The sequence below is a fragment of the Anolis carolinensis genome, chromosome 2, assembly GCF_035594765.1.
Source record: "Anolis carolinensis isolate JA03-04 chromosome 2, rAnoCar3.1.pri, whole genome shotgun sequence".
Taxonomy (NCBI): Eukaryota; Metazoa; Chordata; class Lepidosauria; order Squamata; family Dactyloidae; genus Anolis; species Anolis carolinensis.
The window spans coordinates 131,709,922-131,770,869 of NC_085842.1; the positions used below are offsets into that span (position 1 = coordinate 131,709,922).

Below are 60,948 nucleotides of genomic sequence, written 5' to 3' on the forward strand. Positions count from 1 at the left end.
AGTGACATTTTGAACTGGAAAAATAATACTCCACCTTATAGTGAAGAACCCCAAGCTATGGCTAGGCTATTGGAAGGGATTATGGCAACCCATAATCCCACCTGGCAAGATTGCAGACAATTGTTGAATATGTTGTTCACATCAGAAGAGAGAAGAGCAGTGTTGAATAATGGGGTAGCCATAGCCCAGGTTGGGGCCCCACAAGATGGTGATGCAGCCGAGTGGGGAGCACAGAGGTTTCCTGTGGAAATAGATCCCCAATGGGACACCGCAGAAGAAGGACATTTGCAGAGACTGAGAGGATTCCAGCGTATATTGGTAGAAGCGGTAAAGAGGGGCCCGCCGCGACCCGTCAACATTATAAAAATTCAGGGAGTGGTACAGGAAAAATCTGAGTCACCAACAGCCTTTTTGGAAAGGCTGGAGGCAGCATATAGAAAGTATAGCCCGTATAATTTGGAGGATGAAAACGGTAGGAGGGCGATTCAACAGTCTTTTATCAGTCAAGCGGCTCCTGACATCCGGAGAAAGATTCAAAAGCAACCAGGATTTCTAGGAAAGACTATGAATGAATTGTTGGCACTCGCAGATCAAGTTTATATGGCAAGAGACCAGGTGGAAGAAGAGAAGAAGGACAGGAAGAAGAAGCAGGAATACCAAGCATTAGTTACCATGATGGAACAAAGTGCAAGTGGACAGAGAGGAAGAGGAGGATATGCCAGAGGGGGACAAGGAGGAAGAAGAGGGCCCCCTCGGAGGTTAGGTCGAGACCAATGTGCTAAATGTAAGAAGTTTGGACACTGGAAAGGTGAATGCCCAGAAGGAAGAGAAGGAAGTCAGGAAGGACTGAGAGAAAGAGGAAGGCCTGAGAGAGGAAGAAACCCAGGAAGGGGAAGAGGACGTGGAAACTACGTACCTTTTCCTGCAAGAGAGGTGATAGCTGCAGCAGCTGTGATGGAAGAAGAATGGGAAGATATGGATGGAGGAGAGGAATGAGGAAGCCAGGCTCTTGTTTTGTTGGACCCCGGGGAGCCGATGGTCACACTTGAAATCGGGGACCAACAATTGGACTTTTTAGTGGACACAGGTGCCGAAAAATCAGTAGTAAATACAAAAATTAGTCCACCAACTCGGGAAACTACGAAAGTAATAGGGGTGTCTGGGAAGACCCAGAAGTGCCCCTTCCTCAAGGAACGCACCTGCAATCTGGCCGGACATCAGGTCAAGCATAAGATGTTATATCTTCCAGACTGCCCAGTCCCTTTATTGGGAAGGGACATTTTATCAAAATTACAAGCACAACTCCAGTTCATGAAGAATGGACAAATGGAACTATCATTTCCCATGGAAGAAGAATGGAGACTGTTTCAAGTTAGGATTTTTACTGAAGAAATACAATGGCCATGGCATGAGACTCCTTTAGTGTGGGCAGAAGATAATCCTCCAGGATTAGCTAAATATGTTCCACCGGTGGTGGTGGAAGTGAAAAGAGGAATGGGACCCATATGTAAGCCACAGTATCCCTTCAGTCGAGAGGCGGTGCAGGGGATCAGAAAGCATCTAGAGCGACTTCTGCAGCATGGGATATTGGTACCATGCAGTTCCCCGTGGAACACGCCCCTGCTCCCAGTCAAGAAACCTGGAGGACAAGGAGAATATCGCCCAGTTCAAGATTTGCGGGCTGTAAATCAAGCCACCATTCCCCTAACCCCGGTAGTGCCAAATCCATACATCATGATGAGTCTAGTACCAGCATTTGCCAAATGGTTTACTGTATTGGATTTAAAGGATGCATTCTTTTGCATTCGATTAGCCCCTGTATCCCAACCGATCTTTGCTTTCCAGTGGGAATCTCAGCAGTCAGGGCAAAGGACCCAGTATGTTTGGACACGCCTTCCTCAGGGGTTCCGGGACAGCCCAACCATTTTTGGTCAAGCCCTGGCCAAAGACTTACAGGATTTTGTAATACCTAAAGAAGAAGGAATTTGGCTTCAGTACGTAGATGATCTGCTTATCACTTGCCGGACACTAGGGGGCACTAGAGAGCATACTTTGAGGTTACTCAAGACATTGGAAGAGAAGGGTTACAAAGTGTCAAAGAAAAAGGTCCAGTTGTGCTGTCCCACAGTGAAATATTTGGGGTTCCATCTGACCGAAGGAAAGAAGATGTTAGGAGCTGAAAGAAAGGAAGTTGTTTGTGCCATCCCCACTCCCAGTACCCGGCAACAGGTGCGGGAATTTTTGGGATCAGCAGGATATTGCAGACAGTGGATCCCCAACTACGCCGTGTTGGCTAAGCCGCTGTACCAGGCTACGAGAGGTGGAAGAGAAGATCCATTTGAGTGGACAGAAGAATGTCAACAGGCATTTAAGGCATTAAAAGAAGCATTGATGTCATCTCCAGCATTAGGACTGCCCGATTTGGAAAAACCATTCACTCTGTTCGCTGCAGAGCGGGAAGGGACAGCGGTTGGAGTATTGACCCAACCACTAGGTTCATGGCAAAGGCCGATTGCCTACTTGTCAAAGCAATTGGACACAGTGGCTCGTGGATTGCCACCTTGCCTGAGGGCTGTGGCAGCATCAGTAGATTTAATCAAAGAAGCGAATAAATTGACCCTAGGACAGCCACTGACAGTTAAGGTGCCCCATAGCGTTAAGGCACTGTTAGACACTAAGGGACCGCGCTGGCTCACAAGTGAGAGGTTAATGAAATATGAGGGATTGTTGTGTGACAACCCACTGGTGACCCTGGAGACTTGCTCCACTCTGAATCCGGCCACCTTGCTCCCGACTCCAGGAGACACCACGATCCATCAGTGCGCCCAGGTGATGGATGAGGTATTCTCCAGTCGACCGGATTTGAAGGATGTGCCACTGACTAAGGTGGACGACACTCTGTTCACAGATGGAAGCTCCTTTATGGAAAATAATCAAAGACATTCAGGTTATGCGGTTGTCCGGTGGGGGGGAGAGACGCTGGAAGCAGGGTCACTGCCCCCGGGGACTTCTGCCCAGAAGGCCGAATTGATTGCCCTGACCCGAGCGTTGGAATTGTCAAGCGGAAAGCGGGTTAACGTCTACACAGACTCAAAATATGCCTTCACTACCCTCCACGCACACGGAGCACTGTACAAGGAGCGCGGGCTCCTCACGTCTGGAGGAAAGTGCGTGAAACATGCTGGAGAGATTGTGGATCTCCTGGAGGCGGTTTGGAAGCCAAGGCAGGTGGCTGTGATGCATTGTAAAGGGCACCAACGTGGAGACGATCCCGTAGTGCAAGGAAATAGGCAGGCTGATCTGGCAGCCAAAGAGGCAGCTAGGCTGCCCTATATTGAACATCAGGTAATGGCCCTACAGGTAGAATTAACTGAACATAACATTACATATACACCAGAGGAAGAAGAATGGGCCTTAAAGGAGAAGGGTCAGTGGTCAGGAGAACTCATAGTGATGCCAGACGCCCGTGTCTACGTCCCTAAGGACTTGGCATGGCACATAGTCCAACACATGCACCAAAATACACATTTAGGAAAAATGGCATTGGCAAATCTGCTAGGACGACAGTTGTATATCGATGGATTACATAGCCTAACGGCAGCAGCAGCCCGAAGATGCTGGACATGTATAAAAAATAACCCCAGAGAAGGACCCCTCAAGCCACCAGGAGTCCAACATGTGGGTGGGGTACCCTTTGAAGCTTTAGTCACTGACTTTACAGAAATGCCCCCATACAAAGGATACAAATATTTACTGGTGTTCGTGGACACATACACAGGATGGGTGGAGGCTTACCCTACAAGGACTGAGAAGGCTGTAGAGGTTTCAACAGCTCTAATGAAAGATGTTATTCCCAGATTTGGCATACCCTTAGAAATTGGATCAGATAATGGCCCCGCATATATTCAACAGGCTGTGCAAGGATTATGTAGAATTTTGGGCATAAAATGGAAGTTACATTGTGCATATAGACCCCAATCTTCTGGAAAAGTGGAAAGAATGAATAGGACATTAAAGGCTCAGCTTGGGAAACTTTGCCAAGAGACAGGATTGCCGTGGACGGTGGTTTTGCCCATGGCATTATTAGGAATCAGATGTACACCACACAAACGGACAGGACTCTCCCCTTTTGAAAGACTCTATGGACGACCCCCTTTGAGCTTGAAGGAAGCCTTAGAGACAGGAGCTGAGCAACACCTCATAGGAGAGAAACAGACATTGGCCCAGGTTCAGGCTTTGGGCAGACAAATGCAGCAGTTAGAAAAATACATTTCTGAATTGAACCCACCATTCCCTACCACACCTCTACATTGTTTTTCACCAGGTGACGAGGTTCTGGTCAAGGATTGGAAGATTGAGCCATTGGGACCCAAGTGGCGAGGACCCTATGTTGTGCTCCTGTCTACCCCCACTGCAGTGAAGGTGAAGGAGATTAAGCCGTGGATACATTACACCCGTGTAAAACTAGCACCTGAGGAGTGGCGGACGGAGCGAGTTCCTGGTGAGGACCTGAGACTCAGGATCATCCGGCAACTCCCTAAGGGGTCAACAAGGCCATGAAGCTGATCCCTTCGGGTTCAACGGAGCGTCGGTGGTCAAGTATGTCGCAGCATGGCCCAACAAAGGCGCTCTCTGGGAGATGGTGGCTAGACATTTTGAGAGGAAAAAGTGGGAGACAAGTTATGAGGAGGGGAGGAAAGCGCACTGTGTTTGGTATATTATTTGTGCTGAGTTTTATTCTCTCTTTTGGAAAAAGAGCACATGGGAATTGGATAAAAGAACATGCCAATTATATGTTTGAGCAGCACGGGAAAGAGGTAGCATTAATATATGAACACCCCCTCACCATAGGAGATTTTTCATTTCTTCCCGATTTAATTGATGAACCACAGATTGTGTTGGAGGGATTGTCCAAGGCTCAGGAGGGTCCACCTACCGTGTTTTCTAGCATACCGCAATAAATAAATAAAACTCGGTTTCGACGGTTTAGATACCATACCTCCACCAGGGGTTTGTGCTTCTGTTGTGGAGGATCGGGAATATGGAATTCTGAGTGGAGACACTGGGGAACTAGGCAGGCGTTCTTTTCCCGATTAGGCAATTACTCCCATTGTCGAGACCGGTTCTATCTACATGGACGATTTAATACATCTTATGTCTCACGATTAAATCTAACCGCAACCGAGTGGGCTAGCATGTATCCAGATTATCCTACATTTAGTGTGAATGATTCTATTGAGGGCCTAAAATCTTATATGAACATATTGCAACAATTAACCCAACTGAGCCTAGGTAAAAGCCTCTGTCCGTTATGGCAAATTAGGGATCCAAATCTATGGTTTTTCTTTGATAAATGGGCCACAAATTATCACCCCGGCAACTACCAGTGTGTCGGTGTGGGTTATTTGACATTCCCAGTTCAGGTCTTACACAAAAGGCATCAGCGCCTGAAACGGGACATTGTGCAAACAGGCCCTCTAGGACCAGAATGCTCGGATGAGGTCATTATTAACAAGGCCCTGTCAGGTTCAGAAGCCTCCCGTGTAGGAGGAGGCCTGATCACAGGCTTGTTGACACTGGGTGCTTACCCAGGGATTGTAGCTCAAGCAAATCGTAGAAGTGTTCTAGGCCTGACTTGCCGCCTTGAAAAGTCCATAAATGCCACTGGTAAAATTTTCCGGGAAATCCAGTCTGAAGTAGAAGAAATCAGCCAGATGGCCCTACAGCATAAGTTGGCCCTTGACTACCTACTGGCGGCCAGGGGGGGGTTATGCGCCATGGTTAGAGGGCGTTGTGTAGTGAAATTTCATAACTTGAATAGTACTATTGAAGATGACATCGAGTCATTACAAAAGTTAATTTACAATAATGTCCAGGAGGTAGAAGGTTGGTCTCCCTTCTCCTGGGTGACTAGCTGGTTACCCTCAATAGAATGGTTGAAGGACATATTGTTGGTAGGGATTTTAGGATTGTTCATTGTTCTCATAGTTATGTGCTGCACTCCAATAATGATGCAAATGTGTACTAGGTGTGTCACACAATCTTTACCTGGAGAAAAGATAGCCATACTCCAAGCCAAGCGGGATTGGATGGAACCATAATGCTTTGCTTCAGCTTTTGTACATGCGCTTCGCAAAAAGAAAATGGGGGAGTGAGGCGGGAGGTTAAAGAACCCCAGGAAATACCATATATGGGCAGAGATGGCGACAGCTAGCGACCCGGGTGCATAAACTCACAGAAACATGTGACTTCTGGGAAATCATGTGTTTCTGAAGAAATGAAAGCTAAAGATAAACAAACAGCGCATGCGTACGCAGGCGCTCTGAATGATTGTGAGCACGGCACAGAAAGAGTGCGGCCGGCCCGCTGGTCAGCACTGATTGGGTCCAAGTCAGGCAGCGTCACAACTCTAAGCCAATGAATTTGCTTGTGGGCGGGCATAACCCGAACCCTGTAGTGTGTATAAATATTTACTCAGCCCGCCACTGGGGGTTCTCCCTGGAGAAAGCACTTATTTTGTGCGAGGGGGAACCCTAGTGGCCATTAGCGGAATAAAACTGCTTTCTTGGAATTCCTTCAGTTGTTCGTCTCCAATTCCTCCACTGCGCTCAACAAGGACCGTAGCACAAAGGTTCCGCTACAGTTAAACACTCATTATTCTAACTAGAGAACATGGCATTCCTGGAATCTGGCTTATTGAGTGACTAAGTGTAACCTACTTTAGGGCTTCACATTCTGTGATGTCAGAGTATATCAATATTCCTGTTACACAGAGGAATAATCAAGGTATTCTCTAGTGCAGTGGTTCTCAGCCTGGGGGTCCCCAGATGTTATTGGCCTACAACTCCCAGAAGTCCCAACCAGTTTACCAGTTGTTAGGATTTCTAAGAGTTGAAGGCCAAAAAATCTGGGAACCCCAGGTTGAGAATTACTGCTCTAGTGCCACAAAACCAAACCTAGCATTGCCTCTCTTCAACACTTACTATTACTTGCTGTCTTCCTGGTACTTCTTGATAAGCAATGGGCACCTTACAGCCCTCCTGGCATTGCTGGGCTACAACTCCCTACTCAGTGTAGCCAATTGGCTGTGCTCCAACAACATCTGGAGAACTACAATTTCCCAACTTCTGTTATGGAATCCAAAAAGTATACAGAAACAAATTGGTTCTTGCCCCATGTTGTGATACTCCATGTTAAAAGGAAAAGTGGACTATTAGGACTCTGACAGAAATGGTCCAGAAAAGATGTGTATGTAGTTAACATTATCAAAGTTAAAAAGAGGAGTGGTTTAAGAGATAAAGCTGTCCGTTGCTGTTTGGTGATAGGAACTAATTAAAATCAATTAAGATAGAGCATTTCTCATAAAAGGTCTAGCCAAAGTACAGTTGCTCCTCTACTTAATTGAATACCTTAGGTTGGCATTTCAACATTACCCTAATTCCAGAATTATATTACTAATTCAGCTATCAATAATAAAATGAGAGACTTGCATTAAAGCACTGACTAATGTGTTGTCAAAGGCTTTCATGGCCGGGATCACAGGGTTGTTGTATGTCTTTCAGGCTGTGTGGCCATGTTCCAGAAGTATTATCTCTTGACGTTTCACCCACATCTATGGCAGGCATCCTCAAAGGTTGTGAGGTATAGATAAACTAGGCAAGGAAAGGAAAAAAATATATCTGTGGAGAGTCCAGGGTGTGGCAAGAGTCCTTTGTCACTGGGAACCCAGCATTAATGTTTCAGTTAATCACCCTAATTAGCATTGGAAAGGTTTTGTCTCTTGCCTGAGGGGCATCCTTTGTTCAGTCATTAGCCGTCCTTGGGGCTCCTCTGCCCTCAGAGTGTTGGTTCCCATCTACTGTTTTGATTTTAGAGTTTTTTTTAATACTGGTAGCCAGATTTTGTTCATTTTCATGGTTTCTTCCTTTCTGTTGAAGTTGTCCACATTCTTGTGGATTTCAATGGCTTCTCTGTGTAGTCTGACATGATAGTTGTTGGAGTGGTCCAGCATTTCTGTGTTCTCAAATAATATCCTGTGTCCAGGCTGGTTCATCAAATGCTCTGCTATGGCTGATTTCTCTGGTTGAATTAGTCTGCAGTGCCTTTCATGTTCTTTGACTCTTGTTTGGGCGCTGCGTTTGGTGGTCCCTGTGTAGACTTGTCCACAGCTGCATGGTATCCGGTAGACTCCTGCAGAGGAGAGAGGATCCCTCTTGTCTTTCACCGACTGTAGCATTTGTTGGATTTTCTTTGTGGGTCTATAGATAGTTTGTAGGTTGTGCTTCTTCATCAGTTTGCCTATGCGGTCAGTGGTTCCCTTGATGTATGGTAAGAACACCTTTCCTCTGGGTGGATCTTTGTCTTGACTCTCATGGCTTGTTCTTGGCCTTGCAGCTCTTCTGATGTCTGTGGTGGAGTATCCATTGGCCTGTAGAGCCCAGTTTAGGTGGTTCAGTTCACCTTGGAGGAGGTGAGGTTCGCAGATTCTTTGTGCATGGTCTGTCAGGGCTTTGATTGTGCTTCTTTTTTGACTTGGGTGATGGTTGGAGTTTTTATGAAGGTATCTATCTGTGTGTGTAGGTTTTCTGTAAACTGTGTGGCCCAATTATAGATTGGGTTTGCGGATGACCAGAACATCTAGAAATTGCGGTTTTCCTTCCTTTTCTTTTTCCATGATGAATTGGATGTTTGGGTGGATGCTGTTAAGGTGGTCCAGGAACTTGCTGAGTTCTTCCTCTCCATGGCTCCAAGTTGTTAAGGTGTCATCTACATATCTGAACCAAACAGTTGGCTTTTTGGTGCTGTTTCTAGGGCTTATTTTTCAAAGTTTTCCATATAGAAATTTGCTACTACTGGGCTGAGAGGGCTCCCCATGGCCACTCCATCTTTCTGTTCATAGAATCCATTGTCCCACTGAAAGTAGCTAGTGGTGAGGCAAACATTAGTGAAACATTAATATTGGCTTCCCAGTGACAAAGGACTCTTGCCACACCCTGGACTCTCCACAGATATATATATTTTTCCTTTCCTTGCCTAGTTTATCCATACCTCATAACCTCTGAGGATGCCTGCCATAGATGTGGGCGAAACGTCAGGAGAGAATACTTCCGGAACATAGCCACACAGCCCGAAAGACATACAACAACCCAAAGCACTGACTAATTTTACATTTCTCAGCTCTTCCTGTAAGAAATGAAATTGAAATCAGAATCTTTGCTTATTTTTAAAATAATCAGAATACAATAGTTGAGTTAATTCTAAGGTTACATGATTTTTAACTAACAAGTACTACAGAGCTCAGAATATGGTGGTCTTCTTTACATCCAGATGCTCTTCTTGTGTTGTGTCCAAAGACACTCAGTAAAAGGGAAGGCGAAATAAAATAAATTATAAACTAGAGAGGAAGGGAAAGGAACACAAGTGTTTTCAGTGGGGTGGATAAAAAATAGGGTTTCCAAAAAATAATGCAGTTGATTCTATCTTTCCCAAGCTAAAAGGAGGAAGACTACTGGCTTTTACTGCTTCATTCTGGTAACACTTTTAACTTAAACCTAAATGATAATTAAAAATGAATATAATACCTAATTATTATAACTTCTAATACAAATCTAAGTGAATTAGATGTTTTAGGGTTTTCAAGATTAACTGAATACATTAGCCATGTAATGCATATGGAGATGCACAGAGACAAAGAGAATGAAAGATATAATAATAATCATCATCATCATCATCATCATCATAATTTTATTTCTTACCCGCCTCTCCCCACGGCTCGAGGCGGGTCACAGCACAATTAAAACACACACAAATACTATAAAAATTCTACAAACACACATTAAAATTCAGTTCCATAAAAATACAGATCAGAGTATTTATATAAAATACACATTAATCACACAGGACAGAGACCAAAATACATGACATACATTTAAGATTCATACTTAAAGACTGGCTGGGTAGGCCTGCCAAAAGAGATGGTTTTTACATGCTTTTTAAATTCTGACAGCTGATCTAGCTGTCGGAATTCTATTGGCAAGTCGTTCCACAGTCGTGGGTTGGCCGATGAAAAGGTCCTCTGGGTGACGGTTGTCAGTTGGATTCTGGCTGGTTGGAGCAGATGTTCCCCAGAGGACCTCAGTGTGCAGGGTGGATTGTCCAGGAGAAGGCAATCCTGTAGGTAACCTGGAGCCAAACCATGTAGGGCTTTAAAGGTCAAAACCAACACCTTGTACTTTGCCTGGAAACTAATTGACAGCCAGTTGAGTGACTTTAGAACAGGTGTGATATGCTCACTCCTGGATGTTGCCATTACCGTATTTTAAACCAGCTGGCGTTTCTGAACTTGGTACAAAGGTAGCCCAATTCAGAATGCATTGCAGGAGTCCAGTCTTGAGGTTACCAGTGCGTGCACTACCATCTTAAGTTTCTCCAAATCCAGGAAGTGGTGCAGCTGGTGTATCAGCCAAAGCTGACAGTAAGCACTCCTGACCGTCACATCTGCCTGGGCTGACATTTGGAGAGACGGATCCAGGAGCACTCCCAAGCTGTGGACACAGTCTTTCAGGGGGAGTGTAACTGTATCCAGGACTGGCTGACATACCTCTATCCCCCAATCAGGACCCTTGATGGCAAGCACCTCTGCTTTGTCTGGATTCAGTTTCAATTTGTTTATCCTCATCCAGTTCATTACCTTCTTCAGGCATTCATTCAGAGCAGACACACTATCCTTAGCGGAGGCAGTTTTTGAAGGCATGGAGAAATATATTTGGATGTCATCAGCATACTGATAACACCCCGCCCCATGCCTATGGATGATCTCTCTTCATATATTGGTGATAGAATGGCACCTTGTGGGACACCACATCACAAGCTCCACCATCTGGAACCTGCCTGAGGGGTATGACCTGAACTACTGCAACACAGTGCCTCCAATACTTAGCTCCCCAGGTGTTCTAGAAAGATATCCTGGTCGATGATATCGAAGGCCGATGAGAGGTCTAAAGGCACCAACAGGGACACACTCCCCCTGTCAGTGTTAAAATGGAGATCATCCACTAAGGAGACCATAGCAGTCTCAACTCCGTATCCTGCTCTGAAGCTAGTTTGAAATGGATCAAAGAAGTGTGTGTCGTCCAAGACTGAGCAGGGGCTACTCTGGCAACCTAAGGGTGGTACTGGTGGTGCTTACAATGAGAAAGCTTGTGCCTGGAGTGGAAATATCAAATGTGTGTCTAGTACCATGGAGAGGAACATGTGTTCCTCCAGATGTTGTTGGACTACAGCCCTCCTCAACCTTCACTAGCATAACTGGTGATGCAAAATCATGTAAATAGCAATCCAGCAACATTTGGAGGACCATATGTTTCCCATCTGTGACCTATCAGCAGTGTGGGCACATGAGTTTTACCATGATTGACAAATTAGTGGCATGCTAGGATAGATGACAAGATATTTGAATAGTACTCCTCATCATCAGCATTTCCACTGATAACATTTAATATTTTCATAATGCTTTGAGTATATTGCCCTTTTGAAGGAAGTGCTATGTCCCTATTCTGATCAATTTATTTGTGGATATAGACTATTAAGACCAGTTTCATATTAGAAGCATCTTTGACTTTTTTCTCTCCCTCTGCTTATGCCTCTGAATTTCATTATTGTGGAACAGAAAGCAGAATAATTTATTTAGTGAGTAGGAGGAAAATTTGTTCTTAAAAAAAACCCATCCAAGCTCAAAGCTCTTGCCATTTTTTCTGGCAACCATCTCAATGCTTGTTTCTCAGTCAGGTACTTAGCAACTTCAGTTTTCCACACAGCGTGAGTTCTGGCTTTCAGAATATCTTTCGTCCGCTTAGCCTTGGATATGTATGCCTTTCTTTTCTTGCTTCTAAATTTGGGGTTCAAACAAAACTAGAAGCCTCTGCTTTGTTTCCTATTCCCCAGTGATGCTGTGAAAACTAGTCATTTTATTACAAAGTGCTTTGGAGATGTATGCAACCATCTACATGGGCTGCACGTCATCAGATACTAAGAAGGGTTTTGTTCTTCATGTGAGTCATCATTCCCTCTCTGACCTGCTTTTCTAATTGCCGCGCGTTTATTCTTTGGGAATTCATTATCCCTGTCAGTAGCTTCTAACAAATAGGCAGCAGCCTGGAGTGGCAGGTATTTGTCTCAAAGGAACCTGAAGAGTGTGACAAATCAGATGACCAACATTTAGGTATCTGGCATACTTCACCATGGTTCCTGACCAAACATGATTACCCACTGAAGCCCTCTGCGTTTTATGTGTGTGCTCCAAGGGCAGTTCAGGGCAGGCCTATTTAACCGAATGAGACACTTGCTGTGCTCTGCTCCAGTTAAACGAGAGGCCTTGGGAAAGGTTTTTTGTTGTTTGTTAATTTGTATTGTAATCTCACTAACAGTTTCACTAACAGTAACTTGTGGGAAACAACTCGAGTTTGTGCAGTAAGAAGTTACTCTTTGGGGGCTACCTGATTTCATTGAATCTAAGGTACACTTTTTCCCATTTAAGGAGCTTATAAATGAGGTGCACCTTAGATTTGATGGTGCCTTGAATTCAACAGTTTTAGGAGTTTCCCCCCAAAACATTCTTACCCCCATCCCCAAACAGCTCTGCCAGCCCCCATCACTTTCTTCCCAGTCTTCGGCAGAGGGCTGTTTACCATCTCACTGAGCTAAGCACTGATTCCTGATCCTCCTGCCTCCCCAACAGGCCCATAGACCTAATAATGTAGGCTCCTTCTGCACAGCTTTATAAAATCCACATTGAACTGGATTATATCATAATGTGGACTCAGATAACCCAGTTCAAAGCAGCTATTGTGGATTATTTGCCTTGGTATTCTGGGTTATATGGCTGTGTGAAAGGGCCTCTAGACTTATGCAGTCAAGATGACTTCTGTGTTTCTTCACACTCACTCCTTAACCCACAGGAAAGATTGCATCACAAAGCCATATGGAAGCAAACAAAAAGAGGTATTGTGCATGCAGAGAAAATTCTAAAAAATATTCTAAGATTTTTTTAAAAAAAACAAAACAAAATTGAAGCTCCAAAAACAGGGTGTGTCTTACATTCAGTAGTGTTTTAGATTCAGTGAAATATGTATTAGCTAGCACATCTCACAGCCAGCATATCCATACTGGCTGAAAGATTCTGAGAGCTCTTATCTAAAAATAGTGTTTCTCAACTTTAGCTGGAATTTCCCACATATCTTCTTGCATAGATTTATTTGTTCAGCATCCCCATGAGGAAGAGGCTTCCAAAATTAAGTTTAATGCAGTGGTGGAGCACAAAAATTGTGTCAATGCTTCTGCTAAATGGCAATAGCTACATGGCCAAATACATCAGACAAGCATGCACAGATTTATCAGGTCCTTCAAATACGGCTGTTCTTCATGATTCAGTAACAAATCTTGAAATAAACTCTTCCTATCAACTTGTTGGGCCCTCTGGTGGCACAGTGGGTTAAACCACTGAGCTGCTGAACTTGCTGACCGAAAGGTTGGGGATTCGAATCCAGGGAGTGGGGTGAGCTCCTGCTGTTAGGTCCAGCTTCTGCCAACCTAGCAGTTCAAAAACATGCAAATGTGAGTAGATCAATAGGTACCGCTTCAGCAGGAAGGTAACGGCGCTGCATGCAGTCATGCTGGCCACAAGACCTAGGAGATGTCTACGGACAATGCCAGCTCTTTGGCTTAGAAATGGAGATGAGCACCAACCCCCAGAGTCAGACACGACTAGACTTAATGTCAGGGGAAACCTTTACCTTTCAACTTGTTTTTATGTCCCTTCAAGTATTTTTTTTTTTAACTTATGGTGACCCTATCACAGGATTTTCTGGGGCTGGAAGTGTGTGACTTGCTCAAAGTCATCCAAGGAACTGAATCTTTGTCTCTGGAATCACAGTCTAATGCTTAAACCACTGTACTATACTGATTCTCAATTACTGCATGCAAACCACAAGATCTGAAGAAGTCCAAAAAACACTTGTGTCACCCTGGCATGACATAAAAAGTTATGTTTCCAAAATTTTAAGTCCTAATTTCCTACTAGAATTTTTCAGATGCTCATTATGTATAAAATACAATAGGTTTGCTAAGGACATCCCAATTATTTCATGTCTGCAGGTTGTCCAAAGGATTTGTAGTGTAGCTTGAATGCATGCAGAGTGTTGAGCTTAAGTATCATAATGAGTATAAGAGCAAGAGTTATGTATCTGTCCTCCCTTGTATTTCTTTGCTGTTGGCTGTCTTTATTGTGCTATGTCTCTCACCAATGACCACAGTTCCAATTTCCAGGATAATTATTTGATCAAACACTTAACTGGGTTATGTTGTCCCATCTTTCACCTGTGTTCTGTATAAAGGTCTTACTGATATTCCTGGGTGGTGTTATGATTGACTCCTGGATTGATCCTATCCATCGTGGTGTGTATATATGGCACTCATTCTGATGTTGTATAGTCACATATGTCCCAGTTGCAGGGATCTCTTGGATTAAAGTCAGTCCTCTGCATTTTGGGATTTAACTTTTACAGGTTTGATTATTTTCGGATTTAATGACATGGTGGCTGGATGCGGCCTGTGGGCCTTGCATTTGACATGTGTACTCTAGTAGCTCTAGCATAGCTTTATGGTCATGTTTTGGCAGAAGTTGACCACAGAGTTCCTAGAGAGAACACCTTTAATCTTTGTTGGATTGGGCTTGTCCCCATGTAAGCCGCCCGAGTCCCTTCAGGGAGACGGAGGCAGGATATAAAAATAAAGTTATTATATTATTATATAGGCATTTGTAGAGCCTCCAGTGTGTTTCCATGACCAACCTCCAGAAGTTAGCCATAGAGTCATGCTGTTTTTTAGACAGGTGTACTTTCTAGTTTTTAAAAGGTGGATTTATATTCAGTTTTCCACTTTCCTGGGGATCCTGCAGCCTTTTAAAAGTCGTTGGCCTACTGTACAGTATTATACAACTTACATTTACTATGCTGCTCTCTTTTTGCATTATGTTGACACAAGAAGGGATCTAATGGTGGTCCTGTGTAATGTATGGATAGGATTATACTCTCAGGCTATAATTCTGTGTGCACTTAATATGCATACACATAGAAGTATGTGAGACTTAATTCCAAATAAATATTCATGACATCAGGTCAACAAATGCTTAGCTATGGTGCGTTTCCAAAGACAAATGCACTTGGAAAAGTAATACAGTAGAGTCTCACTAATCCAAGCTAAACGGGCCGGCAGAAGCTTGGATAAGCGAATATCTTGGATTATAAGGACTGATCAAGGAAAAGCCTGTTAAACATCAAATTAGGTTATGATTTTACAAATTAAGCACCAAAACTTCATGTTATACAACAAATTTGACAGAAAAAGTTATTCAATACGCAGTAATGTTATGTTGTAATTACTGTATTTACGAATTTAGCACCAAAATATCACGATATATTGGAAACATTGACTACAAAAATGGCTTGGATTATCCAGAGGCTTGGATAAGCGAGGCTTGGATTAGTGAGACTCTACTGTACCAAGTAAAGTTTGCTTTCTACTATTGTTTTGCTCTAGGGTACATCAACCAAGTTCTGACCTTTGGGTTGAGTGCCTGCATGTGGGATTTTGGACGCCCAGTTAATGATTTCAGATGCCCCTTCCCTGCATTATATTCATATTATGGTTATTCTTTCACTCCCATTTCTTACACAGAATTCAAAACAGGAGTTGCCTCCAGGGGAAAGGGGAAAGGTCAGAAGGCTAGTAAGCCTAATTGCTAGAGCCAGCAGAATTTGAGATGGTGCCCTTGTTTATCTTTAATTTAATCAAGGTTGGCTGGTTATCCCAAACTTTAGGCACATAGTAACAATATTTAGAATTGTTCAAATTAAAGCCTAGCAGAAAGAAAGAAAGAAAGAAAGAAAGAAAGAAAGAAAGAAAGAAAGAAAGAAAGAAAGAAAGAAAGAAAGAAAGAGCCTGCTATTTCCCAAGCATAAAAGAAAATGTGAAGATTTTCTGCAAATAAATGAGCTCTGCTTTTGTGAACACCTAGGCCTTGTTTTTTAATTACACTTTAAATTGCCAGCTGGCTCCTTTAATTTTGTTCTTTTTTATCCTATTTCTTAGGCCTTTCAAGATTAGTTCATATTTCCTCAGTCTGCAATGGTTTTCTGATTCAATGACTATTATATATCTAAAACCTTAACTACAGCTTGAGATCAAAGAATGAAAATTACCACCATTTCTCACAGGAACCTATCTACAGTAGAGTCTCACTTATCCAACTTCCACTTACCCAACGTTCTGTATTATCCAACGCAGTTGGCATTTTTATAGTCAGTGTTTTCAATACATTGCAATAATTTGGTGCTAAATTTGTAAATACAGTAATTACTGTATAAGGGTACAGGGTTACAGCCTGTGTTGGATGAGGTCGCAATCCCCCTGAAGACACAGGTTCGCAGTCTGGGGGTTCTCCTGGACGCATCACTGAGCCTGGATCCCCAGTATGTACTGCTTTGATTTTATAATTGTGTTTTGGGCATTGAATTGTAATTTGATATTTAATAGGCTTTCCTTAATCCCTCCTTATTATCCCACATTTTCACTTATCCAGCGTTCTGCCGGCCCGTTTATGTTGGATAAGTGAGACTCTACTGTACCTTCAAATACAGCATCTGAAGGCCCTTGAAGTGGGAAAATAATGGTCTTGGTCTATCATTCCCAGAATCCTGGAATTCGTGTGTTTTCTAGCCCTGCATACCAAAAGAGCAACTTTCCCTTGCTATCAGAAATTAGGCAATGAAAGAGACACTCTACCCAGGGAACACAGCCAGCACCAAACTTAGGTCTCATGTAGTTTTTATACATGAGATAATTATATGTGCATACGCTTATGCGCGAGTACATTATATACAAATATTGTTATGTACATTCTAATCAACTCTGCCTTGTGGTGACCCTACCCTAGAGTTTTCTTAGTAAGATTTGTTCTGAGCAAACTTGCCATTGACTTACATGGGAGAGTGTGCCTTGCACGGTGGAGTCCATGCCTGAGCAGAGAATCAAACCCCAGTCTCTCAGGACCCCAGTCCAGCATACAAACCACTACATGACACCGTCTTTTACATACACACTTTTTAAAAGCCAGCCAATAATATGAATAATCCTAGAAGCAAGGGGGAAGACGGTACTTTGTCCCATTCTACATGGACGAAATCTGAATGAATGGGCTATTGGTTCTTGTGTGGTAGACTCCACTACACTTAAGGTTGAGGTCGAACAGAATAGGCTTCCTGCATTCAACCTAATCTGACCTGCAGCAGGGAGTTCCACAGATCTGGAAAGAAGCCCTGCTGAATCAATCAATAAATGAAATGTGTGTTCCAGCAGCAGCTTATAACATGTTTCCTTTTGCCTCCCTCCCTATCCCTAACAATGTACTAATCCCAAATAAAAAGTATCATTTCATTCTAACCTTCCCTTCTCATAGTGGTCATTTTGTATCCTTCCTCGGCGCTGGCATGGGAACCTTTCCTTTCTTCATAATAACTAACCTTCTACAATGTTTCCCCTCCCTTCTCAAGCTGCTGGCAAGCCGTCACTGCCGGCTGGGATGCTTTCCCTTAAACCGCGGTTACAGAGATCCCTGGGTTTCCGTAACCACGCATTAACGGATTGACCCCAAATTCACATCGCTTCTTTCTGAACTAAACCTAAGCATAACCGCTATCTTGCTTTTACATTCGGAATCTCTCTGCTCCGGGAAAACCATCTTTAGTACCGCAGCAACAAGATTTAAAGAGACAACAGCTGATTATCAATTCAAGCCTCTCTGCTGGTGCGCCGCCCGCCATGCTGCCGTTTTGTGGATCTCCAAGTTGGGACTGCTTACTGAACATGGAGAGGGTCACCATGGAGTCTCCTTGTGCCTCAGGCAGAGACCCCAATCTCCAATCGGCCCCTCCTTGCACTGAACTCTGACTAGCTTGACCATGCTATGAACATTCAATGAAAGCCCTTATCCTTTCCCCTTGGATTCTGAACTTTTCTATAAACTTTATGGATTTACCCTGGACTTTTGGGTGGGTGAGAGTGGGCAATATGATTTCTGACTTTATGAATGTATTCTATGTACCCCAATATGTTCCCTTTTCCTTTATGTCCCCCAATGCATGAAAATATTGTGTGCCACCTCTGTTTGACCTGGTTGGCAGAAAGTCATCCGCATTCCTGAGAAGGGAAATCCTCTCACAAAAGGACATCACCAAATCCCTTGCATGGACAATAGACATTGGTCTCCCCTTTTGAGCCTCGGAGCAGACCGCTCAAAAGAGAGGATTTGATCACTTGGTTCCTTGTCACATTCATATCTGGGGTGGTTTAGCCCTCGGAAAGCCAAGATCGCCCTGCCTGATTATTTCTTTTGTCTATTTACCCGGCCGAACATATTGACAGAGCACTCGCCTATCTGATCTGCCTCCAGCTATTTGACAACCGGAATTTGGCAAGCCATGCCAGACCAATATGTATATTTTCACCCCAGGAAATAATCTTTGGACACCTTGAGAGCTTTTTAAGCTACCGGTGCCATCATGTTCAGATTAAAACCACTGATTCACTCACAAATTCACCCAGTCGCCCTTTGTCAAAGACTCAGACCGCCCCCTTTCTCCTGATTGGCTGAGGAGCCAAAGTGGAGATAGCTCTCTGATTGGACAGGACGTTCACGCCTTCACTCCAACAACCAATCAACGCAGAGCGGGCGGAGGGAGGCGGGGCAGGAAATTCAAACCTCTCCACCCTGTCTTTTCACTGTAAAGGGTGCTATCTTCTGTTGTATGATATGTCTTGCTTGATGAATGATTGCGGTTTGACATCCTATCCAGCTGGATCGAATTAAACATCTCGGTGCTCCTTCTTCGGCTTTTGGTGAGAATTATTTGGGATTGGGGGATCTCTGATTGGCAGTGGCTCTCTCCTTCTCGCCAGAAGCAACAGACCCACAAGGTGGTTCCAGGTCCCACTCCTTTCTAAGGGGACCTCCAAATTCTAGCTCGATTTCAAGGTTACAAGTTAGTTTTGCAGGCACAGGATAATCTGTATGATCTACACAGCTCTTCTTGGAGTTGATGAGAACAGGAGGGAAGCTGTTGCTACTGCCGCCCAGCATTTGTGACTTGAAAGGATTGACTTGCTTCATCAAATAGTAGGGCCAGGCTTGCCTTTCTTCACAGACCAAAGGTAAGAGAGTGGGGGTGGTGGTGGGATTTAACTATTTGTCCTTGCCAATCTTCCCATTAAAATCCTAAACAAAGCATCTTTTATTTACATTCTGCTTTCCCTCCAAAAAACAGTTGTGGGAGGGCGGGTAGGATTCTGATTTGCAAAGTTATTAAGAGTTTATAACAGTATCTCATTGCATGTAAAATCCCTTTTAATCATACTAACTGTATCCCTTAACTTGCTCCTTGACCACATGCTAATTTAAAATGTACTATATTTAATCAGAATCTGATTAAATCTTAATTGTGGTTTGGATATTTCACAAGCCATTTGGATAAGACTTTATCATATATACAGTTCTTTTTTTCTCTTATTTTTAGTACTCAAATATAACCATTTCACATTATGAGAAGGTTCACAAATGCAAGATTTGATGGTTCTTGATGGTATTGTCCTAACCCCCCCTGGGGAGATACGACAAGTTATAAATAAATGACCTTGGAGGTATCTACGGACAACGCCGGCTCTTCGGCTTAGAAATGGAGATGAGCACCAACCTCCAGAGTCAGACATGACTGGACTTAATGTCAGGGGAAACCTTTACCTTTTTATAAATAAAATGTTGTTGTTGTTGCTGCTACTGCTGCTGTTATGAAATTGTACTGAAGGGGATATTTGCAGGCACAAGGTTTCGTGAGCCTGATAGGATAGCTTGGTGCATGTTTACTGTTCTGTAGACATTACTCCCTGTAGGAATATTTGATGTCTATATCAAGCAGTGTTTAGCATAACCAGTACAATAGGAACTAGTGACAGAAACAGGAGAAAATATTCAATATGCTCCTGTAAGGTTTAAAAAAGAAAACTTACATATATTGCTTCTCAAAATCCATTTTGGGATAAGAAAGGAAACAGATAAAATATTGTCTACATTTCAATAGAAGAGCCCCAGAGGAAGGCTGTGATGGGAACATGTAAGCCATCCTCAGGTGATTCCCTCATAGATGCCCCCTTATCAGACAAATGGAGAGAAGAGACTAATTTTTAAAAGAAGAGGGGAAAAACCTCTGCAGACAGGAAGGGCGGGAAAGGCCTGAATATATAGAAAAAACTGGAAAGGGAAGCAAAAGGGCAATCTTCCTCTCACTAATCATTTTATATAAGCATTGATATCTCTTTTCTCCAATGCACCCAGGTAAACCTGCATACAGTTGTGATAGGTTTTCAGTTAGTATCTATTCTGCTTGAGATTAACAGAACTGTTAGCAGAAGAGATGAAAACCATAGATATAGGATTAGGCAGGAAACTGATCAAGATTCTATAAAGGAAAAAAATGGATTTTGTGGGCTTGTAGATGGATTTTAAAGCTTCCATTTCTGAAATGTAGAAAATGGAGTTGTGTCAAGAGGATATAGACAGATAAACAAAACAGTTTCATCTTCTAATGTGTGTATGTGTGTAGATGGCTTTAAATGCTTCACTATTTATCATAATCATAGAGTGAGTCAGTGATAAATTGTTTATTTAGCCCTGTATTCAGTTTTCTGTACTGTGTGGAGCAGCAGCTGAGAATGTACACTAAGGCCAGATTTTCCTCCCACTTCATAAAATGTGGGTGAGAAAATGAGCCAGTGAAAATTAGAAGGTTATCAAATCTACAGCAAGTGCATATGATCCAAGCATTCTGAGAATTTTCCAATTGAAAAATCAGTTTTTTCTAACTGGTCTTTTACTGAAAAGGCTTTGAATATATGCCCCCCCCCCAAAAAAAAAAAACCTCCAGATACCCCAGACTAGTTACACAATGTGTTTTGACTTGTAATACTAGTCATTCTCTGTCGTAAAGCATCCCTCAAGTGAGTTGTTACACATCCAAAGGGTGGGTAGGAAGAAAAATATAAGACTTTAATTTGACTTGGAAATGTTGGTTTGTTGTGGGAGGCATACTTGGCTCTCAAAGAACAGGGCACAGCATTGCCTTAAGAACAGAGCTGGAATTTTATACTGGCAGGTCTGGAATCCTACTTGAAAGCCTTTGGCTGAATTAAAGAACAGTCTTGCACAAATCCTAGTGGTCTCAAAGATTAGTACTACACTTATGCAAACTCCCATATGTATATTTATTAATTTTACTTGATTAATATTACTCTTGCTGACATACACACTGCCCAACTTTTGTATGTATGTGACCTTGGTCAAGTCATACTCTCAACCTCAGAGGAAAGCAATGGTAATTCCCTCTGAAAAATTCTGCCTCAACAAACCTCATGATAGATTCACTTTGGAAATGACTTGAAGACGCACAACAGCAACCCTATAGATATGTATGGACTGGGTATACTGGTGAAGGCTATTGGACAATTTTAAACTGAAAACATCAGGAAAAATGCAGTTGCCTACCCCAACATAAAGTAATATGTTTTAAAAACAGTAAGAATAAAATGAAGGACCAAATAAATAAAATATAGAATATTGTATTTTGTGTACTAGGAAAGGGGTGGCCATGTTCTGAATGATAGCAAATTGTGTCCATCTAATACCAGGGTAGTCTAACGGCAGCCCTCCAGATATTGCTGAACAGTTAAAGGTTTCACAGTTATCAAGCACAGGTACTTAGAATTAGCCTAGCATATAATGCAAAATCCATCTAAAGTAACCCTGATATATATTAGTACTCCTCAAATCAAGGCAAATGTGTCAGGATCTGCTAAAGATTGCTGAACTTCTCCCCCCCCCCCCCCCCCCCCGCAAATCCAAATATTTCTGTTTTCCCAGACAATTTTCTGGCAATTCCATTATCTGTTGGGGTCTCACAGATAATAGTAACTATGGAACATAAAAATAAGGTGCTCACACCGCAGGACTCACTTTTGTCTCATTGATACACAGAAGGAACCTACTTGGCTCTTGCCATAAGGGCAGAGGCAAGGGGGAAGTGGGTCCCCCCCTTCCTTCCTACCTCCCTCCCTCCCTCCCTCCCTCATTTGCTCTTTACTGCAAGGGAGGGGAATGCTTTAGATCAGCTTGAAGCTGGTCCAAATGCCTCCTTCCTGTGTTTGCAATGTGGCTGACAGCCAGGAGTAATTATTGGATTGTTTCCTTCTTCTGTTCTGCTCCCATGTTGGCCCTGATCTGCAATCTTTTTCCCATTCTCTGTTATCTGACAGGTGATGGGTTGCCTGTATTGCCTTTATCTGTCCAAGAAACTTTAGGAGCAAACTCTTGGGTGTATTCTGAGTGACCTTTACTTTCAGTCATTTACTCTGTGGAAAATCCCCACTGGTGCTTTTTGTCAATTCTATTTATATACCTCGGGATTCAATTACAATTTGCATTAAATGTATAGCATATGGTTTGAGACATCTAGAATGATTGTCATGTCCTTTCATTCAGTGCAGAGGTCAGGATTATTTTTGAAATAAAAACAAGCTGAGGGGAATTATAAACACCTCTCAGCTTTGCATAATGGCCTTTTGCTGGACAATGACTGTGTACACTTTAGTGTAAAAAGGACTTAAAACTGAGAGATGTTGTATGAATGTAATATACAAAGCAGGTAGCACGCTTTTAAGACCCGAGTTCAGTTCTAGGTTCCTTCTCATTTTGAAAAGACGAATTATCTTCTTAGTCATCTCCCAACTTCTTATCTTTCAACCCTTATTTATTATTTAATTCATCAGTTTGCTGCTTACATTGTCGTCCTGTCTTACTATTCTACTTATATGTTTCCTCCATTCCTTTATCCCATTGGCTATTGTTTTCCAGATTTTTACTAGTATAAAAGCCTTCTATTAAATTATTTGTGATTTTGCTCCTCCTTAATTCTCTTTTTATTTCTCTTCATTTTACTTCTTTTTTATGCTTTATTCGGTCTAATTTTGAGATTTGGCATCTTTGTTTTCCGTTGGTTTAGTCCCCTGCTGGCATGAGCTTGTAGACCTAAATAAATATTTATAAATATTATACAGAGGTAATGACTTTAGATGCAATATGAATAAAATATTATTACAATGATGATGGAAATATATTTTATTTTCACTTACAAAGAGAAATGTTACAGTGGGCACATGTTTTGCCTCACCTTTATTAAAAAATATGTGGAGCTCTCAATAGTTAAACAGCTGTAGTCAGTGCATAATATTTAATGGCACCACTAGTACTGCTCTTGTGATATGACCAGGGGCCATATTAGGTGTTTCAGGACTTAGGATGCTCCTGACATCCGGTTTATATTACTGTATTGCACTTTATGTGGTGCAGGTCCAAAATGCTGAAGCCAGGCTGCTGACTGGAGCTGGCTATAAGAAAACTTAACTTATATTATTGCAACACCTTCTCTGACTCCTGGGCTATTTCTGAACATGATTCAAGGTGCTTTTCATGACTGCTAAAACCTTATATACGTTTGGTTTGGACTACCTCTAAGACATTATCTCGTTCTATGAGCCTGCCTGATTTAGAAGACCTTTGGAGAAAGTTATTCTCTGTCCCACCACTGCCGTAGGTGTGTTTGGTGCAAATGAGGAAGACAGCCTTCTCTGTGGCTGCTTTCAACTTACGGAATTTCCTCCCACAGGAGGCTTGGTTGGCTTCTTCTACTCTCTTTCCACCAACAAGCAAAGCTTTTATTACATTGGCCAACACATATTTTTGTGACTCAAATATTAGCCCTGTTTCTGGGTATATTTGACTTAATTCCAAAAATGGTACCAGTTTTCCCCATCAGCTCTAGTTTTTGAGATTCAGAACATATGTTATACCAATTGCCATCGCCTTGTATATAGAAAATCATGATGACCAAAGCTAGGAAATTAGAGCTGATGTGGCCTATCCAATGCAATTTTCTGAACTCCAGGAACAGGCCTAAAAACCAAGGCACCAAGGCAAAATGGCTTTGCTTTTGTTGGGTTGATGATGATGATGATGATGATGATGATGATGATGATGATGATGATGATGATGATGATTAATGCATGCCTTTGACATTAAGGTTATTGAGGCAGAAGGATTTTTAAGGGGATATATTTTATTTTAATGTGCTTTTAGTTGTAATTTAGAGTTTTTAGTGGAAGTGTTTAATAATTTTCAAACAATTGTATCCAATTGGTTTTTTTTTTAGTGTACTTTGTTCTTAACGTGATGTGAACCACCATGGGTGCGACCCTGGAATAAAGGCAAGATCAGGATGAAGATGTTGTGTATTCAGGCAATTTTTCAAAAGATGGGAAAGGATGTTATGGTGAATATTTGTTGCTAGGACGCAATATGTCTTCTGAAAGCAAGACAAAATCTCCAAAGTGAGACATCTGACTTCTCTACCATCAGACTGAAGAATAAGCAACAAGTCTTGTACCTGTTGGAAGTGACAACCTTCTTCAAGCCTTCTCTAGTCATGTTTTATCTAAGATCCTGTTTGTATGTATGCAGCTTCCTTTATCTATGGTTCCTGAGAGGTTGTAAAAGGGCTGTAGACTATACATGATCACTTCAAACAATTACTACAGCAGACTGCAGACTACTTCGGACTTCAGATCACACACTTGCTTGCTGTTTTGCTGTAAGAGATGTCCTGGCCAGATGGCACAGAGACTTATCTCAAACATATCTGAAACTGGACTGATAAGTTTTGTACCTGTGTACTGTATACGGAACACATGAAAATTGTGAGTAAACCAAATATATTATTTTTTATCAAAGCCTACTTCATTTTTGTCTCTTGAGTGCATGATATAAAACAAGATGATGATGATGATGATGATGATGATGATGATGATGATGATGATGATGATGATGATAACAACAACTTTATTTATACCCCACCAACATCTCCCATAAGGACTTGGGGCAGCTTACAAAATAGCACACAAAGATGCCATACATAAAATACATTATTTACATAAAATAAAACACATCAATATGAAAACAATACTAACATTACATAAACCAGATACATAAATTGGATAAAAACCTCTTTTAAAAAAGAATCAATTAAAACCTCCATGAAATCAGTATTACTGCCCAGCTGAATGCACAGAATGTAGATACAAAGTGCTAAGTGATTGGCAATCAGTTCTGGTTACTGTCTAAACCAGGGGTCCCCAAACTAAGGCCCGGGGGCCGGATGCGGCCCATCGAAGCCATTTATCCGGCCCCCATGGCACGAAGGCAGAAGGGGGTTGGGCTAAATGGCCCAAGGGGTCTCTTCTTCTCTTACAACCATTATTATTATTATTATTATTATTATTATTATTATTATTATTATTATTAACATTGAGGCTGGGTGGCCATCTGTCAGGGGTGCTTTGCTTGTGCTTTTGGTGCACAAAGGCAGAAGGAGTTGGACTCAATGGCCCAATGGGGTCTCTTACAACCCTCTTTTTTATTATTATTATTAACATTGAGTCTGGGTGGCCATCTGTCAGGGGTGCTTTGCTTGTGCTTTTGGTGCACAAAGGCAGAAGGGGGTTGGATTCAATGGCCAAAGGGTCTCTTTCAACCCTCTTTATTATTATTATTATTATTATTATTATTATTATTATTATTATTATTATTAACATTGAGTCTGGGTGGCCATCTGTCAGGGGTGCTTTGCTTGTGCTTTGGGTGCACAAAGGCAGAAGGGGGCTGGACTCAGTGGTCCAAGGGGTCTCTTCCAACCCTCTTTATTATTATTATTATTATTACTATTATTATTATTATTATTATTATTATTATTATTATTATTATTAATAACATCAAGGCTGTATTTGTTCCCGTTTTGTTTTGTTTTTTACTTTAAAATGAGGCATGTGCAGAGTGCATAGGAATTTGTTCATAGTATTTTTTTTAACTCTAGTCCGGCCCTCCAACGGTCTGAGGGACCGTGGACTGGCCCCCTATTTAAAAAGTTTGGGGACCCCTGGTCTAAACCTTATCAAATTTTAATTTAGCACCATTTTAATTTACTATGCTAATTGTGTATAATTTTGTATTTTTATTCTGATGTGTTTTTATTCTCTGTTTATTGTAACTACCCGGGCTTAGCCCCATGTAAGTCGCCCCGAGTCCCTTCGAGGAGATGGAGGTGGGGTACAAAAATAAAGTTGTTGTTGTTGTTGTTATCATCATCATCATATGCCTGTTGGAAAACCAAGTTTTTAACTCTTTCCTAAAGCGTTGCAGTGTAGGGGCTTGTCTAAGTTCCCTGGGGAGGGCGTTCCAGAGCCGGGGGCCACCACCAAGAAGGCCCTCTCCCTTGTCCCCACCAACCGCACTTGAGATGGGACTGAGAAGAGGGCCTCCCCGGCAGATCTTATAGAAGAGTACAGTAGAGTCTCACTAATCCAAGCCTCGCTTATCCAAGCCTCTGGATAATCCAAGCCATTTTTGTAGTCAATGTTTCCAATATATCGTGATATTTTGGTGCTAAATTCATAAATACAGTAATTACAACATAACATTACTGCGTATTGAACTACTTTTTCTGTCAAATTTGTTGTATAACATGAAGTTTTGGTGCTTAATTTGTAAAATCATAACCTAATTTGATGTTTAATAGGCTTTTCCTTGATCAGTCCTTATAATCCAAGATATTCGCTTATCCAAGCTTCTGCCGGCCCGTTTAGCTTGGATTAGTGAGACTCTACTGTATATATATATTTGAGCACTGAAAAACACTTCTGAATCACTGCTGGTTCTGTGCACTTTTCCTAACAGATCAGAGACAACAGGTTATTCAGTCTAACAACTGAAACCATTGTCTAACATATCTGGTTGTATACCAAAAGAAATGATTCTACTCTAAAAGATTTTTGGCTCTTCTATGAAAAGTCATGCTTTTCTAAAAAGCTATGATCTCCAAAAGGCGTTTTTCCTAAATGTTATAAATGCCATTTTCCAAAAGTACCTCCAGAGTTGGCATGTTTCAGATTAAGTGGATTTAGTAGAATATTCAAATAACTGCATTAAAGACAAATTCAGAGGATAGTTCTTGGAATGATGACATTAATTGGATAAACCCTTCAGGTTGAAATCTATCGTTCAACATCTTAACATCTGAATTATTCATTGGGTGGAAGCATTATGCTAGGACTGCGCCACAAGGAGAGGAATCAACTCCTCTGTCATCTTTAGTATTGTTCCTTTCTAAAGCACCTTTGTTCCTCGTGACCCTGTTATGGTTTAGTTAAACAATAAATCACTCAGGATGTTCGGCACAATGCAAGGGTTACTGGAGCTACAGTAACAGGAGATGACATATGTGCCAATTTTTTCCAACATGTAATAATTAAAAGCAGAGGCACTCCACTTCGGTCATGAGCCAACAACCTCATATGTGGGTGAAGCCTGAGATTTCACAGGTTGATGCAAGCCTTCCTAACAGAAAAAGGAGAATTTTCCATATGCAGCCTGAGGCAGCTCCACAGTAACAACTTTTTGAGAACTTGAGAAAAGAGCAGTTGGATCAGACCAACCATCCCTCTCCCAGAACTTGGCATTTTTAAATTTTTATTTTAAAGTTATCTTCAAGACATCCCCTCCCCGCACCCTATTCAGGAGACACACTGACTGAATGGATCTAGATGCCATAGTCCAAAGAAGTAATTTTTCTTGGCTCTGCTGTCTAGTATTGTTGGACATATTGACAATTCAGCAAAGTCCACGAGCAGGCAGAAAGTTACTAGCCATAATTTAACTATGTTGTACCCCGCCTCAAGCCATAAGGAGAGGCGGGGAATAAAATTGTTGTTGTTGTTGTTGTTATTTGGTATCTGTGTTTGCATACATAAACAGATACACAACTACCAACTGAAAATTAATAGCACAAGTCTGCCTCTGAATCTGCATGTACCTTTAAGGTACTGTGCCTACTAGCTGTGAGTTGTAAAAGGTAAAGGTTTTCCCCTGACGTTAAGTCCAGTTGTGACCGACTCTGGGGGTTGGTGCTCATCTCCATTTCTAAGCCGAAGAGCCGGCATTGTCCGTAGACACCTCCAAGGTCATGTGGCCAGCATGACTGCATGGAGTGCCGTTACCTTCCCACCGGAGGTAATTGATCCACCGGTACCTATTGATCTACTCACATTTGCATGTTTTTGAGCTGGGGCTAACAGCAGGCGCTCATTCCGCTCCCGGGATTTGAACCTCGCACCTTTCGGTCTGCAAGTTCAGCAGCTCAGCGCTTTAACACACTGTGCCACCAGGGGCCCCTAGCTGTGAGCTGACTTGTCCTTTATTAATTTGACTAATTTCCCTTTAAAAACATCTAAGCCAGAAGCTATCACCACATTGAATGGCAGAGATCTCTGAAAGTTAATTAATTCTGTAGGTTTCATTACTCTATCCCGAACGTATCCTTCTGTTCAGTTTTCATTGCATCACCGCAGGGTTCTCTCTCATATTCTCTCCCCAATTTTTCTACATCAGGCACAATTTTTTAAACCTCTGTCATTTGCTAGAGCTGCCTATCTTATCCTACCTTCTTAGGCTTGCAGACTTAAAACCAGGGCATTGTGGTTGCAACTGTCTGTAGCATGATGGGAATCTGATTCGTACTCAGTGCTTCCTATCACCAGAAGTGTTTACATGCTGCTGGTGAAAAGGATATAGTGCCAGTGTTTTACCTGTTTTAGTTTTTCCATCAAATGAATAAACTCCCATAAAGTACTTATCAACTGTACCAGGGAAGCATAATATAATCATTCTAAAGAAGGAGAGACAGTTGGGTAGAAACAATCTGGGATGGGGGGTTAAGAGGCTGCCAAATAGAGGAGGTTTGTGGAAGTCAGCTTCCACTAGATCCCATCTGTAGGCTAATGCCTGGATCCAACCCACAGCATATTAACAATCTTGCCAAACTATCAGTGATATATTTCCTTGCTGGTTTTAAAATCATACACAGTATTGCTATTGATCTCTCCCACTGATTAACCTGGAATTAGATTATGTAAAACTAATGAAATAGCACTGGTATTAACTATTTGAACTACCACTGTGTGACTTCATTATTGTTGAAGTAACTGCAGCAGTGTTTAGTACTAGAAAGAATGGCTTCAGAAATGTATCAGCTGGATCCAGACTTTCTTAGAGAAGAACCATCGTCTGTCAGCGTATGCAGCCTGTTTTCTCCCATTTGACTTCTAGTACTATATTTAAACAAACCAGAAACGAGGTACCTATTAGTGTGTCGTATGAATACAGAAACCTGTCTTATTGATCTCATTACAAGCCAGCGCTATGAACAAAGGATTTCTCCTTGGTTTATGAATCACATCTTGTTTGGGGCAAAAAACAAGGATCTCAAATTTGGATGACATGCTAAAATAAATAGTTTCAAATTTGAACTCTCATTTGCTGAAGCAAGAAAAACAAAACACCAATGAATGGGCTGGAGGCAGCAAGACACTCACAATGAAGCATATGCATGGAGTATAATTTGAGAATGGAATGTAATCTTGGAAAACTCATGCTACAATACATCCATTACTCTTGAAGGTGTCACAAGACTGTTGTTTTATTGCAACAGAATGCATTAAATGAGCCATGGCTAATTTCTATCCCATTTTACCTGTATATTCATCCCTTGTTATTAGTCTTTTAATGATCACTCTCTTTAAATTGGTCTTTAGTCTTTTGAAAAATTGTAAAAGTATTCCTGATTCATTTGACAGCATATGTTAAAACTGCTATTTTAGGACAAGCGCTTACAAAAGAATGTGGCAATTGCTGCCATCTTCGAAGCACTCTGCCTTCCACAGGGAGAATGCCTCTTCCAAAGTGATGTTTCCTGTGATGAGTGCGCATCACAGGAATGTTATGGAGAATCAGTGTGAAGCACTACTAAGCATGTCAAGAGTCTACCCCTAGAAGGGCTCGGTTTTAGTGAAGATATGCAGTTCACTGATCGCCAGCATATTGTAGTGGTTTGAGTATTCAGCTACAATTCTGGAGAACAGGGTTCAAATTCCCCACCCAGTCAAGGGTCCCATACTAGGTAACCTTGAGCAAGTCACACCCTCTCAGCTTCTGAGGAAAGCAATGGTGGCAAACCCCCTCTGCCATGGAAACACTGGGTTTGCTTTGTCCTAGGATCACCATAAGTCAAAAATGGCCTGGAGGCACACAACAATAACAATGAGCTCATCAGCTGACTTTAGGTTAGCCACTGTGAGTAATGAACATACAAAGTCGCATTGAATAATAAACACACACAGAACTTAATAAAATCAATGGCCTTTAAAACTTGTATTCCCCCACAATCCCACCCAACCTCCCTAAAGCCCACCCCTTTTCCAAATGCCTTCCTCTGCCACATATTAGTCTGAAATCTTTTGAAGAGCAGTCGCTGGTGGCGCTACCTTCTTCTTTTATGTGTTTTCTCCTGTTTTGCCCCCAAATCCATCTCTGGCTCTATCTACACTGCCATACAATGCAGTTTGAAACTGACCATACCACCCCAAAAAGGGTGAAGTTTTCTCCAGGATACTGAGTAGCCAATCAAGTGGATCCTAGAAAGCCAATCATATTTCACTTCCACTTGTGAATGTATCCAAATTATCGATATATGCATACACACATACACACTTATTTCTATATTACCAAATTATATAGAGTAGGCATTGGCAAACTTTGGCCCTCCGGGTGTTTTGGACTTCAACTTCCACCATTCCTGGCCTCAGGCCCTTTCCTTTTCCCCTTCAGCCGCTTAAGCGGCTGAAGGGGAAAAGGAAGGGGCCTGAGGCCAGGAATGGTGGGAGTTGGAAGTCCAAAACACCCAGAGGGCCAAAGTTTGCCCATGCCTGATATAGAGCATATTTTATATAGAGAAAATATATACCGTATGAGAGACATATTTCTAATAGATGACCTGGGTGGGAGACAGCAGGGGAAACCATGTGCTGTAGTGTAGGCTGTGTTTGAGAGGAAGGAACTGGCAAAACCATCTCTGAGGATTGTGTTCATAGGATTGCCATAAATGGACAGGAGACCTGAAGATGGCACATGAATATATATACATGATCGATCTATATTGCGGAATGAATGCGGTTTGACCCTATACTAAGTGGTTCCCAACCTTTGAGCCTCCAGGTGTTTTAGACTTCAACTCCCAGAAATCCCTGCCAGTTTACCAGCTGTAAGGAACTGTGGGAGTTGAAGTCCAAAACACTTTAAAAAGGTAAAGGTTTCCCCTGACGCTAAGTCCAATCATGTCTGACTCTAGGGGTTGGTGCTCATCTCCATTTCTAAGCCGAAGAGCCGGCGTTGTCCGTAGACACCTCCAAGGTCATGTGGCCGGCATGACTGCATGGAGCGCCGTTACCTTCCTGCCGGAGCGGTACCTATTAATCTACTCACATTGGCATGTTTTCGAACTGCTAGGTTGGCAGAAGCTGGAGCAACAGCGGGCGCTCACTCCGCTCCCGGGGCTTGAACCTGGGACCTTTCGGTCTGCAAGTTCAGCAGCTCAGTGCTTTAACACACTTCGCCACCGGGTCTCCTAATATGGAGGCCCAAACGTTAGGATCCACTACGCGTGAACCGCCATGGCATCCTGGGAATTTTAGAAGCCTCTGCAAAGAGGGCTGGGGCTTTCTCAAACTACAACTCCCTGGGTCCCACAGCATCGAGCCTTGGCAGTTCAAGTGGGGTCAAACTGCACTGACTCCACAGGGCTTCTTCCATCGTCCCTTCTGCATCCAGCTGGAAAGCGTGCGCGCTCCCGTCGAGAAGCAGGAATGGGCACGCGCGCGAGGCAATGACGTTTCGCGCTCCCTCCCCCCCCCATCTGATTTTCCTCTCCTACCACCTTCCATTGGCTCCGCCTCCATCTCGTGAAATACAAGACGCAGGTTAGAGAGCTTTTTGAGACTGACAGGTTTTGGGAGCCAATGGCGGAGGGGGGCGGGGCAGACATAACTGGGATACAGTACTGTACTACTCAGAGCGTCTCCCTCCCCATTGGTCTCTGTGCAATGACAAACTGGGGAGAGAGAAAAAATCTGATTCCTTTCCTGCCAAACCAGACATGTTGATGTTGTTGTTGTATTATTATTAGACACAGCAGGTGATTTTCCAACAACAAACCTTGTCATCCAAAATAAGGGGGCAGCGATCCATCCCCTCCTTCAAAAGACTAGAGAGAACACCAGAAGTGGAGTCGATGTGGTGAAGGAGGAGGAAGATTCCTCGCAAAGGAAGGCGGGGGGAAGGGAGGGAGGGAGGATCACAGCAACCCACTTGTGTTTGGTGGTGATTTGTTGTGGTTGGCTCCCCTTCTCCTCCTCCTCAGGGAAATGCTCCCCACCCTCGTGACAGCGGGGCGGGATCAGAGAGTGCCTGGGAGGCAGGGCCGACTACTACAGGGAGGGAGGGAGGGAGGGGCGCTATAGGCCGCTTGACACCTTTTGGCTCAATGCTATGGAATCCTGGGAGTTGTAGTTTGGGGAGCCTCATGGTTGCCTTCAAAGGGTTCGGATGGCCAGCTATCATTTTTTACATAGTGGTCGGTGCTCTTTAGTTTTTACTGTCCCGCCCCCGCATGTTATCTGAATAACATCATTGTGTTGTTGAAGGATTTCATGGCCGGAATCACTGGGCTGCTGTGAGTTTTCCAGGCTGTATGGCCATGTTCAGAAGCATTCTCTCCTGACGTTTCGCCTGCATCTATGGCAGGCATCCTCAGAGGTTGTGAAGTCTGTTGGAAATTAGGCAAGTGGGGGTTTATCTATCTGTGGAATGTCCAGGGTGAGAGAAAGAGCTCTTGTCTGTTTGAGGCAGGTGTTAATGTTGCAATTGGCCACCTTGATTAGAATTGAATAGCCTTTCAGCTTCAAGGTCTGGCTGCCTACTACGTGGGGGATCCTTTATTAGGATCTGGCTCTGTTGTGGTTGGCTCCCCTTCTTCCTCCTCTTCAGGGAAATGCTGGCTCTGATGTCTGGAATTCATAGCCATAGTTTCTCAAGTCGCTCCTGACACAAAAAAGGCCATACAGGCCGGCAAACTCACAGTAGTCCAACTCCCAACACTCTTGATCAGTGGTTCCCAATCTGTGGATCCCCAGATGTTTTGGCATTCAATTCCCAGAAATCCTAGCAGCTGGTAAACTGGCTGGGATTTCTGGGAGTTGTAGGCCAGAACACCTGGGGACCCACAGGTTGAGAAGCACTGCACTGTGCTGGGGATAATGGGAATCGCAGCCCAAACAGCACTGGTAGCCCTGAGGCTGGGGAAAGGTTAAAGGACATTTTAAGGTCAGGCATCATCGCCACAAGCCTTGTATCTCAATCTAAACCCCACTCTCCTGACTAAACAGCAAATTGCAGCCTTCCAGATGTTACTCTGTCGCGATTCCCATCAGTTCTAGTCACAATGTCTAACGATGAGGAAAACATACCCGGAGGGCCACGTAAAGTGACACGGTGGGATGCATTCGGCCCAGGGGCCTTGGCCTTGACACATGTGGATAACACTAGAACCAGGAAATCCTTCCAGGCTGCCCTTCTGCTCTATCGGATGGGACTGCCCTCCTTTCGCTGTCCTTTGGCTGCACAAAGGGGGCGAGCTCCGCGGAGACGGAGGGATAACACAAGGCGAGCCACAGAGAGAGGGGCATCACGCGAGAAACACTCCCGGCCTCCTCTCCGCCTGAGCGGCGCGCCTCTCTGCCGGCAGGGTTCCGACCCGCTTCCCCCGATGACGCATAGAGCGTAGAGCATCCTGGGAGGTGTAGTCTTCACGCGGCGAGGGAGGGGGAAGGAGAATGAGGGGCGTGGTTAGTGGAATGACGGAGGTGTTGACGTCACCGCAAGCCCCTTAGCAGCAGGGGGTGGGGGTGCTAATGTAGAGAAGGGCTAATGCTCTCTGGCGCCGGGCCTGAAGGGGAGGCGGCGGATAAAGCAATATGGCGGCGGAGGGGGTATAGCGGAGACCGAGGAACTATGTCGACTGAGGGAGGGAAGGAAGGGGCCGCCTGCGGACGGGAGCAGGACAGGACTTAATAAACTGGCGGGTCAATGGTGGACAGCAGGATTACTGTGAGTTTTCCGGGCTGAATGGCCATGTTCAGAAGCATTCTCTCCTGACGTTTCGCCTGCATCTATGGCAGGCATCCTCAGAGGTTGTGAGGGCAGGCATCTATATCACAACCTCTGAGATTGCCTGCCATAGATGCGGGCGAAACGTCAGGAGAGAATGCTTCTGGAACATGGCCATACAGCCCGGGAAACTCACAGCGACCCAGTGATTCCGGACATGAAAGCCTTCGACAACACATTTTCCCCATTCCTTTTGCCTGAGCATTTTGTCCTTTGCGAGTTGAAAGAGCAACAACACACAAACCCCGCTGGGAGCAGGAAGATGAAGAAAGGGGGGGAGGGGGTGGGAGGGGAATCTAGAAGCAGGTGCGCGGGGGGGGGGGCACGGGGAGGGGGCGGGGAGTGAGGCCTTATTGGCAGGCCAGGAAGCCCAATGGGGAGCAGGGACTGGAACCAAAGCCGAGCGATTGGCAGGCAAGTGGGTGGGGCGGACGGGGGGTTGTGGGCGGAGCCGCGAGGAGGCGGGGCGAGGGAGGGCATATATAGGGGCGCGGCGGAGTCTCGGGCGCTACAAGAAGGCGTCTCGCAGCTGCTGAGGCGGAGCGCGCTGTCTCTCTCTGGGTCCCGGGGCGTGAGAAGCGCAGTCGCCCCCTTTTTCCTCCTCTTCCCTGGTTATGGGGTTCCTTCCTCTCCTTCGCCGGGATTGTTTGCACTAGAGGCCCCGGGTGAGTGTCGCTCTGAGGCGAGAGGGAGAGCGGCCTGGAGATGTGTTTGGAGGCAGCTTACCTCACCCTTTTCCTTTCTATCGCTTCCTTTGGTTCCCCTCAGCCTCACAGAGCGGGCGAAGCGGTCGTGGGGTCGACTTTTGTGAGGGCAGGGAGCAGAGGCCTGGTCTGTGAGGCGGCCCTGACACTCAAGAGGGTGTCGGCCGAAGGATTTGACAGGACGGCGCTGGCTGAGGGTGTTGACAGGGCCCGGGAGGGGGAGGGAGGGCTGGCTGACTGGGAGGGAATGGAGGCGGCGGAACCGTGTGTGGCGCGGGGGGGGGGGGAGAGTAGTGTTAGGCGACGTCGTGGGCCCAAGGCTTTCCTCACACGGCAGGGAAAGGCGATCTCTGGGCCGGACCCGCTCGCTCCTCTCCCCCTCCCATAGAGCTCGGGGAGGGAGGGAGGGGAGGGGAAATGGGAGCCTCGAACAGCCCCTCCCCCGGTGGAGGAGGAGGAGTGCCGGAGGAGGACTGCCCCTTGGATGGCGGAGGGAGGCGGTGGAGCCTATCAGGGAGGCGACTTGGCCAAGAAGGAGAGGAGGAGGAGGAAGAAGAGGAGGGGATGGGTGGCCATAGCCCAGGCCTGGGCCTACTTGGACCCTCCAAGCGGCTGATGGGAAAAGGAAAGGGCCTGCGGCTGTTAGGAATGGTGGGAGTTGAAGTCCAAAACACCTGGAGGGAGGGCCCAAGTTGGCCCATGCCTGCCATAGCCCCACAGAGGAAAGAGAGGGAGGACTCGTGAGCTGGTGCTATGGCAAGGTGGACAAGGCGTCTCAAAGGGAAGAAGGGGCCCAAAGGCCAGTCTCCAGGTGGGATGTCTAGCTCTGAGTGGAAGGGGCACTGCCTCCCTCTCAAGCAGGCAGGTTGCCACAACTTTTGACCCGAGAAACTGAGAAGGGATTGGGTTGCTGTGAGTTTTCTGGCCATGTTCCAGAAGCATTATTTCCTTGCGTTTCACCCACCACATCCATAGCAGGCATCCTCAGAGGTTGTGAGGTGTGTTGGGAACTAGGCAAGTGGGGTTTATATATCTGTGGAATAATGTCCAGGGTGGGAGAAAGAACTGTCTGTTGCTGGCAAGTGTGAATGTTGCAATGAATCACCTTGATGAGCATTGCAGCCTCAAAGCCTGGCTGTGAGGTGTATTGGGTAATCCTAGTTCCTAATATACCTCACAACCCTGAGCATCTGCCACTGATGCAGGTGAAACGTCAGGAGAAAATGCTTCTGGAACATGGCTGGGAAAATTCACAGCAACCCAAGAAATAACACTTTCAAACCAGGAACAGATTTTTTTTTCCAAATTTTGTTACCTAGTGCTGTGGGTGCATTTACACTGTAGAATTAATACAGATTTTGAAAAAGTAAAGTTGAAGGGGGGGGGGGGCGTATAAGGTAAACCTGCCTTTGCATATCCGCATGCCTGCTCCCCTAGTGCCGAAGGAGATTGAGGAAAAGGCTGCTGCCGGGAGAGGGGAGAATTGGGCCTAATTTGGGGGGGAGGGGGGAGGCCCTCATAGACAGGCCACTTTCTTTCCCCTGAAGCTGTGAGCAGCACTCTAATGAGACCCAACAGCCCAGTTATGTAACGCTGTGGACTCTGCTTGTGGTCCCTCCTTGTTTCCCTGGCCCCCCTTGCTGCGTCACCACAGCCATGATTAAAGTAATTAATAGGTTTAACTCCTTTAAAAAGGGGCTGTATTCAAGGTGGGAAATATTTTGACACATTTCAGATTATTTTGTTTCCTTAGCTTTTTCGGGAAGGGAAAGGGTGCCAATAGTAGCTTCCAGCAACTTTTAAAGGTATTTTTTTTCTTGCATTGCTGGAGCAGTTAAACAGATGGATTAATAAATGATTTTTGTAGTTACCTATAGCTCCCCCAATCAGATTGTATGTATGTGTTCCATTTGTAAATATCTTTGTTTGCCCTTGATCTTTCCATATCCCCACCCAGTGCTGATCCAGCAATCATTTAAAGGTCGCCTTATCGCACAGCTGGTAGTTCTCTTATCCAGTAAAGAGAGCAAATGGAAAGAGAAAAGGTTTTTAGAAGCAGGGATAACCTCAAAAAGCCAATCATTTGGGGGCAAGGAAATAATTTCCACTCATTTTTACTGTATCCTTGCTTACAGATTTACAAATTCATTTGGATTTGTCCGTTATTTTCTACAGAAGGACTGTTTGAAACTGTAGCAAATGGGCGAAAATATAACTTTATGTTCCAAAAAGAAGAAAGCTCATATTTAGAGCCTTCTGTTCTGTATTATATACCTCAGTAGCCATTATTCTCTGTTAATTTAGCTTTTTTATTTTATATTAACATTCTAGGAATTGGTTTAACGTTAATATCACTGAAATCAAAATATCTCATTTGTAATATTGTATATGACTTAATTTCCCTTTTAAATTGTTTAGTTCACTGATGCATTTACTATATTTTTCTCCGAAAGAAGCTTGTATTATGTTATTTTAATAGTTGTGTGGTTAGAATGTATTGTTTGTTGGATTATTTGCAATGGACTTCGGTGTTATGTATGCACATCATGAAAATAATTCTGGGATATGTAGATTTATTAGAGCTCCCCACTTTTGTAAACAAAAGGCAGGATTGCTGCTAATTGCCTCTTCAAATTGAAGCAGTTTTAAAATTCTGCAAATACTGGCAATATCTGGCATTTAAAACACAAGGAAATGCTTTGAAAAATCTAAAAGATTTTACAACAAGTGTCACCAAAAATAGGATATAAATTGAACCCTTGATAGGCCGCCTACTGTTTAGATTATGTTCTGAAAGTATGCTTTTGCTTAATGTTGTTGTTCTTGATTGCATACTGAGATTTAGAAATGCCCTGTTCAACACCTGTAATCCTCTTATTTTTACATTTTGTTCCATGGCAATACTGTGTTTGAGCTTGATGTATTTTCATAGTTCTCTCAAAAGTGGCACATACATGTTCTCTAAATGTCATGCTTACAATTTAAAAAATAATGTGTCTCAGATAAATTGTGACACTTAAATGATAGGCTAGGTCTAGTTCATTTTACACTTTCCTTATCTGGATATTTCCTTTTGTTTTTCTTAAAGGAACAACACTACTCAAGGTGAAGAATTATAATCTACTAGAATCAGCACTTTGAACGAAATTTTGCTTTCCTGTGGTATTTGACCATTTCTTCCTATTTTTTGTGCTTTGAAACGGAGCCTTTGTGATTCTGTGCCGTAGCAGCTATGCAGCTTGAAATACAAGTAGCACTCAATTTTATTATTTCATATTTGTACAATAAGCTTCCCAGACGACGTGTGAATATCTTTGGTGAAGAGCTGGAAAGACTACTTAAAAAGAAATATGAAGGGCATTGGTATCCAGAAAAGCCATACAAAGGATCAGGGTTTAGATGTATACACGTAGGGGAGAAAGTGGACCCAGTTATTGAACAAGCATCCAAAGAGAGTGGTTTGGACATTGATGATGTTCGTGGCAATCTGCCTCAGGATCTTAGTGTCTGGATTGACCCATTTGAGGTTTCATACCAAATTGGTGAAAAGGGACCAGTGAAAGTGCTTTATGTGGATGATTCCAATGAAAATGGATGTGAATTGGATAAGGAAATCAAGAATAGCTTTAATCCAGAAGCCCAAGTGTTCATGCCAATAAGTGATCCAGCATCTTCTGTCTCAAGTTCTCCTTCGCCTCCATTTGGTCACTCTGCTACTGTGAGCCCAACCTTTATGCCCCGTTCTACTCAGCCTTTAACTTTCACCACTGCCACATTTGCTGCCACCAAGTTTGGCTCTACCAAAATGAAGAACAGCAGCCGTACCAACAAGGTTGCTCGCACTTCTCCCACTAACCTTGGCTTGAATGTCAATGATTTGCTGAAACAGAAAGCTCTTTCCTCTTCCATGCACTCTCTCTATGGTCTTGGCCTCGGTAGCCAGCAGGTTCCACCTCAGCAGCAACCTCCACCGCAGCCACAGAAAACATCTGCCCTTTCTCCTAATGCAAAGGAGTTCATCTTCCCTAACGTACAGGGCCAAGGTAGTACAAGCAACCTCTTCCCCAGCGACACTTCCCTTAATTTGAGTCCTCTCCAGTACAGTAATGCCTTTGATATGTTTGCAGCCTATGGAGGTCTAAATGAGAAGTCTTTTGTGGATGGCCTGAATTTCAGCTTAAATAGCATGCAGTACTCTAACCAGCAATTCCAGCCTGTTATGGCTAACTAAAACAAATCATATTGTACAAGTTGACATGCACGTACCCAAGGGTGTATCTTTTTCACCTCTTGAGTTTTTTTTAAGCTTGTAGTATGAATATGTTCAAGCTTGGTTAGATAAGGACGACATGCATCTTTTTTTTCATTTGCCAACCAAGCACAAAGTTATTTTTTACTGACTGTACATTAAATATTACTCGAGATATGGCCTCTTACAGTATTTAAGATATAGCAAGGACATGGCTGATTTTTTTATATATAAAAAATTGGCACTAATAAGTGGGTTTATTGGTCTTTTCTAATTGTATAATTTAATTTAGTACAAAGTTTGTAAAATATCAGAGTATATATTGTTTCTACAACATGGTATTGCATTTTTATCTTTTTACTACAGTGATCTGTGACAACTGCAGCAGTTTCATGTTGTATTTTTTTTACTGAAATTATAAAATCCATCTTAAAAAACATCAGTTCTAAAAAGTGTACAAAATATTCCTTAAGTGGTGGAATTCAAATTGTATGGAATACTTTTCCAAGAAAGAAGCACAAATTGTATTTTCTGTTAAAAAAAATTAAAGATTTTTTGCTATATATTATGGAAGAAAATGTAATCGTAAATATTAATTTTGTACCTACATTGTGCAATACTTGAAAAAGGTATAAAAGTATTTTGAGTCAGTGTCTTATGTTAAAGAGAGGGACTGAAATAGTTTATATTAAGTTTGTATTAAAATTCTTCAAAATTCAACTACTGTTGTGGACTTCTTTTAATGGTCAGATTACACAGTATTATAATGCTAGTGAAGTCTTCTATGTATATAGCACATATAAAACTACGTGCTACATTTCCCCATCGCGATGATGTGTGTTGTGAATTTAAGTTGTGGCTAGCTGGCCTTGTCTTTGTGCATTTGCTTGGTGGCCTGCAAGTGACATGGGAAGGCCAGATTAAGAGGCACATGTTATTTGTAGGAGACAGCATGGGGCTGGTGGAGGTGACAAGGAGTGCTCTGACCCCACTTCCTTGGTGCTCACTAAAGAAATGGTGGCCCACCAGGAGAGAGAAACCTTGTTGCACTTAGCAAAGGATTGTCCCAAGACGGATGGAGCATCTGCTCTTTGGTCTGCTCTGTGATACCATAGTCCTCTAGCATTGCAGGTTTGCACCTTATGTGTGGCCTTTACAAGGTTGGGCAAAGCACACTTGTTCATTAGATTTAATTTGTTTGATCAAACAACATCATTTGGGTTTTCCTTACAAATATTCTTTCTACAGGACAGGATCAATTGATATTAACTTTTACATCAAACACGAGTGAAGAAATTACTATAGCATGGATTAATATGGATAATTAATTACATTATAGAGAGAAATTAAATAGAGTGAAGCTCATGTATAATTTCTGGATCTAAGCTATCTCTAGTAGATGGATAAGCTGAATTTGGTTTTAGAATATATGCCTCAGAAAGTAATTGATACTCTTATGAAAACTAGTTTTTGAAATAATATTTTTCCTGATCTGACCCCTATTTTCATAAATTAGATACTAATAAGTTTTGAATGATCAGGGATAGAATTCTCCATCTCTACTCCAAAAGAGGAATGAAACTGTCAATAAGTTATGACGGGGCTAAAATGTATTCATTTTGTGATCATATTTGAATAGAATCATGACAATATGACTCAGATACAAGTAGCATAATACTGGTTTTTGGAACCAGTATAAAGAATTAAAAGCAAGTTTGAAGCAAGACAGTTGTACAGGTGTTTCCAAATTCTCCAGCTAATTTGACTAATCTGTTCTTGTGCTCCTTGTTTTTTATACTTCACAGAATCCTCCATTGGTTTTGTAGCACATGTCTGTACAGCAAGCCCCATTGAGATAAAAAGATCTTGAGTCATTGCTTTGCTGACTTTTAAGTTGGGGTGGGGTAGATATTTCCAGGTTTTTGAAGGTGAACCAAGGATGCAAGTCACCATAGTGAGCTTTGTTTTGGGGAGGCTGTAATAAAAGCTGTGAAGAACTAGGCCAGTAAAGGGAGTAGACAGAAGCCTTGGCACTACCTTCTGTAAGTAATTAAATAGCTGTCAGAGCTTGGGGTGTTACCTTTTGTTTTAAATCTAATCTAGTTTGAGAAGAGCAAGAGAACACATGAAGCTTCTTGAATATTAAGCAAGATTCAAAACGTTTAAGGGAACCTTGAACTCTAATAATTGATCTATGTAGTCTGCCCACTTCGCTCCCAAATCAGCATTGTTCCAAGTCCTGGAAATCATTTCAAAGTGGGCTGAACTTTGAACTTTATAAGATTATATCTGTGAAAAGATCAACTCACATCTTTTGCATCTCCCAAGTCTACTATCTTCAACAGGGAAACATTTATTTTCTCAACATACTGAAATTTAAATAATTGAGGCATGAAGCTTTCCAAGAGAAAAATATACATTGGATAGAAAAGTGAATAATAAATTAGTTTGAGACATTCAGTTATAACTAAGTTGAAGACCCTGAAATTCAGGTCAGCGTTCTTTTCATTTGCCATGAAAGCAAGATCACTATCATAGAAGAAAACTTATGAGACACGTGTTCTTTGGATAATGTGTTCATATAATCTAGGAACAAGATATGCTTGTGCATGCTAGCTGGGCTGAACTGAATCAGGATCAGATTGCATTCACTAGGGTGGTTGTTTCTTAATCTCTGATTTTCATCTTATTCCTGAAAGTGTTTGTTCCAGCGTTCTATTTCAATCAAGTTATTCATTGGAAGAACTGACCACTTAGACATTTTTTGTCCTTATAGGAGAAATCTAAAAGGTTTGAATATTTAGATTTGAACTCCTGAGTCATTGCACAGTTGAAATTTGGCTCTGACAATTACACCTGGACATTAATGCTATGCATTTTCAAGTCATTTAGGGTGACCTTAAGGCAAATGTATCACAGCATTTTCTTGGCAAGATTTCTTCAGCATGGTTTTCCTTTGCCTTCCTCTGAGGCTGAGAGAGTGTGTCTTGCCCAAGATCATCCCATGGTTGCATTACCCTGGTCTTCAGAGTGAAACACTCAAAGCACCACACTGGCTTTTTAGGAGTTACTGTAGTTTAGGGAGTACCATATATGTGTGTGGCTCTTGTTGCACTATTTTGGGAGAAGGCTATGTTTTTGGCTGAAAACAAATTATGAGGTCTGTAACTGCAGTAGTAAACCAGGCAAAGATTAACAAAGGTTTTGCAGTAGGCAAAAAGTAAATTTACACTGAAACCAGGATCAGTCAGCTTGGTGCCAGCTTACTGCTGTTTAAACAAATCATTTTCTTCTAATTTGGCATAAGATAAGAGTAAAAGATAAGCAAGTGGAACATATCTTCCATGATCAATACAGTTTAGTTTTTGCCCATAATAAACTGGTCATTATTAGGCCTTTTACATAAAACTCCAGGGCCAATAAATGTGTCCTCTGGAGAAAACTAATTTCAGCAACTCGTGAATTACAATATTTTCATGAATTTCTTGAGAACTTCATCAGCTTTTTGAGAGCAAAGATTGTTTTGTTGTTGTTTATTCATTCAATCACTTCTGACTCTTTGTGACCTCATGAACCAGCCCATGCCAGAGCTCCCCTTCGGCCATGGCCACCCCCAGCTCCTTCAAGGTCAAGCCAGTTACTTCAAGGATAACATCCATTCATCTTGCCCTTGGTTGGCTCCTTTTCCTTTTTCCTTCCATTTTCCCCAGCATCATTATCTTTTCCAAGTTTTCCTGTCTTCTCATTATGTGGCCAAAGTACTTCATCTTTGCCTCTAATAGCCTTCCCTCCAGTGAGCAGTCAGGCTTTATTCCTGGAGAATGGACTGGTTGAATCTTCTTGCGGTCCAAGGCACTCTTCGAATTTTTCTCCAACACCACAGTTCAAAAGCGTCTTATCTTCCTTTGCTCAGCCTTCTTTATGGTCCAGCTCTCGCATCCAAAGATTGTTTTACAAGTCAAATAACATATACATTTACAAATTTGGCTGTCCAGACTACTGAAACACAGTGTCTAATTTTCGGACCTAAATGCCCGTATTGTGTCAGCACTGTAGTGTAAAAAATTTGACTTCTATAGCTATGGTGCCAATAGTAAGATACTCAGTGTCAATGAACTGGCCCTAACACCATAGTAATGTTAGTGCTCTGCCACAACAGTGACAAACAATGGACACTTGACATCCTGGTGAAGGGGACATTGTCCAATACTGCAATACATGTTTCCCAAGACTGGCAAATAATAATAATAACAACAACAACAACAGCAATCGTAATGCAAAATTAAAAGAAATGTAAGGATTCTCTATCAGGAGGCAGAGCCAACTCATTCTGTTGTAAGTGTTTTACTTGAGGTTGTTAACAAATACATAGGATCTGAATTTATTTAACAAGTGAAGTTAATGGAAGTGAGGAGAGCAAAACCATGAAAGCATTTGAAAATAACAGCACTGATCTCTCTACCCAAAATAAATGCACAAAGCTTAAATAGTGTTCCTGTGATTAACCAGAATCTTTTAATAGTAAGAATATAATAAAACAATAAATGACAAAATCAATATAAAATGTGGTTTTTAGAGAAAGTGTGTACTTTATTGTAACTTTAGGCCAGGGGTCCTCAAACTTTTTAAGTGGAGGGCCGGTTCATGGTCCCTCAGACTGTTTGGGGGGAGGGTATGATGAAATAGTCCAAAATTAGGATTATTGTTGTTGTGTACCTTTAAGTTGTTTTAGACTTAGGTCAACCCTAAGTCTAAAGTTTAGGACAGGAGACAGGTAAATGATCTCGGAGGGCCGCATCCAGCCCACGGGTCTTAGTTTGGGGACCCCTGCCTTAGGCCTCTACTGAAGAACGCTTATCTAGAAGAATATTCTAAATGAAAACACACACTTGGGATTCTGTTGCATATTGTCCAGTTTCTCATACAACCTAAGTGCAATTATGAAGATTAGTGGGAAGAAGACTTTCAGTCCTTTGTCTACAAGTATAGAAAAAAAACCACATTCTGTTCTGCATGCAGCCTAAGTTTGCAGATCATATTTCTGTAATTACATTTTTATGAAATTTCAGCAAACTGGTTCACATGGTTTTAAGCTAGTTTAATTTTTCTAAAGGAAGAGTGAGTTAGGCACACGTCCCTAGCATTTAAGATATGCTGGAGTATAGACTTTATTCTTAGGCAGAGTGAAGCATACGTCCCAGTAAGCCCTGCATGTTGGGGAGCCTCTCTGTTTGAGGTCAGAGCTGTGTGGGTGATACACAGCCGTCCTAGTTCTCCTGACTTTTCCTGCGTGACAGGGAGCAGTAGCATATTGTATTAATATAATTCCCTATGAATTTACTGTGGACTAGTCATTGCAGACATTGCTGGTCCACAAACCACTACTTTGAGTAGCACTCTATTGGAGTATGCTGTTCCTTTGTCATTACTGTACAGACAAGTCATCAAAAATCTGGGGGATGGGACACTATCTTATTTTTCTGCTAATTTGGCAAAATGCTTTGGAGGTGGGTTACCAAAAGAATGAATTAAATATATCTCATAGAGAGGTAGCAGTTTGTGCCCTTGTATGAATATAGATTCACCAGGACTACTTTAATCTAGAATGGTAATTTTCCAAGTTCTGGGATCCAGATTCAGTGTCTACAACATGCTCTGCATTTTGTAGATAGAGCCAATTTTGCCCTAGATCTGGGATATACTGGCATCTGCTGTAGTGTCTTTTTTTCTTGTCTAAACCTGGACTTCCTTGGGACTTTTAAAATGCATGGTATACTCATAGATGTGCTGCCGCGCACATTGGCAGTATGTATTTTGTGGCCGTAGCTTCAAACTGCATTATATGGTCAGTGTAGAAAGGCCCAGAGAAACCACTTTTTTCAATACTGGTTTGAAACTGCTGTGTAGATTAGATGGGGCTTTACTGGAGTGAAACTGAAACTTCTGAAGGAAACTCTTTGATTCTGGGTGTAGCAGCCATCAAATGCTACATCTAGAAACTCTGCCCTGCCAAAGGAGTGCCTCCATCCCTGCTGGCTGATCTCTATCCAGCTATGGAGAGTTGCCCATCCCTGTTAGTAAGTTATGCATTGTTTATTTTGTATGAGAAACACCCCAAAGCTGACTTTTGAATCACTCAGTGGTTCTTTAGATACAAATTACAGGAGGGTAAGTTGATGTGCCATCTGTTTGCACGCAACATGTGACCAAATTGATTTTCAAAATATGAACCATTCTACTAATGTTTGAATAAGAAATACCACAGAGTTTGTATATCCAGTTTTGAAACTGATGCAGCAAACTGTCTGGTTCAGCACTCTTTTTTTGGTCATCATCAGCAAGTTGATTTAAATTGCAGGAACAATGCTGGCTGCATTCCTCTGTATAGCATTAAAAAAGTTTTGCTAAACTGTAAAATCGCGCTGAAGTGATTGTTCCAGAAAACTGTAGGGACTGAGCATGGCCAGGCAGTCTGTTTCTGTGGCCTTTTTTTGGCGGTGGGGGGTGGGGGTGGGGGGTGGAAGGAAAAACTACATTCTTCTGAGTATTCTCAGTTGACTGACAGAAAAAATATGATCAGTGTATAGAGTTGAAAACAGATATTTTCTGGAAAAAAGACGTACAATAATACAGGCCCCTTTGCCCTTTTCTCACTTCCCTTATTTTAACTTAAACTTGCTCTCTTTTATTGGGTTGCTATAGTTTACCCAATAATATAGCTTACTCAGAACATGAAGCCCCTCAGGTGAGCCATCCCATAAACTACTAGGGTGACCCTAACGTTTTACATAAATGTCCTCCCCACTGAAAGACGTACCTCTGCCTCACCCAATAAAGAAGTTTTGTCTTATGGCTCCCTGCTCTTGTCAGAATATTATATTGCTAAGATCTTCCAGTTCTCATTGAGAAATATAATCTATATTGTGTTCGTATAGGATGTTTGCGGGAACGGGATAGGTGCACATTGGTTAAAATGGGGCCAAACAAGCACTCGGGAAAGTTTTGAAAAGTCCCTTAAAAATCACATTCCTTATGGTGCCTTCCTGCATGGATTGGATAAACTTTGTGATCATCCAACTCTGTGAGTCTATCAGTGTATGGACAGTCCCCACAATGGTGTATGGGGGGGGGGGGAAGCACCTGAGATTACTAGCTTTTCTTCAGAAAAGAATCATAGTGATCCTTTCATTGGTGTTTCCAAAATCTTATTAAAGAGAGTCTGGAGGACAAGAGAAAATTCTGTAGAAAATATTAGTAATTTGTTCAGAGACAGGTCCTCACTTCTGTGATTGCATATATCTTTCTGTTTGTCTTCAATGTCCTGTTTTTATTATGTAAATTGGCTGCCTCAGAGATTTTGATAAAGAAGCTTGGAAAATCTGCCTCAATGCATGGAGAAAGTCCCAAGTTCAACTTTCTGGCATATCAGGGGGTGGGGGTGGGGAGGGATGAAACCCATCATAGTGGATCACTGCGCCTGCCATCCCAAAAGGAACCATCATGGTAAGTCCAATTTCTCGTTTCTGATATCTCCAGGGTTTTGTTTTTTTAAAGAACGTGGGCCAGATTATGGAGTTGGTCACAGATGATGGTAAAAGACTCCTGTCTGAAAAGGTGCCACTTGCTAATCAGAGTATTGCTTTCCTTTCTGTCCCTTGAGTTTCCAACTAGCGTTGGATGACAAATTCCAACAATGCCAGTCAGCACATGTGATGGGAATTGTAATCCAACTATATACAGAGAGCTGAAGTTGAATAACTTGGCAGTCAGTAGACAGAAATGAGCTAGAAAGACAAACAGTCTGATCTTGCATGAAAACATTTTCCTATTCCAGAGTGGAGCAGCAAATAAATCCTGCCCTCAAGGTTTTTACAGCTAAAATTATCACAAAAATGCTGTATGGAGCTGAAATCTGGGGAGACGATGCCAAGTCTGATTTGGAAATTTTGCAAAACAAAATTTATGTGACAGATTTTAGAAGCGCCACCTGGGATTTCATCAGTTCACATTAGGGCTGAGTTTGGTCTCTTCTCAATTTGCAGATGGAATTGATTTTTTTTCCCTAAAGATTTTGGTGCAGATTAAATGGAGCTGAGAACCATTCCCTCAGCAAACTTTGTTGTCTGGAGGCACTTAGGTTTGGAGGTTGGGAGCAATTTGCAAAGATAAGTTAAATTTTACAACTTCAACTCAGAGAGTTTTCAAAACATGAGTCCTAACAACCTTTACACAGCCCATCAGGTTTTCGATCATGATGCAACCCAAGCCAACTATGCAAGCTATAGTTGGACACAATTCTCTATTTGGTCCCCACAGATTCAGATCAACAACACAAAGCCACAGAACTTTGAAAACCCTCACCTTTTCACAACTCTGAAAGGTTTTCATTGAAATCAGATTCCCTCTGCACATCTTGAATGGAAATTTCGAGGTATTCCATTTATAGGCAATGTGAATTTGGCTGCAATCAGATTGATTACCTAATCCATTAGTTGTCCTGCCTCTAGACAAAGATTTATGTCATCCACAATTCAGTTATATACAGACTATACATCTCAGAAAGTAGTAGGAGAATAGTTGGCTGGTACATGACTATTTGTCATATACTCAGCCCAGTGTGCATTGGTAGCTAAGAAGCTACATGCCAATTCATTAAGGAACATGTAATGTAAAAAAAAATAATTTACATTTTAGGTTTGTTTTCCAGGGGTTTGGAGGAATGGTTTTAAAGTTATATCTGATATTTTTACAATTTACTTTGAATTCTGCTTATTTTTTTATTGCACATATTGTATTGCACATTGACTATATATATTAAAGATGACAATCGTGATTTTGCACAAAGCACCCCATCCCATGGCCCATAAATAGCTAAGAACTGCATTTAGCTTGCAAGTCATGATGACATGGGAACCAAATCAGGCACCAAAACAGTTAAAGTATCTGTCTCGTAAAAATGGCTGTTGCTGTGTGGATCAGGTGATTGCTGTTTGTTGTTAACACATGCACCAAAACGCTGTAGCAATTCAGTAATCAACTTATAAAAACCATGAGGCCCCCGGCTTGAACCGGAGAGCTCATCTACAATTCAAGCAGCACGTGATGGAAGGGGGAGTCTCCTTCTACACTGAATATCAGATTGTCTTTTCTGGAAACAACAAGCTGCTCTGGGAATAATCTAGTTTTGGATGACACTAGAGAGTGCCACTCTGGCATTTTTAAATCAAAGACCTTTTCACCTTTTGTTGGATGCTGCAGCTTGCTTTCATTATGATCGTATGAGTTATATACTTCCCCAAATAGCTTCTTTTTGTTTATGGAATTATTTTATGTGTCAAAGACAGTGAGTGAAAGATGGGTCAGAAAATACTATGATATTAAAGCTGTTCAAGCAGTCTTCTTCGTCCAGTTCTAGATAATGCTAATGATAATAATAATAATAATAACAACAACAATAATAATCTGTCATTATTTGACACTTCCTTTAGAAATAGAGAACTGAATCATATCTGTCCCCACCCCTCTCCAATACAATACTGTATCTATCGAGTTGGGAGTAGATATAGGTGCCTGCCAACAGGGCCAGCCCAAGGTAATTTTCAAGTGTAAGTGAACAGAATTTTGGCGCCCCGCCCCCAACTAATCACTGAAAAATAAAAGCGTTGGATAAGCAAAAATGTTGGATAATAAGGAGGGACTAAGTAAAAACCTATTAAACATCAAATTACATTATGATTTTACAAATTAAGCACCAAAATATCATGTTTTACAACAAATCAACAGAAAAAGCAGTTCAATACATGGTAATGTTATGTAGGAATTACTATATTTGCGAATTTAGCACCAAACATTGAACTGGGATATAGGGCAGTGTGGACTCAGATAACTCAGTTCAAAGCAGATATTGTGGGTTATTCTGCTTTGGTATTCTGGGTTATATGGATGTGTGGAAGAGCCCTGAGGGTCCTTAGGAATCCATAGGAATTAAAAGGCCACCGAAAGGGAATCTGGCCCCCGGTATTAAAAAAAAAAACTAAAATCAGGACAGTAAATAAAGAACAACACTCTGAAAATGGAAAATACAGACAGGAAACAATCAGGGCCAGCTAACACCTCCCCACCAAGGATGCCCCCAGGGAAAAAGCAACCAGGCTTTGAAGCTGCAAGGCCATTACATGCTAATCAAGGTGGCCAATGGCAAAATCCATACCTGTCTTCAGCAGACAAGAGTTCTTCCTTTCTCCCACCCTGGACATAATAATAATAATAATAATAATAATAATAATAATAATAATAATAATAATAATAATAAACTTTATTTATATACCACCCTATCTCCCAAAAGGGACTCAGGGCGGTTTCCAATCATAAAAATAACAAGTACATTACATAACAACATAATAAGCATAATATTAAAACAAGGTAAAAACTATACAATTAGATAAGCAATAAATAACACTTACAACAACCTTGATCAAGGGAGAGGCTGCAGAGGCCAGCGAGAGGCCACAGGCCTGGGAGGAGGAGGCGGGGGTGCACAGGCCAGCGGCACTAGCTTCCTGTTCTCGCTGTGCACATGCCTCTCTCCTTCTTGCACAAAGGGAAGAGAGAGGTGAGGCGCAAACGTGGCGAGAACAGAAAGTTAATGCCATTGGCGCTTGCGTCCCTCGCCTCCCTCTTCCCTTTGCACATCCTTCACCTCCCTCTTCCCTTTGGCTTCAGGGCACTTGAAGGCGCCTCAAGAGGCGCTTCAACTGCAACCTCCAGATGATGGCGCCTTCAGCAACTGCCTAAATTGCCTTATGGTTGAACCGCCCCTGCCTGCCAATTGGGATAGTAAAATAGACTTCATCACATTTTCTCTTTGTGGCAGAACTTCCAGCCTGAAAATGCACTGAATTGGGTAAGTCATACAGATTCTGTGAGGGGTGGGGTCCAAAATGGGGCATAAATGGAATGCCTCTGTCAAAAGATGGAAGCTCATAGGTGCAAACCATCATAAGTATTTATTGTCTTCATTTGTTGTTGTTGTTGAAGATGATGCATGCTCTCAAGTTGTTTCTGACCTATGGTGACCCTAAAGCAAACTAGGGCTTTGTTGGCCAGATTTGTACTGATTTGTCATTGCCTTCCTCTGGGGTTGAGTGTGTGTTATTTGCTCAAGGTCACCCAGTGGGTTTCATGGTTAATTGAGAATTCAAACCCTGATCTCCAGAGTCATAGTCCAACACTCAAACCATTACACCATGTTGGTTCACAAAATGATATTTTACATTCACAAAATGGTAAAATTGTCAGGACATGATTCAAAGCTTGGAAGAACAAGCATTTGACTCCTGCCCCTGCCAACATACCTGAAGCAAGGTCAGCGTTAACAAACGAACCTGGAGGAGGAGACCAGTCCTGCGAGAAAGCCGATAATCAGGAGAAATCGTTCACAGGAGTTGGAGAAGGCTGGGGAAGGGTTTGGAAGGGGAAGAGGGAAGAGCACTATAAAAGGGTCTGATGGTAATGGGGAAATTAGTAGTGTTATTTTCTTTCTTGTGTGTGTAGAAGCAATAAATCTGGCTACGTCCACCTGGAGTGTGAGTACTGGTTAATTACTAGAGACCACCAGCAGGAGCTGACAAAATCAAAGAATTTTAGGTTTGGAAGGGACCTTGGCAGGAAATCTCCTTCAACTACTGTGCTCAAGGCAGAAATCTTGTATCAAGGTAATGTATACCTGATGCAGGTAGCCATCCAGTCTCAGTTTGAATGCTTCCAGTGAAGGAAAGCCCACCACCTTCTGAGATGTTGCTTGTTCCACTGTCAGGCAGATTTGAGGAAGCTGCTCTTCAAGCATAGCTGAAATTTGCTTCCTTGCAGTTTCTATACATGATAGTTCTGCCATCAGTTGTTACAGGTCTGTTCCATATCAAGTTTACCCTTCATCCTTACTCCTACCCATCCTAATTTTACCCAGCTTTGCTCACTGTGTCCCATAGGAGTTGGTTTGTAGCCTCTTTGTTATTATATTTGCCCCCAAGTCCGGAAGCACACACAGTCCTTTATCTATAACCTCAAGTTTAGAATAGTAAAAATGCAAAATATCCCTGTTTCGAATGATGGAAAGATGACTACCAATCAAACTTTGCCAACTTAGTGTGCCTCCCAGTATGTGGGACTACAACTCTCATTCCCCTCTTGAGCCATCATGCTGACATGTTGACTGAATAATTGGAGCTGAGTCGAACATATTTGGAGCCACCCTATTTGGTGTAAGTGGGTTTAAAGAGTCCTGGATTTCATTGATTTAATGGGTTGGAAGGCCCCTTTCCATGTTTATATATTACTCTTAACATTCATAATCTTCCACTGAAATACAGCTGAGATTTCAGGTATTCAAAGTGATTTTAAAAAGGAGAGGCTGCTTTGAATTTCATAAATAACATGTTGTGACTGCGCCTTCGGGGATTATGGTTGATGGGGATGGAATTCGAAGAGGAAGAAAAAACCCTCGTGATGAGGGTTCACTGGAGGAGTTGCGCAGGAAGCGACTTAGAGAGCTATATGGGGGATCTTCTGAGGAAGATTCAGATGGGGAGATGGATGCTGAGGAACAGGTGGTGGCTGGGGAAGCGGGCACTGAATGGGCACAGCCACCGGAGATGTCTGGGGATTTGGGGTCTATGGATACTTCTGAACCTGGGGTTTCTGCAGGAGCTGATCCCAATTGGGATGCTTGGAGAAGGGAGGATGGTTCTTTAAGTGTTCATGGGGCTAAGTGTGGGCAGGATGATTGGGACTCCGACGAATTGCTAGGTACTCCAGATCCACCAGCTCTAGCTGTGTGGAGCTCAGACTCTGAGTAGATTTGGGACACCTGGTGTTTGGGTGTGAGTGTTTGGTCACCCAGGAGGAAGGGGAATAAAATGGGAATGTTTGGCCACTGCACTTTGCGTGTGGCAAGGTGTTGCTGAGGCGCCATTGGGATCTCTGTGTTTCCATGAAGACTGGACTTGGACTATGATTTGAATCTGCTGTTATCACCTAGCTTGGCTCTCGCTGTGTCTTATCGTGGACCTGTTTTGGATGACTGCACCCTCTTCAGACCTTGGATCGGAATTTGACCTTGCTACTGCCTTCGCCCTGTGATTGATGACTACTATCGGCTTTTGACTCCTGGCTTGCTCTTTGGACACCGCTGTTATCTCCTGACCTGACCTTGGAATCCCGGACGACGTCTTTTCACCATCCTTTTGGAGCCTTCGGCTTTATCCACATTGTGGAAGCAGTCTACTGCATTCTTAGTTTGTTTGTTTGTTTCCTGACCAATTTGGTGTTTTCTTTTGGGAACTGTTCCTTTGAAAACTACAGAGCCGGCTAGCAGGGCTTGGACTCAGAAAGTGCAGTTTGCACTAAGTTTGTTTAGCTTTGTTTTTACCTGCTTGTGTTGCTGAATTACATTTTTGTTTGAACTGCTCTTGAAGCACTGACAGTGAAGTGTTTCAAGGTTTTTTCTGTGTTAACATTACTTTTTGGCTTATCTGCTGAATAAACTCTATTTTTGTTCGCTAATTGGCGTCTGACTCTTGACATAACATTTGGAAATGTTATGTTAACTACTATTGGGACTGCTACCAGTCATCTTGTGCTGTTCCAATGAATAATTATTTCCCATTCCATTTAGGTATTGAAAGAAAGTACCGTAATACCAGTATTTCCAGTAATTATCTACCATCCCTTGGTTGTGGTGTTTTTGCAAAAGATTGATGCGCTGGGATGTTGGTTAACTGCATGTCAGGTGTTCATTGTGCATGCCAATCCCATGTGGATAGCTGTGACTTTGAGCATGCTAGGAGGGCCTGCAAGAGAGAAAGGGAGGAATAGCATGCGTGGCACAAAACAAGAAATGACTGCTCCAAACCTCATGGCAATGTGCAGTGCTTCCTGTTTTGCTTCCAGGTTGTGTGCTCAGCTACTGTTGCTGGGAAGTTGCCATCTAGGAGCACCCTTAGAAGCAATTAAAACAATAACCAGCATGGACACGCTTTCCCATGTGTCACTGAGCTCATTATGTTGGCAGTCAAACAGGCAATAAACACTAGGCAGGCTTCTCCCATTCCTCGGTGATGTAGTCACTGCAACAAGGAGTGTTAGGAAGAGAAGCTCAGAACAGCTTTATTCAGTTTCAGCTTCCCATGGATACACTCATCTCTTACAAGTGCAGTTCAGTTTTGTCACAACGGCAGCAGCAACATCCATGGTGTGATTGTGGCTAGGGCTTCCATGTCTCTGGATCAGGCCTTAAGTCTCAGGGACTGAACTTTGTGCTCTGGTCCTCAGGAAAATGGGGAAGAATCTCAGATTGAGAGCACCGCCTTCAAAATGCATGTATATGTATTTTGCTTTCTTACAGTTTGTTTGTTTTTATTTGAAAAGTGTTCTCAGTGCAGCAGCAGCAAGGTTAATGATATTACCAGTCACTACCCTTTGTAACATAGCAAAGTCCTGTCTCCTCCGACAGGTTTCACAGATGGATCCTAAAATACCACAGCGTGGGACAATTTTGACCGTTTATCATCATTTATTGTTCATCAGATGGATGTACAGTGGGCTCCTTGCATCCACTATGGTTTGTTTCCAGGACCTCCCGTGGATATTGAAATCTATGGCTGTTCAAGTCCTATTATATACAGTGATGTTGCTTATATAAAATGGCAATATCAAGGTTTCCTTTTTTGGATTTTTGGAGGAAAGGGGGAAATATTTTCAGGCTGATGGTTGAATCTGTGAAGCCAAGATTTATGAGTAGAGAGGGCCAACTGTATGAACTGATGTGTTACCTTAATCAAGCCAGTAGATGGACAAGCATGTGTAAAACAGGAAGCATGTAGTAAATAGTAAGAACCATGAGGACATAAAATGCAAGGAAGCAGCAATATTTGTATAACATTGTTATAATACATAAAATGTGTACAAGAAAATGACAAATTCTCACTAGAAATCTGCTAGGCCATTGTTGGGGAATTTGTGATCCTCTAGATCAGGGGTGTCAAACTCATGTTCGCCAGGGAACACATCAGCCTTATGGTTGCTTTCAAAGGGCAATTTGTAATTGTAATGCTGTATAAATGTAATTATGGTATGTTGTTCTGGCATTGAAAGCCTTATGGGCCACATACAATAACATGGTGGGTCAAATTTGGCCCATGGGTCCTTCATTTGACACGTGTAGGCTAGAAACTGTTGGATGAGATCTCTCACCAGCACTGCTCAGTGGTGAGGGGAATTGTTCTCCATCACTGTATTAGGCAGAGAGTAGGGAATATGTGCAAATTGCAGTGGAGTAAATTGTAAAGATGTTCTCTCTCGAAATCTCTTAGTCCTTCATCACGACCAGAAGAAATTGATCACAGAATCACACTGGAGGACTTATACATTATTAGAGAGACCTTTTTAAATAAATCTGTGAATAATCAAATCACCAAATGTGAAAATTGCAAAAGTAGTGAGAAAACTGTGTTTCCTTCTGTATGTCTCAGCTCCTTCCTGTAAGGTTACTTTAAAAATGCAGGTGACAGCAGTCAGGAACCAGCATACTTGTCAGGTTAAAGTTTGTTAGCAAAGCAGAGGAAGCAGAGGAACTGGAAAAGCTGAAAGAACTGGGTCTGTGGAGCAGGAGGAAAGCGTGGATTTTCCACTGCTTTTAAAGTTGCTCTGTATGACATTCTTATTAAGAAAAAAAAATACAGGTGATGCCCTCTGAGTGCTCTGCATCCAAATTGGGCTCTGAATAAAGAACTGGGATCATTAAATTTAGTGAAATGTAACTCAACTGAAGAGATTTCAAGACGTGTTACTCTGAACCCCTTAGACCAATGGTTCTCCACCTGTAGGTCCCCAGGCCTTCAACTCCCAGAAATCCTAACAGCTGGTAAAAACACCTGGGCCAAAACACCTGGGGATCCACAGGTTGAAAACCACTGCCTTAGAAGATCCTTGGATTTGTCCAGAGAGATATTATAGAAAAAGGGGGGGAGGATAGTAAATGGAACAAAAATGGCAGTATATTTTGTTTCTTTCAGTGTTTTACCACCATAGGCTTGATTACTTTCCTTTTTAAAACTGACATGATTAAGAAAAGGCAGAAATCCTGTTTCATGATGGAGAATTCCTTGGATGGCATGTGGATTTGCCACTTTGCTTGGCAGGCCTTCCTGGGCCTCAGGTGCATAACAGCTAGGAAGCCAAGGCAGGAAGGCAATTAACCCCACTGGCTTGGGAGCACGGCAGCTTCTGGAGTTTTGCTTCTCACCCAACAGTTTCAGGCAAAACGAGAGTCCCACCAGAAAAAGGGAGGGCTTTAGTGGCCAAGAACTTACATTAGGAATGGGAACTGGGTCACCCTCTAGAGCAGGCATGGACAAACTTCAGCCCTCCAGGTGTTTTGGACTTCCAACTCCCACAATTCCTAATTCCTGGTAGGCTGTTAGGAATTTATTTATTTAATTATTACAACATTTCTATCCCACCTTTCTCACTCCCCAGGGGGGACTCAAGGCAGCTTACAACCAAGTATAAAACAAATGTACAAAAACAATTACAATTACATTCAACAACAATAATAATTAAAATTAATTAAGTTAGAACATCCACAGAAATATACATTCAGAGGCACATTCCAAGTCACAATCCAGGTCTGTCACTTTATCAAGAGTTCATTGTAGTTGATGCTGTATCTATCGCTCAAAAGCCTGGTCCCACAGACAAGTTTTCAGTTTTTTGCGAAAAGACAAGAGAGATGGAGCCTGCCTGATCTCATTAGGGAGAGCGTTCCACAGATGGGGGGCCACCACTGAAAAGGCCCTGTCTCTCGTCCCCACCAGCCGCACTTGTGAGGGATTGAGAGCAGGGCCTCCCCCGAAGATCTTAAACTACAAGGTGGGTCATAGCGGGAGATACATTCAGACAAGTAAGCTGGGCTGGAACCGTTTAGCGCTTTATAGGCTAAAGTCAGCACTTTGAATTGTGACTGGTAGCAGATCGGCAGCCGGTGGAGCTGACACAACAGAGGAGCGGTGTGCTCCCTGTATGCTGCTCCAGTTAGTAGCCTGGCTGCTGCCTGTTGGATTAGTTGTGGGATTTGAAGTCAAAACACCTGAAGGGCCGAAGTTTGTCCATGCCTGCTCTAGAGGCTGTTAGGCTGCAGCTCCCAGCTTTCATCCCCATTATTTACATGGATATGAACTGCAGTTCAGCCATCTCTAGAGAGTCAAATGAGATCCACTCCAATGTATACCTTTATGTTCTCTTTAAAGCCACCTGAGAGTGTGGCTGTCTCCACCAAGATTGTGATGCCTGAGAGAAAGGCCAATCTCACACATAGCCATGTCACACATAGAAGCCGGTTGGACCACCAGTGGAGGCTGGCCAGAGAGCAGTGAGCAGCATCCTCCTGTATATCTGAAGCCTGCCGGCAAATTTAAGGTAGCTCTTCACATCTGACTGAAAAGTAGAGAACCCGAAGAGGGGAGAGTAATGTTCCTGGAACCAGGACCATAGCGAGAGAAAAAATTGGGGGGGGGGGCTTGGATTTTTTTTGTAGCAAATCATGAAGAGTAGTTCCATAATGCAAAATAATTTAGAAATCAGGCTCCATCGATAAACTTCAGTGGACACTCAAGATAGATAAACTTCAGTGGACACTCATGGGTTAATAAGTTAAAATTCATGAGTAAACCAGGTTTTGTTTTAAACCCTTAACTCCCCCCCCCCCCCTTTAGCTATATAGTCCTGCCTGAAACAGATGATAACAGACCGAGGAAGCATAGAGATCTCTTGTGCACAGTCTTTGAACTAAAGTAAGATATACCATATTTTTAAAAGTCCAATCATCTAAAAATTCTTAAAGGTCTAAGGATATAAGAGTTTACAGTTTAATTGACCTTTCCAAATTTACATCTTTTTGTCGCTTTCTTTTAAACTTCATTGTGGTTGTTTTTATTGTTGTGTGTCTTCAAGTCATTTCTAACAGATGACTTGAAGACACACAACGCTAAGGAATCTTTCATTACAATTATTAAATAGGATCAGCTAAAGCGTGTGTATGGAGTGGTGCTGGAAAGGATTTTATACATGACCAGCTCCTGATTTGACGTGCCTGTGCATACCCCATGTTGGCCATGATTGAACCTAACTGCCTTTGGTAAAGTCCATCACATAATGGTTGGGCTGAAAGCAGGTCTTACCACTAGCACCTGCACAGGCCAACTGGCTGATCCACAACATATCTCTCTCTCATCTCCTAACTGAGTGCAAGTATCTTCAAATCCTCAAGTCGCTAAATCATTTGTGTGATCTCTCTGAGCTGTCGGTTTGGCTCATGATGGAGAAGCCCATAAGAAATGAGATGTATTTCCTAGTTCATTTAGAAAGAAAGGGGGAAAGCAGGATAAACATGGAAGGGGCTGCAATTGTTACGCCGTAAGAACTGGGCTCCCATTCCCTTCCATTGGGCTTGAAGGATACAGCCAATAGCTGTTGAGCAGCATGCACAGAAAGTTTCTCTAAGCTACTGTAAACAACAGCCAGTATCTTATAAATCAGGGACACAAAAATTAAAAAGGGATTGGACTAATACAGCAAACATGAGTCTGGAAATGATCTATTACTGTTTTCCACTCCAGTCCCCATCCCAGCAAAAGTTTTCATCTATCCACCTGCCTATTTATTGTTTCTTCTTCTATATTGAAAACAAAAATAATAAAAAAAACCTCAATAAAAACACAGACTACCAATGATAATATGTATGAAAAAGTGTGATCCATGGTGTGTGTGTGTGTGTGTGTGTGTATGTATGTATGTGTGTGTGTATGTGTATATATATATATATATATATATATATATATATATATATATATATTCTATGACCTATCACTTGTACACCTCAGGAATAATCATGAAAAATATAACTCACTGTAAACAGGAACTTATATTCTTCGATAGCAGATTGCTGTGTCAATATTGTGGCATACAAAACAATCAGATCAGTGGATTGTTTGCTCTAGTATCAGACATCATAAGTAATATAAGTATTTGAGAAGACTAGATACAAAAGAGAATTAATACAGCTTTCAATATAGATTTTGGCAAATGAAATTTGATGCTATCTTCTATTGAGATTTTCCTCTTTGCATGCAACTGTTATAGCTACAGGGATGGATTTTTTCCCCTTTTGCCTCTGTCTTTGCATGTGCATTTTGCCATCATTTAAAAAATAAGGCTATGTCCTATCTCCATATGACCAATGAAGTGCTGCTCTGGAGAAACTAAGACCTCATTAGATCTTGGATCCACTTTAAATCCACTTTAGGGAGGGGCCTTTAAACAGCTCAGTCAGACAGGTCCTGGGACTCACCAAACTACAAACCCCAGAATTTTGCAGGAGGCAGAAACCGGATTTAAAGTGGATTCATGCTCTAGTAGTGTGTTGAGGCACTGAACAGGAATAGTGTATTTCCATCTTGTGATGTCAAGTGCCACCTGGTGCCTGACTATGAGAAAAGCAATGAAATGTGGACTACTGTGTTTCTAAAGCCCCGTCTTGTGTGCCTTGCACAAACACCAAATTCAACATCCCTCTGTATGGCTGACAAGCCTTTTAAATCATTTTGAGTGGAGAGAGGGAGGGGGGAAGCCATCCCTCCCTTCCATTTCTGAAGGCTTTTTTGCTGAATAGTTTGAAACAATGTTGGCCCTACCAGCTGCTTGCAATATTTAGTAACTTATTTGTCTACCTGAGTCCTGCTTATTTATTTCAGTTTCTTCCCCATCTTGTACCTTTCAAAAGTGGCTGCTCAGGGCACCTAGTTCAGCCCCATTTACCAACACAGCATGTCCAAAACGTTCAGGGTCCATACATAAAAACAATTGCTTCAAGATTGGGAAACCAAGAGGCTCTTGGCCTGGCCTCACCTGTTCTGGCCAAATTGCAGAGGCACTGTTTGTGCAGGTCGGTTTACACATGGGATTGCTCTTTCCTTGATTGCTTTAGGCTCCAAGATGAAGTGTAAATAACACCCATGGGCACTCATATCCTTCAGTGCTGTGTCATAGCCTTAAACATTTTACAGATAAAAACCAGGACACATCTGGCCTAGACATTTGAGAGTGTAGTCAAGATAGAAAAGGTTATTAAAAATAAGGACATATAAGCTACCAGTAGTTGCATCATTTTACTTTTGCCTGATCCTACTGGGAAGTGTAAGATTCCCTGCTGCTCAGTATGAAATACTTTTGCACTCTAAACTCAGTTGGCTGAAATGGAAGTTAAGCTGAAGATCAAGAGGAGGAGGAAGAGAAAGGGAAAGAAACAGCGACCTCAGAGGATTAATTCAGACTACCCTTGCTAGCCAGGGAGTTACCTTTAGCTTTGTATAATAGTAATGATTAATGTCTAAGTATAATTTGATTTATCTTTATTCTTACAATACCTCTGCAATCCCTGAGCAATAACCAATAATAATAATAATAATAATAATAATAATAATAATAATAATAATAATACGATCTGCCAACTGCAAAAGGCCACCCTACTGGGATCTACACGCATCATCCGAAAATACAGTCCTAGACACTTGGGAAGTGTTCAACTTGTGATTTTGTGATATGAACTCCAGCATGTCTATCTTGTTTGCTGTGCCATACAGTAAAATAATAATAATAATTCTTTATTTGTATCCCTCTTTTCTCCCTCACGGGACCCAAAGCGGCTTACAGCATATTAAAATCACATAAATAGCAATCAGAATACAATATACAATCTTTGTTTTAGGTGTGTGTATATCTGTGTAGGGTGGGTGGGCGGGTAGGTAGGTATATATGAGTTACGTACATGCACACAGTATATCAGCTCTTCCTTTACACGCTTGGAAATAACACACTCTAGCAGTCCCTCTGGTGTGAAGAGAGTCAGAAACAATATTCTCCTCTTCTTTTCTTTCTCCTTATAGCCCACTTTTTCCCTAGCTCACAGACACAAAGGCTTGCAGAAATGAAAACAGATACAATTAAAACTTATTATCAATAAAACATACAACAAATGAAAATCTAACCAAGATATTAATTAAATTTACAATTTTAAATATACAAAGTAAAAATAAGGGCAGTATCAGACATCCATTGCTGGTTAGGTCTGATAATGTTTGATCTTTCAAAATGCAGCTTGTTTTGACTAACGTGCTTAGTTGCCTCCCTTTTTCACAGTGTGGATCCCATGTATGCAATGTAGATAGCTGGAACTTCCTCCTTCCCAATCTCTCTCTCGTCTGTAATCTGTTACTGCCCAGTAGTTTGATCTTCTGATCATGTACTGAAATTCAGCATAAACATATTATTCCACCCATGGACTTTAAAAGTGTTTCTTACGAGGAAGAGGAGAACTGTGGCCCTCCACATGCTGAGTTTTGGCTCTTGTCCATTGCCCAGCTAACACGTAAGGTTGTACACTGTCTGCAGGGTGCTTTCTTTTGGGGGTATTTTGCCTCAGATTTCTCCTCCTGCTTTGTCTGAGGTGATTTAGTGCCTGGGCAGGACACTGGGAGGGAAGGATAGAGAAACAGGCACACACAGACAACTTTTTAAAGCACACAGGAGCTTGCTCATCCAATGCTATTAGATCAGTTATACCCATG

The 60,948-nt window shown here is 42.4% G+C and overlaps 2 protein-coding genes across 2 annotated transcripts; both read left to right on the plus strand.

Moving 5' to 3' along the window:
• Window positions 1–1,035: 1,035 nt before the first annotated feature.
• LOC134296235 (uncharacterized) lies at window positions 1,036–1,971 on the plus strand (the record flags this gene model as incomplete). Its single annotated transcript, XM_062970548.1, has 1 exon — window positions 1,036–1,971. A coding segment is annotated over exon 1 (936 nt), but the record flags the coding sequence as incomplete, so codon positions are not given.
• A 32,844-nt stretch (window positions 1,972–34,815) lies between these two features.
• Window positions 34,816–39,991, plus strand: tob1 (transducer of ERBB2, 1). The gene is made up of 2 exons (XM_003217283.4): window positions 34,816–34,983; window positions 38,111–39,991. The coding sequence occupies exon 2, from the start codon at window positions 38,255–38,257 to the stop codon at window positions 39,251–39,253; it is 999 nt and encodes a 332-aa protein (XP_003217331.1). The 5' UTR covers window positions 34,816–34,983; window positions 38,111–38,254; the 3' UTR covers window positions 39,254–39,991.
• Window positions 39,992–60,948: the final 20,957 nt, after the last annotated feature.

Bases quoted from the DNA above. Each gene is read 5' to 3' on its own strand.
- tob1 (XM_003217283.4), top strand. From the start codon at position 38,255: ATGCAGCTTGAAATACAAGTAGCACTCAATTTTATTATTTCATATTTG.